This window comes from Gadus morhua, chromosome 18 (genome assembly GCF_902167405.1).
Source record: "Gadus morhua chromosome 18, gadMor3.0, whole genome shotgun sequence".
Lineage (NCBI taxonomy): Eukaryota > Metazoa > Chordata > Actinopteri > Gadiformes > Gadidae > Gadus > Gadus morhua.
Window position 1 is genome coordinate 11,918,738 of NC_044065.1, and position 71,411 is coordinate 11,990,148.

The window sequence follows — 71,411 nt, forward strand, 5'->3', positions numbered from 1 at the left end:
CCAGAGATGACTCGCAATGTACCCACACAATACCTCCCTGGCAGACCTCAGGATGTCAGGGAGTCTAGGGGCCGGCTGGCTGACTTGTGTGTTGTATGGTGCCTGTCAAACAAACTGCAGTCGGTGGACTACTATGGGATGGTGGTGGACTGTCTTAGGTCCAGGCCACTCCCGCAGCCATTCCCAAATGAGGGGGTTGATGAAGAGAGGGGGTCAGAGGACCACTGGGTACCTTAGGCTGCAGCTGGTTGACACACTGGGCTGATCGGAGAACATGGAGATTCTCTACACAGGAAAAGGCTAAGCCGGCTCTATTTTCTGAGGAGGCCGGACCCTTTTAACATCTGCAGGAAACTCCTGCGGATGTTGGCCGGTCCGTGGTCGCCAGTGTTCTTTCCAATGCGGCGGTGTGCTGGGGAGGGAGGGAGGACGGCGTTCAGGAGGGGGACGCGATGCCGCTGGTCCAGCTGGGGAGGTTGGCCGGCCTGCCCTGTGGTCGGCACGGAGCCGGACTCTCTGGTGACGGTGGCAGAGAGAGAAACCCTGTGCAAACTGCTGTCTGTCATGCTGTCTATCACGGACAACAACCGTCACCCACCCACACCTTCAGGCAGCAGAGGGGGACGTTCGCTGACAGGTTACCGACACAGAGCTGCTCAACCGACGGACTCGGGAGATCCTTTGTCCCCGGAGCCATCCGCACAGTGTATTATTTATTTATCTACTGCACTACCAAGTCCCATATGTACAGGACCTTGAAATTTGACTATCCTTTTCGTATCTTGCGTTTATGTTATGTTTTTTTATTGCATGTATTGCTTTTTATTGTGTTCCATACTGGCTGGCTATATTTCCTTCAGGATTAATCCGGTATCAATACACTATCTATCTGTCTAATTCTGCCAAATACATGATATTGTGGACTAATACCTATAATTCTGGTGTATATATAAATGTATACACATTCATCATTTATTTGTGATGTCAAAGATGCATATCATGGCGCATGTCACTATATCTAAAATGGTGATGCATCCTATATATGAGTCTGTAAAGTTGTCTTCTAAGAGGAGGTGAACGTAAAGGAACCATGTTGTTTCTATGTCTGCATGAGCTCCTAAAGGCATACTGACACCAACATGTGTTCTCATCCCTGATCATTATGGTTTAGGACGACATTCTAGCCCTCACTGTTACCATGGCTACGGAACATCACACTGCCTTTAACCCTATACCAAGTATGAGAGGCAAACACCAGACTAAGATGCACACAAGCACAGACAAATGCAGACGCACACAAAGCATATTTTAGTGTGTGTGTGTGTGTGTGTGTGTGTGTGTGTGTGTGTGTGTGTGTGTGTGTGTGTGTGTGTGTGTGTGTGTGTGTGTGTGTGTGTGTGTGTGTGTGTGTGTGTGTGTGTGTGTGTGTCCTACAAGTGGATTATGTCACTGCAAAGTACGCCTTTGTCTGAAGTCGCAGTAACCATATTCAACCTGTTGGGGGCAATAGTGGCCGTTACCCGCGCCTGGCTGCAGTGAAGAAATACAATCCTTTCTTTGCTTCTCTGGATTTCCTAAACGCATTAAGTCTCTGTATGACTTATCTGTCTGTCTGGCCAATAAATTAATTCAGACTGGCTTCTTTTTATCAGAAATGTAAGCAGCTTAAACGAAAAGAAAGAATACACCACAAGTATTCATACGTTCGCAGCTGCCAAAAGTGTTCCTAAAATGATTAATCACCTGAATATAAACAAATACAGGCACACTGAGGAAAAAGCTTAGTTTCAGGACGTGTTTGGATATCGACTTAGTAAAGGGGCTCCTCTATGCTGCCTCTTTTCCTGGCAGCGTTGCAAACACGCAGGGGAAATAATTCCATCCGTGTTGCAACATTTTCCCTGAAAGCTTCTGCTGCGCCGGCCACAGACAAGATAAGATCGCAAGATAGCTTCACTTATTTCACGTCTGAACCTCCAACCCCAACCTCGCCCTGATAGGTTAATCGTTAACCTTGATTAGCATTGTGCCACCCTGCCCTTGTTAGCGTAAACTTCCTTTTCACATCTGACATGGATTTACGATGAACAAAAAAGTTCTTGGAAGCCATTTTTTGTGGATTCTTTCTTCCCTTTTTTTCTTTAGCGAGAGCTTTTGGATGACCTAATTCAAAACCCATTTCTGAGAATAACCGTGTGTGTGCGTGTGTGTGACTGTGCACGCGCGTGTATGTGCGCGTGCACGTGGCGCTGCATGAAACGGAGCTTGTGTCAGCCCCTTCGGTGTGTGTTTAAGATGATGTCACCCTGGGCTAATCTGATTGGCTCACAGGGACAGCGCCCATTTCCTCCCGGCAGAGAAACACACACACACACACACACACACACACACACACACACACACACACACACACACACACACATTCTAATAATAACATTCTCTGTGTAAATGATTCCTCAGACAGGATGGGGCACAGTTTCATCCCAAGGGGCAATGGTGTGTGTGTGTGTGTGTGTGTGTGTGTGTGTGTGTGTGTGTGTGTGTGTGTGTGAGAGTGTGCATGTGCATGTGCCTTTGGTTTCCATGGCTTACCTTCGCTATAAAGTGTGAGATCCTGCAGTGAAGCTCCCTATAGATGCAGTCCACAGCCAAACTGCACAGCTAGTGCTTCCATATGGTCAAAGCTAACCAGGAAGCATTATAATGTAAAGCCAAATAATATGGCCTAATAATATATACAGTATACTGATAACATATATAATATATTTTATGTATAGAACAGTATTTGATTTTCTACGTTCACTTTGACATGAGATGCCCTCATATATGTGGATCGCTGCTCTCTACATAAAGACGTTTTCAAATGAAGGTTAATTATATTTTCTGTGTCACAGCGACAACCGGGCGTCTCCTTGGATTTCGAGAACACTGTCAAAGTGACACCATGTCTCAATGCCCCATTTATTCAATCTGGATGTTCTTCAACGTGGCTTGACCTCAACTCAACAGGTGGTTCACAACTGCTCTGTGAGGCACACACACTGAGCAGAGAATCCCAGTTTGGAGCTACGACGTGTAGGGTACAGCTGGGCAGTAGGTCAGGATCTATGGCTGACGGCTGCTGCGATACCGATCCACGGGGCAGAGATGAATTAAACCAGGAACGTCAACGATCACCATCGTCTTTTAGTGTGTCCCCGATGTGTGTGGGCTGAAACCTTTTCAACAGCAAAGTGGGACTCTGGGCCCAAAATAACAGTCTGACGTCATCGCTGGGGCGCACAGCTTGTGGTTGCTAGCACAAACCGGCGCACATGTACGCACACACATGCACACGCACACACACAAACACACACACACACACATAAACACAGGAGGGTCTGTGGCAGGGTCTTTGGTGTTGGATATATTTCTCATGGTCTGTTTGCCTTGACGACAGCGAGAGAACGATGGCCGACCTTCACGTGTGTCCGTGTCCAGCAGTGGCCCACAGTATTCACAACATCATATTCATGTCGAGGCTGGGGCCAGGGAGGAGCTGGGGGGGCAAGGTGGATGGGTGGAGGATGAAGCAATGGACGGATGAATGGATTCGTTGACGAATACATTGATCGATTTGATGGTTGAACGATGGATCGATGGCTTGCTGGATGAATGAATAGTTGATGGATGGATGAAAGGACGGGAGGGGTGGATGAATGGATTGAGAATCGATCAGAGGACGGTTGAGTACGTCGATGGATAGAGGAACAGCTTAACCGACGACCAGACGGCTTAACCCCCCCTCTCTCGCCCTTCCTCCGCTGGGGCTCCAGTGCTCGCTGCGGACCAGAGGGAGCAGCTGGAGGCGGTGAGCTACTCGTCGCGCTACGCCCTGGCTCTGTTCTTCCCGCCGGCCGCCACCGTCCCCGTCCCCTGGGCCGCCTGGTACGTCCCCGGGAACCCCTGCATCCGCTACGTCGCCGTGGACGACCGTAAACGTGGCCAGGGTGAGTGCAACCCTGACCTCTGTCTGTCTCTCTGTCTGTCTGTCAGCTGCCCCTCCACCACCCCCCACCTCTCTACAGTAACCATGTATTTGTAACAGTGTCCTCCACCACCAGGTCTTTCAGGACAAAGTCCTGTGTACGTGACTGTACTTTGATGTTTTGTATGTGCCCAAATACCTCCGTGTTAGTATGTGGGTGTACAATACAAACTCATGCTTCTCTCATGTTTGTATTGTATACCGATCATTTCTGTGTGTGTGTGTCTAGAGTCTCCAGACTGCGGGTCATCTCTGGTGGTCCACACCAGCGTTCCGTTCGGCCTGCAGCACCTAGAACTGGACAAGGAGGAGGTCCGGCCAATCATCTTGGAGGAGCTCCACAAGCTAGTTCCTGGTCTGCCTCAGCCAACCAGCACCAAGTGTCAGAAGTGGAGGTACTCCCAGGTGAGTCAGGTGGAGCTCGTACAAGATGACGACAGCATAGTGAGATGATAGATAGATATATATCTTATGGTTTACACTTTGGTTGTTAACATATATGTCAAATAATAAATTATTTGTCTCCTGTTTTGGAGAATGTGGGAAAAAGCCAGAATTGCAGTTATGTAGATTCATCACTCCATAAATTCTACTTTAAACCCGTGCTAAGCACAAGAAGAAGTATAAAGTCTTTAATATGTCATTCAATGGGAAGCACGATTCAAGACAAATTTAGAATTGAAATCTTAAATGAATACATCAACTGTTGTTTATTTCCATATTACAACTTCTAAGATACGATCTGTTCATGCCAGTGGAGCACGATTGTCTAAGAGTCCCCTGGGGTAAGAGGGGGCCAATAGGGGGGCAGTTAGACCTGTCACCTCAATGCCCTTTCCCAATGCCAGGGTCTCTCGAGCAAGGGTTTCAACCGACCGCCGCGATAAGCACCTCTAATGTAATCCTTTCGGTGTGTTTGTACTATTTGTGTGTGTGTGTGTGTGTGTGTGTGTGTGTGTGTGTGTGTGTGTGTGTGTATGTGTATATGTGTGTGTCTGTGTTTACGTACATGTGTGTGCCATGTTTCTAAGCCTTTGTAAACATGCACATGCGATAGGTAGAGTGCAGTCTGTGTGTCACCAAGTGCTAAACCTGCATAATGTCTGTAGACGGAAAGGAGTTGTTGTGTTTTAAGAGGAGAGGAAAAATGACAACAATTTGTTTCCTTTTCAAGTGTATTTCCTGTTTATCCGTTCCATGTCCACAACATACCTCAGTACTGGGGACTCCATCCTTGGAATCACTTAGTACTCGAACTCATGATGAATTTCCTCCCCAATATGGAGCCGTTCGTTCACATTGCAGGCTGACGTGGTCCAAATTAGATTTGTACTTTTTATTCATGGAACGCAGATTTGATAGATTTGAAAAGCACACATAGAATTCAATGTGGTGTCTTTGAATCTGATTGGGGTAAACTTAAAAAAAAAAAATTGGTCCTTGAGCTGAAACAAATCTGAACCAGACATAGTGTTAGTAGTCAAATCGTAGCTGAGCGGAAAGGATCAGAATTGGACATAAAGGATGTTAATATGAATGTTGCATTATGGTTCAAGGCTAGCTGGCTGCTTACTCTTTTCCCACAAAGCAGTACATACTGATGTCCCTCTCTCCCTTACATTTAGTCTGCTGCTTGTTATATTGCTGCCATGTTGTGATCTGATGTTATGAACATTTATTTAAATCATTGTAGTCAACAAAGATCTGACCAAGAGGGCAGTTATTCATTTCTATCCACAAATATTTACAGTGTTCATATTCATGAGTGGTGCATACTTTTGTTCATACTAAAATAGTTTTGACTAGTCATAAATAAATATGGGTACTTAATCAATCTCTGTCCCTCTGGACGTCTCTCTCCCTGCCTCTCTCTGTCCATTCCTCGCTGTTTAGCTCTCTCTCTCTCCCTCTCTCCCGCTCAGTTTAAGCACACCCACATAGTTTGGCACATCACATGTACACACACACAAATACACACAAATACAGCATTTGCACAAGCATACAAATACCCAAACACATGATTGCACACATGCAAATACACAAAGATGCACAAAAAACGCATACACTCTCATTGTAGATACACACGCACGTACACACCGTTACACATGGTCCTGGCCTGTGGCCACAGCCTCCTACACAGATGTTCCGTCACCCCTGACCCCTGTGTGTGTGTGTGTGTGTGTGTGTGTGTGTGTGTGTGTGTGTGTGTGTGTGTGTGTGTGTGTGTGTGTGTGTGTGTGTGTGTGTGTGTGTGTGTGTGTGTCAGTGGTTTACTGACTCATTGGTTAATCTTGTACTTTTTAAATCCAGCCTATAGAGACTCTGCACAGACACTGTTCCCCATTTCCCATGTCAACAGGAGAATACAGACTCAATATTTACCACATCCCCATCACTCTCAACATTACCATATCTCTGTGACCAGTACAAAGGAGCATCTATGGTCAGGCAGAAAGGGTGGCCATCTTCCTGCGTTGCTGCAGTCATGAAGGAAAATAAGTTCTTGAGAAAGAAAATCCAAAATTTGAGAGAGAGGAGAGGGGGAGGCACAAATTGCAACAATAGTGAGTTTAATAAGATGGTATTCTTCAGATCTACATCAAGTCATTTGTGGACCATGTCTTTTCAAAGTTAAAGGCAACAGCCGTCTATAGCATACAGACTCCAGCCTGAACGCTGGAGTCTGTATGCTACAGACTCCATGAACGCCACGCTCCATTTGAGCTTCACATGACCCCCTTCACATGTTTATTATACTCTGTTGAATATCAATACATTCAAAACGACAGCAGGGATGGACAGCAGTACTATTCTGAGATTTAGGCCCAATCCCATTTCTACCTCTTACCCCTTCCCTTTAAGGGTAAGGGGTAAGGGGTAGAAATGGGATTGGGCCTTACAATTCATGGTAAGCCTGCTTGGCTGAAAATGCAGGAAATACACAAACACACGCACACACATAAACCGACAGCCGCGGCCTACTATCTTTGTGAACTATAGATGAGTGATATAGCCGTGGATGTGTATGCATGGATGCACGCCAACAATTCCAACGTCTGAGCGTCTGTCCGTCCCCGCCCCCCCTCCCCCAGGTCCTCACGGCGGTCCCAGGATGCCCGGGTCACATGACCCTCCTGGCCGAGCCCCTGCTGGTGTGCGGCGGAGACGGCTTCACCCACTCCAACCTGGACGGCTGCGTGGAGTCCGCCCTCAGGGTGCTGGGCGCGCTGAAGGAGGCCTCCGTCCAATGGGAAGCTCCCTGCTAAACATTGGGTCCCGCCCCCCCCCCTACCTCGTAAACACCCTCTGTGGAGGGATGTGCAAATAATTAACAGTGCAATCGTCCTTTTTGAGATTTTTGTTGAATATTGTTGAATTTGACATTACAAGAGATGGACATCTGGATATCTATTAATAAAAAATGGTTGAATAATATTGTCAAATGTGTTTATGTCATAAAACTGTTGACCGCACCCAGTGTGTGTTAACGAATCAAAAATGTATCCACTGGGACAAATATATCACATGACAGGAAGTTGGCTCTGAAGTATTATTTTTTTATTTGATCACAAATGGTAGTCACTTTGTTTTGAAGAACTTTGAACATCTAAGGCCTTAGCTTGTCGTCTTCTTAAAAGTCTTCAGATGTTTATGGCTTGTGGTCCATGTTGGATGACCATAATGATCACAGGTCATTGCCCTGATGGGTGGACCCTACACCTCTAATGTGGCACCAGCTCCAAGGGGTCCTAACCTGTACTGCTGAAGGCCCGGTACACCATTGACCCATGCAGACATGACTGGAGTCAATAGGGGGCCCTTAGCAGACTCTGGCTCTCTCTGGACAATGCGTACCAACTGGTGTTCAGGTGAAAACCTCCACCAACACAACCCGTCGTGCTGCTTTAGGTCCTGCCTCGATGCAAGGTTAACATTTTTTTGAAGGCGCACGTCAGACCCTTGCGTTGGACGCAAGGAGGTATTGGGTCCGTAAACCCCCTTGCGTTGCATCAACGTGGAACCATAACTAAGCCTTTAGGCCCCTCCTGCTTGGGTTGCAGGTGACCTCCCGTTGGATGATGTCATTGTTGGTGGTGTTGGGGGCAGGGGGGTGTTCATTTCAGACTGCTGGTGCTCCATGACAATGGCCTTACAAGTGACTATGGCTGTCAGAACGGGCAGAATCTGAACGTATCAAACATGGTTGGTTTTTTTTTGTGTTCAAATGTGCGAATGCTAAGGATTGACACGACGAGAAGTGAGAAAGAAAAACTCCCGGCAGCGCTTGGCTGAAATCGGTTATGAAGCCACAGCATGAAAGGAGATGGATACTGAGAGGGGGAGGAAAGAGAGAGAGAGAGACAGAGAGAGAGGGAGAGGGAGAGAGAGAGAGGGAGAGGGAGAGAGAGAGAGGGAGAGGGAGAGCAGGGGGAGAGAGAGGTGGGTTTTTATGCTCCTATGGGATGCATAATTTATAGGAGGCTCAGAGCGAGCGCGAGAGAGAGAACGAGATGGTGGGAGAGTGAGACAGCCAGAGATAGAGAGAGGTGGGAGAGTGTGTGTCTGTACGATGGAGAGAGAGAGAGAGAGAGAGAGAGAGAGAGAGAGAGAGAGAGAGAGAGAGAGAGAGAGAGAGAGAGAGAGAGAGAATATAGGGATAGAGAGAGGATTAGAACAAGTGGGTGAGAGAGTTGGTGATGGTGAGGGGGGGGGGGGGGGGTTTTGAGCAAGAGAGCTTAGCAGTCTTCTGCTGGTAGGTTCACATTACCTCACTCCCATCCTTTCACTCCCGCTCTATCTCTTCCCTCTACCCATTCTCTCTCTCCCTGTTTCCCTGCCTCTCTCGCTCGCTTCCGCTCCATCCTTTGATCTTTTTATAGCCGCTCATAAGAGAGAATTGGTTATGATTTGGTTACCACAAGGGGCTGTGTGTGCATGCGCCTGTGTGTGTGTGTGTGTGTGTGTGTGTGTGTGTGTGTGTGTGTGTGTGTGTGTGTGTGTGTGTGTGTGTGTGTGTGTGTGCATGCGTGAGTGCACCTGTGTGTGCGTGTGATTGGTCTTTGTGTCCACATTGTCCATCTAAGCATTAAAACATACGACAATTCCGAAGACAATGCATCACAAATGTTATCGATGGGTGTGTGTGTGCGTTTGTGTGTGCGTGTGTGTGCGTGTTTGGGTGGGGGTGTGGTTGGGGGGGCGTGCATATTAGTGTTAAGATTAGATTTTGATATGCATGTATATTTTAATGTGTACGGACAAATATGGAAAGCCCCAGATTATTGTGTGTGTGTGTGTGTGTGTGTGTGTGTGTGTGTGTGTGTGTGTGTGTGTGTGTGTGTGTGTGTGTGTGTGTGTGTGTGTGTGTGCACGTGTGTGTGCGTGGTAAGATGCCGAGGCCTCCTGCTGTGTGTGTGTGTGTGTGACCTAATTCCGTGCTGCCTGGTCCCCTGTGTTGGAGCGCGCTCAGTAGCGATGCTGCAGTGCATTATGGAGCCCGAGCTGATTATCATTTCTGCCAAGTCACTGGCAGATGGAACCAGGGGCCAGGGAGCTGGTGGCCCCTGCCTACACACACATACAGAGCCAGGGACGCACGCACACACACACTCAAATTTATATGCATTTTATATACGTACAGTAGTCACACACACATACACACACACACACACACACACATGCACAAACACACATTCATACACACACTAACACACACATACATATATATATGGATATATATATATGTATATTTAACCATACATACACATTATCAAATACACACAGAATAGATACACAACATATACTACCCCCCTCTCCCCACAGATGCAGACACACACACACACAGACACACACACCCACACAAACATGAAGATTAAAACAAACAAGGCATATAGAGACATACTTTATCGAAACTATCAAATGCACGCACAATTATATACTCATATCAGACTTAAGCAGGCCGTAAGGCCTTAAATAAAAACATACTATTGTCACTTTTGTATGAGCTGATGCTATCATTGAAAAACAAATTTGCCCATCCAAACATGTGTACTCTTGTTACTGGCATGATGATTATTTTATTCTGATTATCATTATCGATATATTGTGTACTCTGAGAGAGAGAGAGAGAGAGAGAGAGAGAGAGAGAGCAAGAGAGAGAGTGAGAGCGAGAGCGAGAGAGAGAGAGAGAGACTAGGAATGTGTGGGAAAGTGGGTTAAAACCCTTAAGGCAGAGTGCATATGAACACACACACATGCAAACGCACACAGAGAGTCAAACACACACACGCACGCATCACATCCACCAACACACTCACACACACTACCTTGGACATATTTCCTTTTGCTTTTATATATCTCCCAGTCTATCTTCTTTATGTCATATCTCTATCCGTCCATTATTCCCACAACCGCTGTTAAAGCCATGTTCTGCCTCTCTCCCTCTCCCTCTCTCTCCCCCTCTCTCTCTCTCCCTCCCTCCCTCCCTCACTCTATCTATCATGTTAAGCTGTTTTTTATATTGTTTATTGACATTCCAGATGGTTATTTTTTGGATATATATACAATTTATAGGCAGGGTTTTTTAAATTCTAAATCTGTTTTGTTCTGTGGCTAACTCTATCCCCTGATCCATCATCTTCATCCCTCTCTTTTGCCTTTTTTTTATTCTAGGGTTTTTAAATCTGCTTCTTGCCTTAGAATAAAATGAATGAGATTTTAGTAAAGTAAAGGATATCAGAAGAAAGGAGAATACTGTACTTTCTGCTTCGGCTAGGTAGATATTGGAATCATTATGGTGGGTTTTATACATTTTATTTTAAGTATGTGATTTGCTTGAATAATGCAAATGTTTGTTTGACTATGTGACAGATACGTGTTAAAATGGCTGAACTGACTGAGCGCATTACATGTTCTGACAACTATGGAAGTTTAAAGGTCAACATTTAAAGTATTGACGACATACCAAATATAAAAATCTCCCTCTCTCTCTGCTTTGTCTTCCTTTTTACTATTCTACTAGTCATTCATACCACTCATACATAAACCCCCACCTCTACCTCTGTCTTTCTCCCTCTCTATTTCATGGCTAAAGTAGTGGACAGTTTCAAATCCCTTTGTGTTCAAACAGAGGCTTGACACTGGATCTGATGGCTGGTTGCGCGTCTCTCTCTCTCTCTCTCTCTCTCTCTCTCTCTCTCTCTCTCTCTCTCACAAACAAAGAAACTCAAGTTTGAACAAAATCAACGTCTACCATTGATCTTAAGGTCCTCTGCTTTGCTTGCACTAAATGTGGGCTTCAACAAATTAGAAAGAAACCACACTGGCTCCGACTTCTGATTGGCTGAAACGATTTATGACAAAGATCGACACCTATTTACACCAATCAGGTGCCTTGTTGAGGTTGTGCCGAAGCAGCAGAGGGATCTGGTTCCTAGGGTGTCCGGTAGGTCCTATCCCAGCTGGGGGTCCCCAGCAGGGCCCTGGTTACTGTTACCGTGCTTACTGACAGCGACATCCAGGCACTAGGCCAATGCTTTTCCAACTGTGGGTCACGGCGCATAGGTTGGTCACAACAAGCTCCCAGGGAGTGCCCGTTTTAGTCCTCAAAAGAATATAAAAGTATGTCCACAAGCTTTGCTCTGTTTAATATGACTAGTAGGTATGGACAGTGAATGTCCCGGCCTCCGACCGGTCAGCAGGTATCACAACTCCAACAATCCTCAACACTTCAACCATCTCCTCGACCAATGGCTGAGCCCCCAACTGCCCCTCACACTGGGTGAAGGGTCATCAAGTGGAACTGAGGGTACATGTGCCCTCGCAAAGGGTATCGCTCACATGTGTGAATGTGCATGCACGAGCACGCACTCACATGTACGCATACACACACACATGCACACATGGAGTTTCATTGGTTTTGTAATAGCTGAGAGCTACAGAGTGAAGTTTGTGTGTGTGTGTGTGTGTGTGTGTGTGTGTGTGTGTGTGTGTGTGTGTGTGTGTGTGTGTGTGTGTGTGTGTGTTTGTGTGTGTGTCGGTGTGTTAAGGGTGTCAAATGTCATGTCTGCAGGATGAAAAGACGCTATTTGTCTACATAATTTTCAGATTGTTGAGCTAATCAACTGCGCATAAACTTTGTGTGTGTCTGTGTGTGTGTTCAAACACATCTTACAATACAACAATACACCTCTGTTCATGGATGGTATCGTCACGGACAATCGACCAACACATCCGTTCGATTTACGAAGGACTTTGCCTCTTTTGTTGTGCATTTTGGACAAGGCGAGCTCACCTCATGATGTACTCACGGTGGTCGGGTTGGATGATGCATTCACATATCAACACACCTTTGTCACAGCGATGTCAATCGCAGGACCAACGCAGCGGTCCACATGGTCCACGGACCGTTGAGTCCGCTGCCTGTACCCTGGTACCAAGAGAGAGCAGACAAATGGTTTGCATTATGAGTGACACCTGTGTGTGACCGAGCAATGAACCCTCTCTGAAAATGCTTTGTTGACGCCGTCGGTGTACTCAGTGGAGCCCTCGGATGGCTTAAGGGATAATACCTACACAGTGGAATAATCCACTGTGTCTGGAGATGTTTGGGGCGTCAGTGGGGTCGGATGTTGAATTTGAGATGTCAGCCAGGTTGACTGTTACAGAGAAATACAGCACAGTGTCGGCCCCTCAGTCCTTCTGACAGTCTGTCTGTATGTACGACTGTCTCTCCTCACACATCCTGAGGCTAACCCGTCGGACCCTTGGCTTAGGAGAAGACGCCAGACACAATACAATGACCCACTGATTTGGTTTTTCACAAATACACACGCAAACACAAACACACAAACAACAACGCACAAGCACACACACACAACATAAGAGTAGGACCAGTAAGTTATAGGGCAAAGAGCAATGTGTGTGTCCCGTGGGCCATGGGCTGTGTGTGTGTGTGTGTGTGTGTGTGTGTGTGTGTGTTTGTGTGTGTGAGTGCGTGTGTACATTCCCAGGGTTGTACTGAGAAGCAGGGTTCACTGTGTTTAAAGTTCACAAGGTTCATCCGACATCCCCACCCACACACACACACACTACCCTTAAGGTCACCAGGGGCGGTGTTTGTGTGTGTGTGTGTGTGTGTGTGGTAGCGGGACACAGTAGCTAGCTTGTTGTCCACCCAGGACCTCCATGGGTCCCATGGAGAAAGACATTACATTTTTCACTTTATATCTTTATTTTATCCAGATTAAACTGCAACTCTTGAAAAATATTTCAACTAACTTTTCTTGCAGTGGCCTATATCTGCAAATCAATAATTAAGTAGTAACGATATTATAAAACTAAAACTCTTGCCCTTGTCTTATGATGGTGAGTGGCTTGTTTGTTTTTCCGCAAAATTTAACTTGGCAGCGCTCCCAGCAACTCTTCGAACGCGTCCGAATCTTCCTAGAAGTAGGCTGGATGTGGACGTTGGGTTATCGCAACTCCTTGAACACGCTGTGTCCTGCGGCACACGTCCCAGTGTCCTCTCTCAGAGAACTTCAAAGAGGTCAGGACAGTTTGGACACATATATATGTATACATATGCACACACACTCATATAGAACATAATACTCTCCTCTCATTGTCCCTAATCTGTCCACTAAGCGTTGTTGTCAATAGTTATTATAAAGAAGGAAAAATGTTAAATATATCTGTTTTGGATCATTGATTGATTAACATTATTGTTTAACTGTGAAATAGAGAAAAATAGAAATGCAAGGTTCCTGCGTTCCTATGGTTCAAGAGTTCTAGGCCCTGCTAAATGAATGGGACTGAAGATCTCTCTTTGAGCCATTAGACTTGCAACACTCAGTGATTTTTACATCACATGTCACTTTAGAACCTTATTATCCTTTATAATTTAATAACTTACCACATCATTTTGTTTAACTCTGACTTTTGCACACAACTGGATCTACTCATAATTGGATTTTGGATTTGGTGTATAATTGGATTTCGATTATTTTAGTTACATTATAACCAAGTAACATAATTGCTTTCTAGAATATTTATCTTTAGATCATATTTCACTTTAACAATTTTTTTTTCTTTCTATATTACGCTCTAAATAGGTAGTTTTCCCCAGTCTGACTTGGTTCTACTCATCTGACAACAAAAGCTTTGAACTTGAACTTTCTCCTCTCCGTTCCCCCCCTCCACCTTATCTGTTCTTCTGTCCCATCTGCTCGCTCAATGAGCCAAAGAACCAGATGTTACCATCCCCCTCAACACATGGCTCCAGTCCACCATCTTATAGCTCCGTTTGTCCACATGTTACATTCCTGAACGCTGTCAAGCATTAGGGATTTACACATTAAGAGTCCCCCGCAGCACGAAAAGATATACATTGGGATGTGATTACACAGGAAGTGAGCTCGAAATGCTAGCCCACCATAAGTTAGTGATTCAGTTGCTGACTGCTATTCGACACGTATGACAATTTAATGTATGGGGTGTATTATGTGTACAGGGATGTGGTGGCTATGGTACGGGGTTTGATCCCCTTGTGCCCGCAGCCTACCTGTAGACCTCCCAGAGTAAGAGGCCTATAGGTAGGCCATGGATACTTGAGATCAAACCCTGACCTTCTCTTTAACGACATTTAGCCTAATAGCGGTGTGTTGCTTTGAATAAAAACGTTTCCAGAATGACTTAATAACATTATTTGGAAATGTGTATGACGATTGAAAATGACAAGGGGTTATTTTTTGCATGATGGCCACAATTTTAATAGGTTTATTGGTGTTTGGCAATAAAATGACCAAAACACCAGCACCCACAGTGACATTACATTACTCTAATATGCATAAAATATTCCTCCCAAAAAGTGAATAAATAAAGTTTGTGGGATCAACAGAAGACTGAAAGTACTTAACCTATGCCTCTGAACCAAAGCAAACAAATCTGTGTGTGTGTGTGTGTGTGTGTGTGTGTGTGTGTGTGTGTGTTTCATCCCCCCATGCTGTTGGTTGCATGTAATCCTACTTTACTTGTTCTATAATAATCTTCTTAACATATGTGGATGCAAGCATGGAAACATCCTACAGGTTGTGTATCCGTTAACAGAACACATGTTTACAGCTTGCACCAATGAAATAAGGGAGAGGCTCCGAATGCACCACTGGACACGGAGACAGCCTCCACCTCCTGAATAAAGATGCAGTTCATCATCTCAGAACTAGCCTTAGACATCCTTAATGAAATAGGTTAGGCTAATGATTTTGATGCCCACTAATATGTTATACATGCTGTTGGCAGTTACTTGGTTTATTGAAAAACAACATAGGGTGAGAGCGGTTGCTGGGGTGTAGTCCAAATAAGAACCCTTGCCATTGGTGTCGTAGATGGTTGCTAGGTGTTCTGGGCTATTTTGTACAATCTATGGTTCTGGGTGGTTGTTAGGGCGTCGCTAGCAGGTCGTTAGGGCATTCAGGTTGGTTGCTATGGAATAGCTAGATGGTTGTGAGGGTGTTCTTCGGTCGTTGCCAAGTGTTTGACTAAACGGGTGTTAGGTTTTTTTCTTGGTGTGCTGCTAGGGCTTATGGGGTTAGTGTGTTCTGGGGTGGTTGCTAGGGTTCAGATAGACGGTTGCTAGGGGGTTCTAGGTAGTTGCACGGGTGCTTAGGTCGAACCAAATCACACGTCTACATCTTGTGACACGCGTGTGATCCCACGTCAACTGACCGGGGTGAGCATGTGGTATGTGTATGTGGGGACGGGAACGACAAGGACGAGGTTCAACCTCGCACATCCTCTTCCTCCTCCAAATTCACTGGCTGCTGTGTTATTTAGACACAACAGTAAACACAACTGTGTGTGTGTGTTAAAGCAGCCTGGCGCCAGGGTCCTGCTTACAGCCGTCTGTCTTCACAGAGACAACCTCTTAGAGACTCCCTCGTCCCCTTCCATGTACAGAGAGACTCGGAGCCCGGGCTCGGCGAGTGTTGTAGTAGCAGAGGTGCTCGTATTTTAGAGTACACATTGTCATTGGTGCGTGATGATGAATGTCCCTTAACCCAGGAAGGACCTGCAAGCCGAGTTAAAAATGTGGAGATTTGTTGAGACTCAACCCTGCACTTCCAGGCATAATTTTCCATTAAAATAAATGTTTTACTTAACAATATCTTTAAGGATTAAAGTCAAGATGATAAGTAACCTTGGGATACTTGGTTGAGTTTCAATTTGGTTTAATAATTAAGTTACGAGTGGTGGGTGTCATGGAACCAGTGTGAGTAAATAAAGCACAGGACAGAGTTGGTACTGTTATAAATAGTTTATTCACCTTTACAGCGTTTCTTTTCATTATAAAACAAGGAGGAGGGAAAATTAAAAGAAAAAAAATCGAGGGGAGGGGCTGGAGGGTATTATGACATTTTTCAGTCAAAAATAATACTACGTTGGTTTCCATAGCGATTTTGGGACCTTTACGATAAATCGGATTTCGCCGCACCTCGCTGTATCATCGAGGCCTGGCTTTCTGTTTACCAAACGAAGATAAAAAAATAAAACAAAAACTTTAATCGGGTAAATGACTTCATCAAAAAAAAACGAAAACCATAAAATAAAAAAAATAAAAATCACACTGATGGACCGTTGACTTAAAACCCTGCAATTACCTGTAACAGTGCAAAAGTAGAGTACAATAAATGTTGCTCTGGTCATAACAGTTTCTGCAGATTGCGTGACGATTATATGAAGCTATATAGAGCCAGTGTTGGAGCTGAACAGGGCTTTATATGGACAGAACCAGAAGCCCCTATACAAACACCACCACTTCGTCACACCCAGAGGTTTGATCAATTTCTAGGACGGTGAAGCCAGGGACGGCCTGATGGCAACCCCAGACAGCTCTAGGAAAACGGGCAAGTCGCTCAACCTCTCCGGCGGACAGAACAGGCGTTATTGTATACGGATCTGGGATAAAAAGTTTTGCTCTTTCAACGATTTAACAGAAAAAAAAGAAATTATTGGTACAAATAAGGCAAAAGAAGAAAATCCTATAGGCCACATATGCTGGTCACCTCCAAACGACATAAAAAAAAAAAAAGAAAAGAAAAAAAATTAATGAGCTTAATTTTGGCAGGTTCAGTGATAAAGTGTAAACTGAAATAGCAGAAGAGAGTAGGTGGATTTCAAATCTTCTGGATTGGCTTGTGTGCAACATTGAACAACACCGTCATATAGGCCCTGGGAACATGACTTTCGAAGCAAGAGACGAATGCACCAAAAGCTACACGCGCGTGTCCGCATGCATCTTTGGAATAGAAAACCACGTTCCATTCACCATGAAGTAAAAGTTTAGATATTTTTTTTATGGAAAAAGCCACAATCTTGTAATCACGGTCCTTATATAACTCACTTGACATTTTCTGAATCTACAGGTCGGACAACAGCGTTTGAGATTTCCTGACTTTTTCAGAGAGATATATATATATAGCTATAAAGACAAGAAAATAGTCAAGATATACACTTAACCCAATGTATCCTGAAGAGGACCCTATAATGATTTCGGTCCAATTGTGTACCTCTCTTCTGGCACAACCAAATCAGGCTGTGTGGAAAATTAGTTTTCACTCAACGATGCAAGAAAACCTAAACTTCCTTTTGGCTAGTAACAAAATAAAACCAGAAAAGCATTTTTCAAAATAAAAGCTCTAGTAGGTTAGGTATGGCAACTGAAGGCATTAAATATTTCGCCTTTTTTTACAGTGGAAAATACACTCGCTGTCCTTCCATTGAATAAAGTCCCACTGGGGGGGCTCCGATGATACTAATGTCATATATAGACGATATATTGAGTCGACATGTGCATGGTACATGATCAAAGTGTAGCTATGTTCTCTCATCAAGCAAGGGAGAAGTCGTAGTGATGGTGGGGGCGGGAAGGAGAAAGACGATGCCATAAGAGAAGACGGAGAGAGAGCACCATGACGGTCAAGAGACATGGAAAGCACCTGGTATACCTTAACGTCCCACGATCCATTAATGAACTACTAAGCCGTCGAGAAGAAAAAAAAACAACGGGTCAACAATGTTGTTGTTAAGCAACCAAGCTGTTGTGCCATCATGCCTTGATAATGTCATCCAAGGACATGCAGGGCTTTTCCCTGTCCAGACCCATAGTGTGGCTATACGATCCAGTATGATCTATCCACTTTGGTGACCCATCTGGGGTGTTGGCATTGCCGTCTGTGAGCCCTGATGGCTCACCGTGTCCTGGATGGAGATCAGGGACAGAAGAGGCCCGTAAGGACGTGTCAATCCAACGGATCAGCAGCACCAATGGGGGAACATTGGTGTTCACTGGACAAAGTGGACGTCAACTCGCTCACTCGAGACCGAGGAGAAGCTGCGAGTGGACTCGATGAAGTGTAGTGTAGGGGACCGCAAGATTTAAATCAATCAGCACGTCGGTTGAAACAGTCGATGGACGTTCTTCGATGGACGAGCGATGGGCCCATCGACCGGTCGATTCAAGAGCCCACAGATTGCTCTGAAGCGGCGACCAAGCAGTGGACCAAGATGGGAGGTCTCACTGGAAATTAAACGTTGGTTTGGAGACTTATCGACTGCCACACGTAGCACCTGAAGCAGCGCAGAAGGAGGATGTGTGTTTTCTGTACCGCTTCATGTCTCTCAACCAGTCAGCCAGCATTGACAACCGACGTTTCAGTTGTTGTTGAACAACCTACTTAAATCGACTGAAGATTACGAGAAAAGAAAAGGAAAAACCCTGTCTCGTCCTTTTTTGGGAAGTATGCTGGACTGGGAACGATGACCTTGACAGCTGCAACTGTTTAGCCCGGCTTTACGGTCACTTGGGATTTAGCTGCTGGCTCGGCACTAGTACGAAGAGCGCTTGAGACTGGAGCTCCATTTCCACTGGGATGTTTTGGCAGTTTAAACAGAGCACCAGAGACTGACTAGACTCACAGGCCAAAGGAACTAGCCCGTCTAGCTAGATGTTAGCACCACAGCTAAGATGACAAAGGGTTCATTGGAAAGGCACAACCACAGGCGTTGTTGGAGGCTTTCAAGTGGGGTCTATGATGAACTGCCACCGCGGTTGGGAGTTGACTGATTGAGGTACGATCTTTACTGGGTTGGTGGGACATGCTTACCATGGCTGACCTCTGCCATTTTGTGTCTGTTAAAGAGCGTAACATTCAGGTGTTGTTGTTGATCTGATCAGGGGATCCTATGGTGTCACTAGATCAACAGACGGCTGTATCTATTATTGCATTCAATGGCGAGGAAGTGTGTGGAATGGTTTGTATACAAAGGAATTCTATTAAAAAGAAATTCCTTTTCCACAACTGAGCTGCACCTGCGTTCTTAGCTAATGAACACGACCATGCGCAAATCAAAAACGGAAACATCCAATAAAACCTGCATTAATAAATCCTGTTGCTTTTTGACCGTTACCCAGAAGTGTCTCCTGGGAAGCAGGGACGAAAAATGGCCGCGTTGAGGGCCCCTTACAGGCCCACCCAGCCTCCAGCACCAAGGCAGTCGCACACTGGACACACACTACCTCCTTCATATCCACCCCACCACGTGACGCTGCGCTCCGGGTCCCGTCTGGTGTAAGACCTGCTTCAAACTGACACTCTTCAAGAAGGTTCCATGCTAGCAAAAATGTCCCAGGTCCAAAAGCAACATAGTTATTAGTTATTATAACATAGCTGGCTAAAAATCAATCAATGCACGATTTAGGCTTCCAAATGACACAGGCAGCAACAACTTCTACAAAATGGGCTTCATTAAACATTGTACTGCTCTTCAGGTACAGCTCTAGTTAGGGTGCGTCACCCTAAAATAATTGTTCCATAATCCAAAGAAGCACCAAAACACACGTTGGATATACGCCCAAGAATACAGCATGATGTCAAAAATCAAAAGCCTCAAAGCAGGTTTTGTTTCGGGGTGACAGCTCACCAGGGTTAGCTTATTTTTTTCTCGGTGGTCCAAAGACCGCGCTAGGGTTATGATAAACACTTGCCTACGATAGTCTTAGCACCAGATAGAACGGATCAAACCTGCCCACACCCCGATTCCCTTTTGATCCCCTACGCCGGAGAGAAGGTGGACACAGCCTGGTTTCGGTCTACTTTGTGTTCCAGATCGCATATTTCCATCGCCATAGAAACAGAAACGTTACTAAACGAGGCCCCCCTCGTGTCCATAGGGGCCAGAATAACAATGTAATGTACGGGATAATGGTCTTAATGCTCCATCTTCTCCTATGAACCAATTTCCAAATGTTTGAGCTCCAGCAAATGTAATCATGTTTAAAGGCTACATGTGTTTTTAATAAATAGATCACAATAGCAATCATTGCTTTTAGTTGAGATTCCCCAAATGAATGTCATAATCCAATAAAGTCCATTATAGTGACAATTGACTGATAACGCTAGAATTACAGGTTGAAAATACACCAGAGCATTTCTCCAAGGACCAAATAAACACCACATAGCCCGCCCAAGAATTGTTGGATCTTACCATCAAATGTACAGAACCAATGGAAATCAATGAGATCTAGAAAGTGAGAGACCACTGCACCAGTTCCCCAGAAGTGTTTCACATTCCTAGGGGGGCATTTAGCTGCGACGGATACACTTCAATAGCTTAAAAACAGTCTAGAGAATGGATAAACAGAGTGTATGTGTGTGTACGTGTGTGTACATGTATGCTTCAAATGATTCAAACTGAAAAAATAACAAAAATAGTATTTTTTTTTTCCCATGTAAGTTTTCACTGAACGGACACTTAAGAGTAAAAAGGCTTAGAGGAGGATCGAGTAAAGTGAATAAGAACAAAAGACCGAGAGAGACGGGGACTCAAACAGGTCAAGAATTCGGACTGCAGTCAAAGTGTTCATTTTGTTTTGCTAAATCCAGATTTTTTTTTCAGTCATGATCTTTCAAATACGTACTAACCATCTTTTGGAATTGGCTGCAAAGATAGGGCACACAACACACCTTGCAGTCCGACCATACACAGACACCAAGAAGCACAGAGAACTTTAGTTCACAGCCATGTGATGATGGATGTGGGAAGTCTGTATGTGTTTGTGTATATGCAGGTTGCACATTTAAAAACTATTGACAGAGGTGCAGCAGATTGTGAATACTAGTCTCTTCTTCTTCATTGTCTCATTCAAACGATTGATTCAAGGTGTCCGCTCCCTGCTATGGTCAACCGGGTCTGGTTGAGTTTCTCTCGTTTGCATTTGTCACTACCTCCGCGGCTGTAGAGATTGGTAGTAGGAGCAAGAATGGTGGAGAACTTTCTTCTTTTGAGTTTGGGGTAGCTATATTTTTTCATCCAATTCGACGTAACCGATTGCGGACCGTATAAACACACCCTGACAATGTTTACCAAGTCATTAGATCCTTGGAGCACCAAATGCAGAGTAAAATGAATTTAAAACCATGTTTGGCAATGCCGTGGTCAATTTGTCAACTCTGGGACTGATTGTTGTTGGAGGGGCAGCTTAACTGAGTTTACTTGGGAGGGGGGGGGGGGGCGAACGTCAAAGAAACCTTGTTTTTTTTTGAGAGAGAGAGAGAGAGAGAGAGAGAGAGAGAGAGAGAGAGAGAGAGAGAGAGAGAGAGAGAGAGAGAGAGAGAGAGAGAGAGAGAGAGAGAGAGAGAGAGAGAGAGAGAGAGAGAGAGAGAGAGAGAGAGAATACAGCCATCCTTCTATACAGCTGAAAACACTGCGGACAGACGGACAAATAAAAGGGAGTGAAAGAAATGGTTAAAAAATTCCTATATAAAATAAAGCAAAACGTGGTCAGCATATTCTTCTAAAACCTAGCAGGTAAGGAAGAAAGGGAAGAAGAAAAGAAAAAGCGTGATTGTGGAGCTATTGACCCGACATCATGTGTGGGTGTAGTTTTCTATAGAATTTTACATGTCCCTTAACCTGCACGCACACATTTCAGTCCAAGCAGCCGTCGCTGTCAGTCAGCCGTTCACCAATAAGCCTTAGCCTCGTCTCCAATAGAGCTCTTATTTTGAAGTGGTTCACCGTTTGGTTACCGGTTGGGCCCTGATTAGTGGGTTGCATCGCTGAAAGGGCAAATAGAGCGTTTTGACTTCGTCAGCGAAAAGAAGAAATAAAATTAGAATCAATGCAGTCATAGCGCTGACTTCCTTTGCGACGGATATCGGAGGCAAATGTGTGCATGTACAGTTTTTCTTTTTATATTCAAGTTTTCTCCTTTATATTAAAATGTCCTCTATCCATTCATTCTTATGTCCATCCAATCGCTTCCAGCCACCCCCCTTCCCCTCCCCATCCCCTCCTGCCCATCGAACCCCTCCTCTAAATCTGATTGTCCAGCTGTCTTGTCTTACGGTGAGCAGTTAGAGGGAGAGGGTGAGGGTTGAGGTGGGGTATAGGGGATTTCAACTGATCTCCCAGCGCCATCAGTCCCTGGTCCACCGCATCAGTTGGTTCCCCACCCCCCTTGAGCTAACCGTCGGCTAGCCTTTTTTCTTTGGGGGAAGTGGGTGGTGGGAGGGTGGGTAGGGAGGGGGAGTCGGAGGGGGGGGCTCTGGGGGTGTACATGTACGTATGTATATATATTTATTTATATATATTTATATATGCAAGTCAGACTTTAGTGATCTGCGTCAGTTCGTCCTCGAAAGTCTCGTTCTCGGGGTCCGAGTCCGTGGTGTCCGAGTATCTGTAGTGGTCGGGCTCGTTGTCGCTGACGTCGGGGGTCACCGAGTTGGAGGTGGCGTCGGAGTTGGCCCCCTCCTCCACCGTCTTGGAGAAGTACAGCTTCACCTGTGGAGGGACCGGCAGAAGGGTTGGACTCGCTCCTCACGTACGCACATGGCATCACATTTATCGGGCAAACGCTGTTTGTCCAAAGCAACTTACAGCAGGTGCATTCAACCAGGAAGATAAACCCTAAAAAGGTGCAAGAATCATTGAAGTGCTTGCAATCTCACAAAGTAAGACATAGAAACAAAAGATAGAGAGTAGGAGAGATACAACTTTTATCTGCATTGGTGTTACCCTTCTGCAATGGCCTGCAGAGTGTGAAAAGCTTGTTAGCTAGTTAGAAAGTGAACCAATGTTAACAGGAAGACATTTGAATCAAAAGGCACAACAGATTCAATCTTATATCACCTCCTACCAAATAAAAAGTATATTTTTTGTAGAAAGATGCGAGTTCAGAGTAGGGGTCACAGATTAGTTGGACTATAGGCCATGTTGGAGTTCACAGGCAGAGCGGCTTCTTCATTGATGGTTTCAGCGGGTTCCAGGGGTCAAAGTTCAGCACGTTGAACTCTACACAAAGCATTAGCGTGGGATTTGCTTACAGAACGTGGGTGCGGATCAACCAATCAGGACAATAAGATTAAAAACGCATTTGATTTTAGTCTGAAAAGAACACTGATACGTGCTGGTGGGGCTGTAGCCCAAGGCCTCGGTCTCTCCTGTGGGAGCCGTTAAGAGGAGCCAAGAAGACATGCCTGTGTCCGGTGGTCCGCCTACGATAACTACTCTCTAGCCGCCAAGCAGAATTGTGTGTTGGCCTTGATAGCAACGCTGCTTTAAGACATGCCCTGCTCTCAAGAGCTGCACTATGTTCTGACTGACTGTACTGGTAGGACAACTATAAAACCAAACGTTGTTTCTGATTCCTTTAGCTACGCAATTACAATTTTCAATTCAGGTTCAGTTATTGTAGCCGCTCCAATATTGTTTGTATTGGTTGTTGTCACTTCAAAGAAATAACAAAGTGTGATAAATCCCCGAAATGCATAATATATGGTATGGAATGTCGTGGGCACCACCAGGGAAAAGTAATAACGTGACCCGACTGTACCTTAAAATTTGGGGAGAAATATCTGTTGGCCTTGTCTTTATTGGCCTTGTCAAGGTCATTCTTTGTCAGTGACAGCACCAAGAAGTCCCGGTCGCTGTCTGGAACGCCGCCCCCGCCCGTCCCCTGGTTCTCGAGGACTCCGTCCACTCGCTCCCGCTGTGTCCCGGCGCTGCCGTTTTCCAGCCTCTCCACATGCTCCTCGGGCCCGGGGATGAAGAAGGTGTTGACCCAGAAGTGGAACATCTTGTCCTGAAGAGTGGCAAAAGGGGGGCATGGAGGGTTATCTTCCTTGTACAACTCTAATACTGTTGTTACGAATGGGAGTGCAAGAAGGAGTGCCTCAGGGTTCAATTTTCAGCCCCTTGCTGTTTAGCACACCTCTATCTATAAAGCAAGGAATCTCTATGCATTTCTTGCGCATATCTCTAGAACAGTTCATCTAAATCGGCTTCAGAGTCGGTGTGTATAGCTGAGGACCTGAGGAAGTAGGGCTGTGCGATATGGTAAAAAATTAATATCCCGATACATTTTCTCCATTTCACGATATACGATATATTTCTCGATATTTTGAAATCTCCTTTAAAGGACCCCATGAAATCGCACTTTTACCCTTTACTGTTTTCACTACAATCCTTTTAGACTATATACCATTCTTGGTTAACTTCCCAGGTGGTTTCCATCAAAACATTTTATATTTTCATGTTAGTGATTAATCACAATTGAGTTAAAATAAGATTTTCTTTTAATTCAAACAAAGCACAAACTGCAAAAACAATCTTCAAAATTACAAAAAAGGGGCAATATAAAACTGAGCAGCTCAGAACAATGAGAAAGAGAGAGCGAGAGAGAGAGAGAAATATAAACATTAATAGGCTTATAAGCAATAAGGCTGAATCATCAAAAAATATTTTACACAAATAACTAATTTAGGCAGCATTTTCTTATGTAGGCCATTGCAATGAATTAAACTAAAACGTTATAAACTCATTTTGATACAATGTGTTCGATATTTTTGAGCCCATTGAATTAATTTATTTAGGAATTGTAGGTGTGCTGCCCTCTACCCCAAGCGCCTTGCCGGGGTCGACAGATAGACAACTCCTCTCCCCAACAAACCACGCAGACACGTCCCAGTTAACTCTTTATGGTTGCTTGAAGTAGGTTAAAACAACAATGTTTTCCGAGGCTAACTTATAGCTAGAGAAGTAGCATAAGACGAGGCAGCACCTTGTATTCCGATTGTGTGTGTTACGGAGCGTGCAGCTGGTAACCATGATCGACATCAGATAATAATTCATTGATTTAGTTACAGCATCATTGTGTGATAATGCTCTCCGAATGCACTTTGGGGAAAACACTAGCGTGATACGGGGTTGTGTGCGTATCTGATCAGATCAGACAAGAAGTTACAAGCATTGGTGTGTTTTACTCCACGTCCTCCTCTCGATATCCCAAAAACTGCCAGATCACTGATCCCTTATTAGTTATTTTAGGAACCAGCAGTTTGTCCGCTTCCACGTTTTATTTGTCGATTGAATTGGCTTAGGATACACTGTATGCTACACTGAGCCGGCCGGCGCTACAAACCGTAAGAAACTTGAAAATGAGTGTCCACCCTTCCGCACCTAGATGTCGCGTGGGATTGGTTGGTAAAATATTCAAAATAATAATTGTATGCATCTCGCACAGCCCTATGAGGAAGTGCAGTCTCTACTTATTTAGACACACCTTCAATATTAATAAACTATGAACCAAACAACCAGCGGCGCTCTGTGCAACAGCGGACCGGAGCTTCAGGACTTGCAAAGCTTGCAAAGACAACTTATCCTAAATGCTCCCGACGAGCTGACTGTCGCCTTGCATGTTTGAAACCGCAGTCGGTGTGTGAAATTGTGCATGAATGGGTGAATGTTATTGTAAAGCGCTTTGAGTGGCCACTAGTCAAGTGGTTAAGGGCTATATGAATGCAGTCAAATTACAAACAAACTCTAACGTGTCCTCAACTATGTCAAACTATGTCGGCAAGGCTACGTTGGACACAGGCCCAACAACACCTTTACAGATGTAGCAATGCATTGGTGTGGGTCGGGGGCTCACCTTCTTCATCATTTTGTTCTGCTTGTGGAAGAACTCTACTTTGATGTCCCCGCAGACAGGAAGTGGCTGGGGGAACTCGAAGAACATGAGACGTTCTTCTCTCCGTGTGTGGGTTGGGTTGGATGTGTGGATCTTTACCTTCACCTGGTACACCACAAACTGGGGATCTGGACGAGAGAATGGAGGGGAATAGATGTTGTAAATTAAATAAATAATACTAGCAAAATTTGAAAACTGGGGCTGCAAATTTATAGCATCTTCCCTCAACTATTATTAAAAATTGTATAATAAGCTGGCGGATTGGTCATTACAAAAAGATAGGCCCATAACCCCATATCACAGAATGAAATTATTTGGCTCAGCCAATCTACTGTTTTAATTGCACTCCTAATGATATTGGAAAAAAAATACTGACAATTGGTCCCCAATTTGCTTTCATGTGGTTTCAGATGCGTTTCAGTTCTCACTAACAGAACTGGACTTCAGCTACATTCCACCAATAGCAATGTAAGAAAGGGGTACTCCAGAGTCCCATTTTTGGGCCCATGCCGTTTACAGTGCATATACAGGTAATTACTGTTCGGCACGAAAATATCCAAACTTTGAAAACAATGAGATAAGGCATAATAGAAAATACATTCCTCTCTATGATTGACTATGCCAACATTAGATTGCCAAAATGATTTGACTTTAAGATAGTTCTCTTAGCGTGGAAGAATTTCGATCATGAACAATTCACAAATTCTAGACAATGAAAAATGAAAATGAAAGTGGAAAAAAGTGTTTCCCCAAAATAGCATTTGCACAAGGCAAGTTCCATTTAAATCCAACTGTTCAGAAATCCCCAACCCTTCGTCAATTCTCATAAGACACCCATCCCACTTCCCCATCTCCTATCAATATGAGAAGTACAATTACATCTCTTATCCGCTCTTTTTATGTCTTCTGATCCCGTTTAGAAACATTGAAGAGCATTCATTAGTTTAACTCAAATGCAACAATGAATGCATAACTCCAGTCAACACAGCATACAGAGTGCGATAAAGAGAGGTAAAGAAGAGTGGCATCTGAAGTCACCAGATTAGAAATGCAGTATTTTCCTCCTGATTTTGGCAGTACGAGTTTTGTGACTCTGGCCGTTCACTTTAACAGTAGCCACCGAAACAGCAGAAAGTTAAAGAAGCCTATTTTTAGAAACCATCTGCCAGTGTGGTTAGCATATGAAAATTTAAATTACTAAAAGTTTGAAATCAGCTTAGGAAAGCAATTTAAGAAACCCCAGTCAGGAAATTAAGGTTTGCAGAAAGGAACTCTCTGCAACCACAATGCATCTCTTAAAGGACACAGTATGTGGCAGGCACACACAGAATATATATACAGGCACATATTGAAAAGCAGAAAGGGCAGTGAATGAAGGTCTTGGAATAATACAATTTTATTTCTTTAGTGATAAACGATTGCATCTGTAAAATAATCATCCATTTAAAAATTAAGATATACCTTTTGCGATTCTCGTATGATGCATACGATGAATAGACGCTTTACATGCCCATGTGGAGATGTTTGACCAAGAATAAGCAATTAAACATGTAAAAACAGACCAAACTGAAGGTATGAATGAAGTAAATCTGGTTAGTTTTACCCCAGTGCCAATTCCCTCTCCTGAAGCCATGAGGAATCACCGCATCGCTCTTGTTTTTTACGGCAGAGTCTCCTTGAAAAGAGAGGAAAAGAGATCAACACACACACACACACACACACACACACACACACACTAGAGCTGGGTGATACTTATCATAAAACTATTTCAAATGACCCAAAAACAAAGAATATGTAATGGCTGCTTTGGCTTTAAAAACACACAGAAGATTCAATGGAAGAAACGGTCTCTTGGAGGTTGATCAAGCACATACAGTGAGAAAGCATACATTGTGGGTTAATCTTAAAGAGTCTACCGAGATCACAACATGGGCTCAATTTACTGTCATGCACCCTGCGAGACCAAGAAAGATTAACATTATTTCACGCACGATATCTCAAACGACATAAGTCCTGGGCGATAACTAGTCCCATATTGTGTTATTGATATGCTTATCACCCAGCCCTACAAGCACCCATGACATCAGAGTGGGAGATAGGGAGAGAGTATGCCAAGTTTGGCAGGGGATGGATTTAAAAATTAAAACTACTTAAAAAGACATGCCATATAGAAAGGACGCAAGAAATACAAAAAATATTAATCAAATATGCAGTCAATATCCGAGCGGATTTGAGTATTCATTTTGTAGGTCCTTTTTTTTTGGAGCAAATTAATTCTAAGTCTGTTTCTAGCTGTCATTTATACAGAACATGTGCGTTACACCAACCGACCTAGTAGAATACACTTGATCGTGTCTTTCTTTCACTTTGCAAAAAATTATATGCTTATGATTTGCTTGATGGATGCTAGTTTACTCGAGTACACGTTTGTACCCCTACCAACTAGAGACCCATACGACTAAAGCCTTTGGTGTAGCGTAACCCCTGCTTTACCATGGGATTTGAATGGACGATGCAGTTAGTGAAGGAACTATGCCGAAATATTTCCAGTTATAACCACTAGGGCCCGACCGATTCATCGGCCTGCCGATTTAATCGGCCGATTATAGCCTTTTTGAAAATAATTGACATCTGCCAAAAAGACGCCGATTACAACCGATTTTTTTATTTTTTTTAGAAATGTTATTGCGCTTAGTATCCTGCAGATTGCGCTCCTACTCGCCTTGCTAACTTACAACTTTAGCTGGAGTAAAAAAGAGAAGATTGAATTTTACCGTACAACATGAAAGCACGCTCGCTCAGGCAGCTGCGCGCTCACCTCACCAATGTACACAAGACGCGTTGTTTGAGCATGTTGTGGCTGTTTTTCTTTAGGTCCCAGGCCATGTTAATTTGTTATACTGTAGACTCTAACGGTGAGACCATACTGCTCAGCACGCACGCGTTAGTCACTGCTCACGAGCGCAGCACATTGGGAGTTAGTTATTTATTTTACATTCCACTCATTTTTGACTGTAAATGTATTCTAAAACACTCAAAGGTTCTGCATTCAATTCACATATTCGTCAAAAGTGTTTAAAGTATATTTAAAGTATCAAAAACTACGTTTTATAGGCTTTTTTTTGTTTCGCTTTTAATCGGCCGATTAAATCGTAATCGTAATTTTTCTCTTAAAATAATCGGCATCGGCACTCAAAAATCAATATCGGTCGGGCCCTAATACCCACGCACATGGCAAAGCACATGGTTTTGAGGAGCCCACACTTGTAGACCGCGGTCTCAAGCACTCATGACATTAACATGGGCTTGTTAACTTCATTGAGTAGCAGTTGGAGGAAAACGGTGAAAATGTCTGGCTGTTTTTCTTCCAATGTTGGATTAAAAGTGACCTCTTCCTTTTGTGTATTGATCCTTTAATGTATTTATTTATTTATTTATTTTTTAAAAGGTGGTACCCAGGTTAACTCTGCCCTGCACCATGGCACAGGATAATGAACCAATGAAAAGCTAGGTGCTAACTCCATGTCACACACACCATCATTAGGAATCTTGAAGAAATGTTACTACAAAAAGGAGGCAGACCACAACAGAGGAAATTGACAGAAACCAAGTGTATCAGGACTTGCTCCATGTGCGAGTTCCCAGGCCTAAAAAGGCTGCAGTTCCAATGCATATGCAGCATGGCACACATGGTTCACTGCTAGTACAACAGGGTTAGTAAGAACACTCAAAGCATGGCGTCAAACGGAGGGAGGATCACTAGCTAGTCAACCAGTACAATTTTCAGACGAGGTTTGGATACAATTGAGTTGAATCATGTACAGTTAAACCCACAGTGTTTACATTTGACATTAATCATGGCATAGATTGATGAACGTGAGCAGAAGGAATAGTTTGTTTTGCAACCAACATTTCAGCCTTAGACTGGAGGATGGGGCCAAAAATAATAACACGATAAGTCTATTAAGTTGATCAATAATTCTCACAATATATATTTAATGATGATAATAATGCCAAATTTACAGTTTCAAGAGTTCTCTGTGTATTTTGGGAACAAATACTGCATCAATACCAATAGGTAAAGTATAGCTCAGTTTCGGCCAATCTGAAAGATCCGAAAAGTCCCTGCTAACAAATGCCACTATCCCATTTCTACCCCTTACGCCTTCCCCTTACCCCTTCAAAACAAGTGGGAGGGGGAAGGGGTATGGGGTAGAAATGGGATTGGGCCTTAAATCTCCACATTTCCATTATAGAAGCTGCAGCCAAAGAGCGTGATCCATCAAGGGAAAGTGACCGAGATAGACAATAGACTGATGATGATAGTAATCAAACTTACTGCATGTTCCTCCGGTGAACATGGGGACCGTTTCAAAGACCATCTTGTGGAACAACAGGGCCACCGGCTTGTAGTCCAGGTTGTTCCGCAGGAGGTGGCTGTAGTAGTACACATATCTCCTCTGGCTCGGGATGGTAACTCCCTGAAGAAGCAAATATTGGGTAAGATGATGCTGATACGGACCCAATACGTTCCGGAAGGAGACATCTAAACGCTTCTTTAGTAAAGATGCCTTTTAATTGCGGTTCTGCTCATCAACACTGAACAATTTTCTAGGCTGCCGAGTGTTTTGCCGGAGTACCAACTAAATGTTTATGGTGCCATGCAAGGCAGACGGACACGGGGAAATAAATGCATACATAAACCAAAGACCCTATTTATAACAATGTTGACCATGGACAACAATTCTGGCCCACGTCTACAAAGGTGAGTCAAAAGTGATGCTACCATATTAGCTAGCTTTATTACAACAGTTTAAGATGTGGTTTATTGATCTCAGACTGGAATTGCGGGATAAACCATATTCATTCAGATACGCTCATCAGAACTCTTCATGGGCATTATGACAAAACATAGACACGAGTGATACATGCGTGCATACCAACAACATTTCACTGTGACGAAAAGAAAAAAAAAACATCAAACTGACAAAAGCAACACCAAAACAACAGACCTAGGAATGGACAGGCTCACCTTTTTGTCCCGGGTGCGGACCTCTCCGTAGAAGTCCAGGGCCTCCTGGGCCTTGAGGAACTTGCCCCGATGCAGCAGGTAGGCACAGATCATGACTCCGGTCCGGCCCTTGCCCGCCTTGCAGTGGATGGCAGCCACGTGGTTGTCATCCTCGCTCAGCCACTGGTCCAGGTCCTCACAGAAGGGCTTTATGAGCTCCAGCTGGGGGGGGTTGTGGTCCTCGAACGGGTACTGGGCCACTGAAGGCAGGGGGAGAGGGAGGGAGGGAGGCGGGTTTATTTGTACAGTGCATTTCATTACACAAGGCAGACGATTCAACATAAGGCGGAGGTAATCTGGGGGCATCCTTAGTCTTTAACGCACACCGCTTAAATCTGGAGTACATGATTCACACATATTTTACCAAAACCCCAAAGTAACGCAAGAAAATTTTTATATAAATCAATGGCTTTGGGTTAAATGCACACACACACACACACACACACACACACACACACACACACACACACACACACACACACACACACACACACACACACACACACACACACACACACACACACACACACACACACACACACACACACCTTACCTCTGCAGTTGAACTTTGCGGTGTCATACTGCCGCTCTACACATCTTGGGAACAAGAAGGAGGAGAATGTTAACAAATTACCTTTAAAATATATTTGACATGGAGCATAGGACTACAGGTTAAATCTGGGTCCCACAAGCATCCCCAAGCAAAAGGCAGATGTCCTCATGATACTTACAGATTGTAAATCTTGTAGTGATTCTTGTGTTTGGAGTCCAGAAACCTGGGATCAGTAAAGAGTAAAAGACAGACATTTAATAAAAAAGTGCAGGCCTACTGTTGGTTTTCAGGCACAAAACACCTAAAAAAGGTACATCATTGACAGAGATACACAACAGAATGCGAGAGGGAGATCGAAAGGGAGACGGATGATTCATGGAGAACCGGAAGGCAATGTCAAGGTCAGGTGGGAGGGCCTGTTAACCAATACAAAGACTGACATGTTCAAGCAGGCACGTATGACAAGCAGACACACGCACACACACACACTTACCGTACAACGTCATCTATGTTGTTGCGGTAGACGCCCTCTAGCTTCTCTGCAGGGAACCCCATGGCGATGATGTTGGGGTATATGTCTGAACACACGTTTGGTTAAGAAAAAACAGGACACACACAGCTTTAACAGCCCTTCCTGGTCATGTTTTCGATGAGGAGGGACGGCGGTGAGAGAGAGAGAAAGCTTATCAATTATTCATTGGAGATCGTCCAAGTGAACTTTCACATTTTTTCCCGTCTCGGTGTTACCAGGGTGAGTTGGCTTTGAACCTTCGAACATATCTAAAGACCCCTGGAAGTCACCGTTGATACACCGACTACAGTATGGTGAGAATAGACAAACAGCAGCCACTGCATCAGTGACTGGCATGGCAGTGTCATTCTTGTACACGATGAAAACATGCACGGGTGGTCTTAGGTCTATAAAACTGACCAGGTGCAGTCAAAATCCCTAACTTCTTATACGATATTCCTATACATTTCTACTCCTTTGAGTCGTCCCCCCCCACACTCATCTCTTTGTCTCTCGGACCCCCTGGGGTTTGAAAGCCGCGGTACACCGATGCAACACAGAAGGAAAAAAAATCTGCATGCAGGCTTCCAGCGCGACCGCGTTTAGCAACGCAACAACATGATAAACGGAAACAAAACCATGGCGGTGGAAGCGATAGGAGAAGCGAGAGAAGACGCAGGTGTGGAATGGTTCAAAATCATGACATCATTGATTCTTAGACAATGGAGTTGATACCAGTACCCCCCCCCCCCCCCCCCCACCCCACCCACCCTGCCCCTCTCTCTTGCTCAGTCTACCTGTCTCTTTCTAACTCCACTTGAGCAAAATGGATTTTGATGTAGATTCTGAACGCAAAGTTTGAGCAGTCCAGCGCCATCCTCTCAATTTTTCCAGCGTTTCCCCCCGCCTCTCCCTTCAGCTCATCGGTGTCACTCTCTCCCCTGCCTGCCTCTTAAATCATGACATCATGGATGCATCTGCTATAGAAACACAATCACAGAACCAACCTAGAGAACCATGGGTTTTGCAGACTGTAGAACGCCATGTTTGCGTCGCACCTCTGCAACGCGAAAAGAGGACGTTCGGTGCAACTAGGAATGCCATAAGCACGTTCCGCTCATCCCTCCTCCACCCTCTTCCCTTTCTTTTATCCCTCCTCCCTCCTCCTCCCCCTTTTCCCTCTCTCTCTCTCTCTCTCTCTCTCTCTCTCGGTGTCCCTCACGTCAAATTGACTCTGAATATATCTGAGCGGGATCGCGTCCAAGTCAGTTTCAGTTTTCTTTTCTTCTTCACCAGACAACTCAAAGGGTGGGGCGAAGCCAGTCAAGCGAGACAACAACACACATTCTCTTCTTTCTCCGAAGAGCAGGGGGCCTTTCTCTGAGCTTCACTCCTCCTCGGCGCTCCCTCTCCAGCATCTGTGCCTTCTCTCTCACTCCGTATTCCACCAGCATAAGGCACTCCATTACCACCATTATCATAATATTGCCATTACATTCAACGTGGCAAAATGATCCGTGCTCAGTGAAAAAATGTCATGGTCAAGAACAATACGCGAGAGATATTGACAACGGAACGGATGATACATTCCTTCTTTATCACCTATTGCTTTGGGCATGGGCTTGGGACTGTGCCTATGGAATACCTTTCCATGACCCCCAAACCCGATCCTTTAATAATGCATCGTGCATAAAGTGTATTTGAAAATCCGCCTTGCATTCAGTAGCGGTTTGATCCATCCGTTAATGGTGTGTTTAGTGTGCGTGTATGGGGGTCTTTGTGGGCGAATATCAGTCCACCGAGTCCGAAAGCGCATCTATCGCTCCCTTGCTTCATTCAAACAGAGCCCCTCTCCACTTCCTCTTTGTCTAGTTCCAGCATCACTCGCTTTCAACCCCGCCTCCCGTCTCTTCGCCACTTCCATACGTCTCCATATACCCCCCTCCATCATCCCGTCATTTTCTTTTCCTTTAGCACCGGGTCCATTTTTTTTTCTAGTGCCTCGTTCTGCCACCTTACCCTCTCGCGTACTTGCTTTCCGCTTGAGAAAGGAATGACATCATCGATGTAGCCATCGTTGTGCCAACCAAAGTCTGCCCTCTAACAGGTTCACGTTAATAAGAGCCCAGAGAGAGAGAGAGAGAGAGAGCGAGAGACGCAGAGAGAGAGGCACCGACAGTTGAGACACAGAGAGACACCTTTAGTATAATTAATCTTCTGTTAAAAAGATTGTTTTATAAAAGCAAAGGTTTTGGTTTAAAGCTGTATGGTGATCGGTCCGCAATGCCGGCAATGCAGTTCATGTCTAAGCGTCCTGAATGTTCGGCTAAACAGAAAATGCTTTGTTTGCTTTGAAAATCTAAACTACATCAAATAACCTCTGAACAATTTCAGTCCCTCACTTAAATATCCAACAAAATAGGGAATGCAGTAAATAATAAGAAAAACCTCTGTTTAGTAAGCACCCCAAATATATATATATTTTTTTAATACAAATCTGCAGTACTGTCCTAATGTAACAAAACAGCATTTCGAAACGATCATGAATAGTTAACCAAGAAGTTCTAAGCAACTTAATAAAATAGGATTTGTGCCCGTTTCCCGTTATTAATTTCTGCTGCTGTTCTTGGTTTCCACCGGGGAGACCTCCCAGTCTCTTCCACCAACAGAATAATTGAATTATGCATACTAAAATGACCTATTTAGTCAAGCTAGGCCTACTACTCAGCAATGCTAAGGCAGACAGCATCCTTGAAAAAACTAAACTAAGAACACACACATCCCTCAAAACACAAAATTCTCTCAAATCCTGTCATGGCTAAATGTTGCGAAGCTAGACAAACGTTTTGTTTTTTCTGAATTCACCAAGAGGGTAACCAAGTAGACTGCAGATTATTTGAATTATGCATACTAAAAATGACCTATTTTGCTCGTTCTCTGTGATGCTGCAGGAATTAAGACACATGAGCCTCCAGCTGGTTGGTACATGTTGAGAAATTCAGACCACTTGGGCCAGGGAAACGTTTATGGGACCAGGGAGAGGTTTATGAGACCTGGCCACACGATTATTGCAGATTGCCCTGTTAAATGCCAACCACACATTGTCCTTCATCCACTCCAAGCACCGTATGACTAAGCCTACAGATAAGAAAATCGGCCTCTTTATTCTGCACAAGATTTACCTAGTCCAATGGAATGACATCAAACTAAATATATGTAAACATATGTAAAATGTGTCTCTTTGAGATGCAGCAATTTTGCACTTGCAGGAAATTGAAAGAACAACACAGCCATATCCTTCACAACAATGGTGTCCAAATACTAATCTTCAAATTAAAATAGCACAGTGGACTGGGGTTAGCCAATATAAGCATGACCCCTTCCTATTTCAGTCAGCAGATGGCAAAATGAATAGGGCTACAAAGATCCAACTGTACGCCTCCAGTTCAGGCTCCATTGACAGCTAATATCAACCCTGCTAAAGTATCCCGGACTAAGTAAATAATCGGCTGCATACCCAAAAGGCAATATGCTGTAGCGGGCCCAGCTTCATTATCCCTCTGCATGAAAATATTGAATTCCCCCGTTTGGGAGGGTGTTTAACAAATTGAAGATCAAGTTTTAAATTCAAGTTTTAAATTCAGGTTTAAAAGCACCAGCTCCATGTTATGGATCGGCATCCAGCCAAATTCAAGTAGCTCAATGTTAATGCACTTTAATGTGATTGTGATTTTTCCAAGTCATTTTTCAAGAGAATCTACTAATAATGTAGCCATTTTTTAGTTATACAAGTTAAAGGGATAATGATTTTGATATATGGTGAGAGTATTCCACTTTTTCAAGTTCATCTACGTAAACCAAAGACAAAAAATATTTCTTCATTAACTGCCACTTGTAACAAATACTAATGGACCCCACAGTTGACATCTATTCAATGAATAATAATGTCTAATTTAAAAATATTCAAGTCTTTGAGACTAAATGCAATTGTTTACTGCATACACCAATTTAACAACTCCCTTGCAAGGAATTGCCTCCGACTCATTTTGTAAACATTCCCCCCCCCCCCCCCCATCTAAATAGCAGTGCGATGCAGGGAATTGTATCTTTTAGAAATAAATTCACTACAAATATTGAAGCAGCCCAAAATGATAACGATGAAATTAGATAAGTTTGGATTCGCCTTACCTTAGTGCTGCATGTAACTCTTTAAGACTAGGAATAGACAACAGATTTTAACCCAAGCTAGGGTACATCACGTCTAACCAGTGTCATACAATGCAATGGTCTCTTATCACAATATTGACATTGGCCGGTACCAGCATCACCAAGCTTCTGCTATGCACCACGTCCACCATATAGGGCGACACTTGCATTACAGTGTGTGATAATATGTACTCCTCATTAATCTTGTCACTTTTCACACGTTTTAATTGACAGCAAATGGTTGTGTTTTTATGCCACATTCCCCGATAGTTAATTGGTTCTCACATGCAAGTGACAGCCAAGGGGTTTTCATTCACTCTGACTCAAAGTTGAAGGAGGTCTTTATTTCTACTGTAATATGCAATGCAGTATAATAAGTGGAACCAGAGTCATTATAGCCGTGCTTTCTCGTGCTGCCTCTGTGTTCGGATGGGGCATCATCGCTTCTCAAAGACGCTTTACTCAATTTGTGCGCGACGTCCAAAATTTGATTCCTACTGACAATTCTTTGTTGCCATTACAAAAGGCTGACACACTATGGGTGCGAATCGTGATTTTGCAGCACTGCATCAGGTAAATTGATAAGCCATTACAATTAACTTCAGATTTGTCCAGTTATATTAGCAGATAAAGCACTGACGTGAATTTATTTAATAAGGCAATAACTATTGCATTTCCCGTCGAGGTATAATCTGCCAAGAACGGTATCGCATAATGCCTTGAGTGACCTTTGGTCCTGTGTACCGACTACCGCGTTTAAGCGTGTCCACAAATTAGAATCTAAGGCCAATCTGGAACAATTATCCATCAGAAAGGCTACTCTGCCAAGTTCCAACTAAAGCCAGGCTGACGGTGCCCTGTCCACTGGAGTATATTCAATTTAACACAGTAATGACATAGGTTAGGTAAGCTTAATTTATGCAGGTACGACTGAAGGTAGGCTTAATCATTAAATGGATATCTTCGTATTTAGAAGTTAAGAAAGTCTAGCTCATTTCACTAAAATGTGTCACAATCGATCAACGCTCTTTGCGTTCACTAGTGATAGCTTTTTGTTTTTTGAGTTTAAAATATTGCATTAATGGAATACATGTTGCAGGAGTTAATATTTGATTTTAAAATATGCACATTAAACATCGAGCACGTACTTGCCAAAAACGTTTCGGTTCCTCTATCCCCCCAAAAAAACTACCCCAAAACTGACCGGTCAAATCGTCATGTGTAAATAAGCAAAGCAATGTGGAACCAAATAAAGGGACTGCAGGTTCCAAGTAATCAAATAGGTTATATTAATACATAATCAAATAATCATTATGAAAACATGCCCTGCTATTGTACTCAAATAGTGGCACCTTTAACTTGACAGCCACTCATTTGGATGCACCCTATAATGGTTCGTTTTCCAAATTGTAAATAATGATCATGTGCAGCTTCTTAACCCCGACATGCGATTATTGGTTTGCATGTTCGCATAGCAAGACCAATATCAACAGAGGTCCAGCTCATGCTGCGTCTTATTCGAGAGCTCCTGTCTGCGCTCTTGCTGATGCAATGCCAATAACCATAGACAGGCTGGCTTAGCGTGGCTAGCTAACCAACTACGTGGGTATCGAGCTGCGTAACCATACATTAGTGTCCAACGACTCAACGTTGGCGCTACGTGTTGTGCGGCTCCGTGCTGTGTGCGGAGTACTGGTGCACACACTGGATTATTAAATAGCGGCTGAAACGGTGTGACATCGCAGTAACGCATGCACTAAAGTTCGCAGCGCTGGCCGCTCCGCTTGGCTGCTACGGCGAGCAGCTAGCTACAGCGGGCAGGCAGACCTCGATACTGTACATTCTGTCGAACAAAAAAAGGATACAGGTCAGGTCCAAGTCAAAGCCATCTTCTTGAAAACGCCTTTTGTTCCGGCTGACTATCTCTTTGATAATGGCAGTCATGTCGGTGCCTTAAAGTCTTTTACACGGCCTTAAAAAAACGTTAAATAATTTCGTCTGCTTTTGCGGGGCCAGCGGTCCTCTTTGGCCGTCCCGTCGTTGTGTGCGGACGGTAGGACCGACTAAACGATGGCTAATGGTGACAGCTAGCTTACAGCCTGGTATTACTTGGCTAGCTGCAAAGAAAATCCCTTTTAACGGGGGCGTCCTTTATATCTTACCCGAAAGAACCAAAATCGACATATTTGTCCCTCGCACCGGTTGTCCCGAATATAAATCCTTATTGAAACACTGGGATGCTGAGCAGATGTGTTGCAGCCTTAACCTGCTAGCCGCACGGCTCTGTGACAGCTAGTCTAGCCGTCGGTGCCGTCTTCTGGGTCACAACCAAGCAACGTCGGGGACTGCACCCTTCTGTCACTGCAGGCCCCGGATCTCCTGCTCCTTCGGTTTAAAGCAAAACCATCCGCTGCGCTCAATGGGAAAATAATCCTGCTATCCAAAAGAGTTGATAATCCAAACGGACAAGTCCAAGTCGTTGATTTCACCAAAGACGCCGTGATTAAATGCAGGTGAGCGGAGAGAAAAAAATCTCTCTCCGATGTGCCTGAAAAAAGAAGTGCAAGTAGCAGTCACTATCACTACTGACTGCCTGCTAGTTGTGTTAGCTCGTTGCTGCCTGGGGAAAAGCGTTCTGCCAGGGAAAGCAGGTTGCCAGGATGTAGTGCTATTATCCCCCTATTCCTCCGGTTACTTTCTACTTCAAATGGTCACGATTAAATGTAACATGGCACCCCGTGTGGTTGATTAACGCAAGAATATGAGGTATTCATCCCTACAGCATGTAAAACTAACACTGAAACTGTAAACACTATATTTTCTGTGTTCTTTCTTTATACACAGTCCAAATCTAATTTCTGAACTATCTGCTGCTTGAATGATTAATGAATATGGCGATATTATAGGTGTTTTGTCATGAAAACTTGCTATGCTACACAGATAATGTAGAATATATTATTTTGATTCGAACCCACATTTTGTATCTACACAGTAGATACAGTAGATCGATAAATATTGAAGACACAATTCAAGTGGCAGTAATAAAATATTATACAAGATGTGCAGACACGACACCAAGTAATCAAATTATAGATAGCATAGTAGATACCGTAAATAATATTAAATGTCCGCATTTTTAACAATATGCACTATGCAAATCATTAGTGTTGTGACATTCATGGCTTAGCTGTTTGACACAGAGTTTATTCTGCTAAAAATAGAAATGGGATGACAATTTATGGCAACATTAACTCGCATGGGGGGTTTTGGCTTTCAGCGAACAGAGGACAGTTGTTTGTGACCGTCCTACCGCAGAGAGATGTAGATGTTGGTTTCATAGAGAGAGTAGTATTTTGTTGTTCTTTTTCCTTTACTTTTCCTTTTTTTATTTTTTTTAATATCCAATGACTCTCCAGTCCACTAGGTGGCGGTAACGCACTCACAAACCCGATGATTACTACACGTGCCTGTAGGGTGAAGAAGAGATTTATGTGTCGCGCAGAAGACTTCATGAGAGTGTGACGAGGTGAGTTATCCAGCACTGTTTCCTTTCTAAATGGCCAAATTGAATGTTTTTCTAAACCGCTTCTTCTTCTCACGTCTTTTATCAGTACGCTGCTTTCTTATCTCATGTGCACCTGAACGCCATGTTCTAAGGAGGATCTTTAGAGAGCATGCTTGTTAGAAGGTCAAGCTAACGCTAGCGATCTACCAACTCAAGCTGATATTAAAGTTTCGTTTTCACTGTAGTCAGTTTCAGGTAAAAGGGTATAAAAAACACATGTCAACGCATTTGTATCTTTCATATGTTCTGACACAAAGCACATTTGTGTCTTTTCAACAATTAACAAAACAACAATCGTAGTTGATGCAACTGAACAACAAATTGCATGTATTTGGATATGAAGCTTTTTTCTCCGGAGTCTTAAACAGGTTCAGTGTTTTAAAACCGAAAGTGGAGCTTAAATATCTTAGTTTCAAACATTTTAGGAATTCTGTCTAATTCAGATTATAAAGTTGCGATAACATTATAACATATCCCCAACCAAACCAGATCAAAATCTGACACATTCACGAATGTGTTTCTATAGTGGGGATTGTTTAGTAACCACAAAGTGTTTATAACTATTATGCAACAAATAAGCATGTGCTCTTACGTCATGGTCTCAAATTACATTGATTTTACCTCAAGTTTTGTGGAACTAACATAATTATAATGTAATTTTGCTACAGTATGCTTAAAAAATAATTTAATAGGTGTTCAGTTTGCTAAATATTAAATCATATATAAATGAGAGTGAGAAGGGAATGCATTTTTCCACTGAATTACAATATGCTTTTTGTCTTCCAGGGCCATCTTTGAAAGATGGTTTTAAAGGAGATACCCACTGAAAGTATCACTCGACCCCTGGGACGTAATGAGGTCCTTGGCTTGCTCTTTCGACTTACCATATTTGGTGCTGTCACGTACTTCACAATAAAATGGATGGTGGATGCCATTGATCCCACCAGGAAACAGAAATTAGAGGCACAGAAACAGGTACTGTGTGTGTGTGTGTGTGTGTGTGTGTGTGTGTGTGTGTGTGTGTGTGTGTGTGTGTGTGTGTGTGTGTGTGTTGTAGCACATGCATAGTTTATATAGGCAGAGTGGCTGCTTGTTTGTTGTAAACAGCATCAAAATGTACATATTATTATGAGCTGGAACTGGTAAGGCATACAGATTTTTTGCATTTCTGAAGTTTGGAAGCGCAAAATGTATGAATGTTAAAGGGATACTTCACCATTGGAGATATGAAGGATGTATGAAGCAAACTTTGTGTAAACATATCCCTGTGATACGTTGACTAGTTTAGACTTCTTCCCTCGTTTTTTCAAACCTATCATTTGTATATTACTGTACAGCATAAAAACATTTGCTAATTGCAGTAGCTCAGCATATCAAGCATTTGTACTCAATCTTTTCTCCCCAGTTGAAATAAGTGTTTATCTTATACAGTAGGCCTACTTTAGTATATGAGCACTTGGTTAGTAAACAAATCACAACAACCAACATGAATTTGAAGTTTTATTAATGAAAAAATATTAACTATTTTCAAAATGAAACGTGTGGGTGCGTTTGCTAGAGTCAAAATAGTCACAGCTCATCTTGAGCATCTACTGTCTCCTGGTAGCCACAGTACCGCCCATCTTGTGCTTTGTAATTAGCTCTGATGGCCTGGACAACACAGGAAGCCGATACTGTCTAAGAAAGAAAGAGAACAACATTAGCAAAGCAAGATAAATTATGCCTTAAGTAGCCTATACAGCATTCCACAGACTTCAAGCTAACGTAACGAAGCCTATGCTCTGTCAATAAGATTGGCTACTTTTGGATAATTACATTGTCACGTTCCCCGGTACTCAAAACTATTGCAGCAAATGTGTTAGTAAAAAAACAAACACCCGGCGGGCTTTGGCTGGCGTTTCCAGTTCACTTTCTGGGTCTGGAAATATGTATCCAATACCCAACTGTTCAGATGAGACTTGAAGCCTGGGTGAGAGGTTACACACATGGCCCCATCCTCGCCAGATTCAGCCAGTTATTCTAGAAGGAACTGGCATCGCTGAAATTCGCTGCAGCACAGGGACTCTGTGTAAGTGTCTATGGGCGAACAGAGCAAACCGGCGCGCTTCGGCTTCCTCGTCCTCGGCAACAGGCAAGGCTTGTTCAGCCGCAGCAGCCTCCTCCTCTATTTGTGTAAATTCTTCCTGGCTGTTTTCTGGCTCGTACTAATAGCCCTGAATATCCGAATCCAAAAAAAGATTTTCAAAATCCACTCTGGCTGTTTCACATTGCGAATATGTTCTCTAGCTAAGCGGTGAAGAAACATGGCGGACATTGTGTTTACATCTCGTACGCGAGCTCCCGCCCCCCCTAATTCCTTATTGGTGGGCTCACAGATTTGCGGAACCAGTGGTTTGTAGTCCTCGGCCCTTCTAGCAGGCAAGCAAAGTTCTCCCGAGATGACGTCCAATACGTCATTCGACGTGGTCTCGGGAGAAAATTAGATCAGTGAAGCTGGGCCAACGGAAGAATGGGTTAGACTGTCGGAAAAAAAACTTTTTTTATATATTACAATAGCGATTTTATAATGAGAGAACGCCGGCTCTGAAAGGGTGAAGTATCCCTTTAAGACACCCAGTTGATAAGCGGAAGTGGAAATGTAACACATTGCGACTTCAGCCTGCAAATGTTTGGCATGTTTTCCTTTTGATTAAATACGAGCCACATGGACAACTATAATGCTGTCCATCATATAACATATATCATCTAATTCTCTTTCTTTCTGTTCCCCCTCACGACAGGCGGAGAAGTTGATGCGTCAGATCGGAGTCCAGAACGTCAAGCTCTCCGAGTATGAGATGAGCATCGCAGCGCACCTGGTAGACCCCCTCAGCATGCAGGTACACGCACACTTATCCACTTCCAATTGCTCAGTATGCAGAGCACATGGGCCTAAATAAAATAGGTGCCGGGTCAAAGTAGAGGGAATGGTAAGTTATGTACAGCAAAGAACAGTAGCTTTATATGTCTGTCGGCATTTATATTTAAGTAAAAAATTATCAGGCGATACACAACTAACACAAATAAAAAAACAACCGTACCACTGCATATCATCAAAATATGCAGTGGTAGATTCTCAAACAGATTTCTGAACAGAACCGCAAATTGCAACAATATCTCTGGTCTCGTTGCTGCTCATCACATTGATGGCATGGCTCTATTGCAAGCGGTTGCCAGATACAAGCGGTTGATAAATGTATTACAGCTCTATTTATCTATCAGTAGCTGCTGCACTAGTAGCAGTGGGCAGCCCTCTTCATGGCACCCCGGGACCAACCTCCAGTCCACTGCTTGTGCCTTGGCCGAGTACACCTGCAGAGGTATTCACCTAACATGTAGGTCTGGTATGGTTGTAGGATGGTATGGTTGTAGGAAACCGGGGAAGAAACTCACGTTAATACGGGAGAACATGCCAACTCCAAACAGAAAGGTCCCCCCCACCCCCCTGGGGTTCAAACCTAGGGACTTTTTGGCTGTGAGGCTAAAAGCTGGGAAGTAGCAGAGCTGAAAACCGTGCTTCTTTGAGCATTTAGGGCTGATTGCCGCTTAGGTATAGGGGTGATTAGAGATTCTGTTCTTAAATGTATGCTTGTGTCTCCTCATGTGTTGTTCTCCTCTTTACTTCTTACCTCATCCCATTTTCTCTTGCCTCCTTACCCTGCCCTTCCCTCTACTCTCTTCTGTTCTCTTCCCTCTGTCTCCTTATCGCTCCTACGCTTGCCTCCTTTCTCCTCGTCCAATCACTGGTTCTCTCCTTGCCCCTCCTCTCCTTGTGTCTCCTTTTCTTTTCTATATTGTATCTTCTCTCTTTTCCTTTCTCTGCTCTCTACTACTACTCTCTTATATGCTCTCTGTCTCTCCTCTCTGTTGGTAGATCACGTGGCGGGACATTGCTGGCCTGGACGAGGTGATCACTGAGCTGAAGGACACGGTCATACTGCCCGTTCAAAAGAGACACCTCTTCGAAGGATCCAAACTCCTCCAACCGCCCAAAGGTAAGAAGGAGGAGTGGGATTTCTGACTTGCCAGCCATTGTAACATCATAGATTTGAACTGTTCCCATGCATCAAAATGATTTCTTATGGCTGTTTGAAATTGTTGAACCAGTGTCCTCTTGTGGCGAAATTTGCCATGCAGTACAGCTTGGACCTTCCTTCCGGAAATGGACACTGGAGAAAGCAATATTTATTTTCATACATTTTTTATTTAAAAATTAAACTGATGATTATGAAAATTCCTTACCAAAAATTAATACTTGAGAATCCTATGTCGACATTTCTTAAGTATAGCACATGGCTAATTCTTAAGAGCGATACATGCATTATTATTTATTTTTTTGTGTCTGTGTCTCCCTTCTCGGTGCTTTAGGTGTACTGCTCTATGGCCCACCCGGCTGTGGGAAGACTCTCATCGCCAAGGCGACAGCCAAAGAGGCGGGCTTCCGGTTCATCAACCTGCAGCCGTCCACGTTGACTGACAAGTGGTATGGTGAATCCCAGAAGCTGGCGGCTGCTGTCTTCTCACTGGCTGTCAAACTGCAGCCATCGATTATTTTTATCGATGAAATAGGTATGTGACAATTACACACACACCACACACAACCCAACGAACACGCTACATTTCAATTGTGTAATGGTTGGTTCTGGTTTAGACTCGTTCCTGCGCAGCCGCTCCAGCAATGACCACGAGGCCACAGCCATGATGAAGGCCCAGTTCATGAGTTTATGGGATGGCCTGGACACCGACTTCAACTGTCAGGTATACACTAGTTGATGTACTCCTCAGTTGTAGACATGGATTTCAGGAATAAAAAGGAGCATGCGAGAGTAGCTCAACTGGACTCCCCTCCCATATCCAAGTTGCTTTTTTTTTTTTTGGATCACCAATTTCGATTCCGAAAGTTACTTTCAGTGAAATAATTTACGGTATATTGCCAGCTCTGAGTTCAAACCACGAATGTCCAAAATCGAATGCACCTAATACAAATAGTTGACTTTGGTCGGGCAGTTGCCATTTCATCCCCATTGTGTTCTTGCCATCTCTTCTTCCTTCCAAATGTATTTTTTTGCTCTCTGTCTAAACGACACTCTATATGTTTCTTTTTCCAGGTGATCATAATGGGCGCCACCAATCGTCCTCAGGATCTGGACTCTGCCATCCTCAGGAGAATGCCCACCAGGTTCCACATCAACCAGCCTGTAAGCACACACAACACCAGACACAACGCTGTGAAACAATCCATAGGGATATGGGATTCACAAAGTGAAATCCGGAATGGCCGTTCAACTCTCTCCCTCTCTCCTTCAAGGGTCTTGCGCAGAGAGAGCAGATTCTCAACCTGATCTTGGACAATGAAAGTGTACGTATATCACACCGAACGTAATTCACGGTAACATCGGGTCTTCTGGAATGCTAGAATGCCTTCCAGCTGATGTTCACAGTGAGACACAACTTCACAGACATAAAAGAAAGAATTGCAAGTTGGATTATTTTGTTGACGAATGAAACATGTCACCGATGCAACGGACTACGTCACCCAATGATATTTGAGTCGCTGAAAGAGATTGTGTGTGTCTCTCGCTCTCGCTCTCTCTCTCTCTCTCTCTCTCTCTCTCTCTCTCAGGTGGAGGAATCGGTGGACCTCTCCGACATTGCGCAGCAGGCCGAAGGCTTCTCAGGAAGTGACCTCAGAGAGATGTGCCGCGACGCCGCCCTGCTCTGCGTCCGAGACTTCGTGCACACACAGAAAGCTGACAGGTACCGCGTCTCATGAGACCCCACACCACATGACCCCCCCCCACACACACACCACGTTACCCCCACACACTACATGACCCCCACACCACTTGACCCCCCACACCACATGACCCCCCTACACTACATGACCCCCCCGCACTACATGACCCCCCCACACCACGTGACCCCCACACCACGTGACCCCCACACCACGTGACCCCCACACCACGTGACCCCCCCACACACACACACACACTACATGACCCCCACACCACGTGACCCCCACACCACGTGACCCCCCCACACACACACACACTACATGACCCCCACACCACATGACCCCCCACAACCACATGACCCCCCACAACCACATGACCCCCCCACACTACGTGACCCCCCCACACCACGTGACCCCCACACCACGTGACCCCCACACCACGTGACCCCCCAAAACCACATGACCCCCCCACACCACGTGACCCCCACACCACGTGACCCCCACACCACGTGACCTCCCACTAGGGATGGGCAAAATGATTATATTCCAGGAACTAGTTCTTTAATTCAGTTCACTATAACGATTCGTTCGTTTTGATTCGTTCGTTACGTCAGATTAAGTCATTTTTCAGGGAATCTCACAGGTGTCTGCCCCCCTCCCCGTGAGACGTCCCTGAGCATAATTTAAGCGACTTCTAGGCTCTACCCTGCGTGAAAATCGACAAGATATACTATATATTACAACCAAACGTCCCACCAATATTTATACCACTTGCTTACTCTCTATATTTCATTCATGGTTTTATATATTTTTTAGTTTACATTTAATTAATATCTTTGTTTGTTCTTGAATTGACGTAGAATGGAGCAAAGACTCCTGGGATTGGGAAATGCGTTTATCCAATAAACAGATGGAGGTCAAGTCTATTTTCGGAAATGTAGGGGGATATATGAGTGGCCCCACGTCGAATGGTATGACCCAAGATACGACAGAGAAAGCGCGCAAATTCGACGGTACCACCTTGTCATTTGTTTACCCAGGTGCCATGGCAACATCATTGCTACCTCTCATTGGCTGAATCTTTGAGAATGTTGTAGACTCAATCGATATAAGGTCGCGGGGAGACGAAGCGCTGTTCGTTTGTATATTTTATTTACGTGACCATATCTTTGTTTTATGTTAAAAAAAAGAATCAAAGAACCAGTTCTTCTTGATTTGGGGAACCAGTTCTTGTCGTTCACGTTCGGGATTTGTTCGTTGTGAACGAATCGGTCACGACCGACTCATCCCTACCCCCCACACCACGTGACCCCCACACCACGTGACCCCCACACCACGTGACCCCAACACCACATGACCCCCCCACACCACATAACCCCCACACCACGTGACCCCCCCACCACATGACCCAAAACCACATGACCCCCACACCACGTGACCCCCACACCACATGACCCCCACACCACATGACCCCCACACCACGTGACCCCCCCACCACGTGACCCCCCCACCACGTGACCCCCCCCACCACGTGACCCCCCCACCACGTGACCCCCCCCACACCACGTGACCCTCCAAAACCACATGACCCCCCACAACCACATGACCCCCCAAAACCACATGACCCCCCAAAACCACATGACCCCCACACCATGTGACCCCCACACCACATGACCCCCACACCACATGACCCCCACACCACGTGACCCCCCCACCACGTGACCCCCCCACCACGTGACCCCCCCCACCACGTGACCCCCCCACCACGTGACCCCCCCCACACCACGTGACCCTCCAAAACCACATGACCCCCCACAACCACATGACCCCCCAAAACCACATGAACCCCCAAAACCACATGACCCCCACACCATGTGACCCCCACACCACGTGACCCCCGCACCACGTGACCCCCGCACCACGTGACCCCCCAAAATCCACGTGACCCCCACACCACGTGACCCCCACACACCACGTGACCCCCCCATAACACGTGACCCCCCCCCACACCACATGACCCCCACACCACATGATCCCACCACCCAGGCCACATGATCCCCATCCCCCAATTACACATGACCCCCCCCCATGGCACCGCTTGTTTCAAATCCTGAGTGAGTTTGGTTCAAAAACCCTTGGGAGCAGTTATTCAGGAAGTAGAGCAAGCTGTCTGTCAAAGGGAGTGTGGCTGCTGGTGCGATGCCCTGGCACAGCCTCCAGATGTCACTGTCATGTGAGGTATTCATTGTACCACTGTTGAAATTAGAGATGGACCGATATGGTTTTTTCAGGACCGACACCGATTATTAGAAGTCAAGGGGGCCGATCACCGATATTTGTAGCCGATATTAGTTTACAGAAAAAGGGAAAATATCGGCGTAAAAACACTTAACTTCATTTAAACACTTAACTTCATTTAAACAACACTTAACTTCATTTAAATGCCTTTAAGTATATGTTTAATAAACACAACAGCTTATCAGATTTGCAACATAACACAATTTAAACAAATAAATGGCTCCCTAAAATTTTCCTGAACTGAAATGTTAATCTTTTACAACTGAAAATTTAAATAAATAGTTCCCTAGTTAAACAGCCATTATTTCCAGATAGTTTTCTCTCAATTAGACGGTGCTTTGCTGTCAGTTTCACACACACACACACACACACACACACACACACACACACACACACACACACACACACACACACACACACACACACACACACACACACACACACACACACACACACACACACACACACACACACACACACACTCTATTCTCAAGCCATCCCCTCATTGTACTTCCCTGTTATAAAACTAACTGAATTTTACTCTCTCACACACACACACTTCTTACTTTTATCAGTGACTATTTCCCTATCAATATTATCAGCAACCTTGTTTCAAGTGATTAAACCGTTTAAAAACACTAAATAGCCTACAGCATCTAAACTTTAATAATCAGTATTTATCATAGGAACAGACAGCTGCTGCTAACGTATTGGGCCTCACAGTAACGTTAGTTGTCGTGAGTTGTAGAGTTTTGCTGCAGTCTGCTGAGCGTCTAGAGCCCGAGAAGGAGAAAGCGGACCGCTGGGCTAACGTTACGCTAAAAGCTAATCAGCCTTCACCTTAAAGCCTAGGGGTTCGAGGGGCTCCGTGGTTACGCAGTTACGCAATTGAGTTTTATTAGGTTTTTACTCTCCCTCACACACAGACTTCTACTATCAGACTATTTCCATATCGATATTATCAGCAACATTGTTTCGAGTGATTAACGGACTGCGAGCGAGCAGAGCTGCCGCTTATGTTTCGATAACGTTATTGGGCCCACAGTAATGTTACTAGGAGTTGTGAGTTATAGAGGACTGGGATGTTTATTATAATTTTGTGAGAGTCTGCTGCCTTAACTTACCTCGAAACCAAACCAGACAAAACCTTTTCTCCTCCGCCGTGTGTGTGAGCAGTGGGCACTGTGCAGGCACAGCTTTCACTGCTGATTGGCTGTTACCCGTCGTGGCTCTGCGTGTAACCAGAGCGTGTAACCAATCAGATGGTGCTGTGGGTGGGACAATGCTGGAGACAGCGTAGTGACAGCAGACAGAGAGGCGCGGCTGCATCAGAGCCAAAATAACCCTGTTTTAAATTGATCTCTAATCGGCCGTCGGATCAAAAAAAAAAGGCTGATGTGCGTCTAAATGCCGAATATCGGCGCTGATATTCGGCCCGGCGGATAATCGGTCGATCCCTAGTTCAAATACAATCCAGTTACCATTGTGGTAATTACATGGGTCCTTCCTTTGTGTCCGTCTCCCTGACAGTCTGACAGAGGACTACATCCGACCCATCCAGCAGTCGGACCTCCAGAAGGCCATCGGCAAGATGAGGAAGTCCAAGTCTGCTGCGGGTCAGAACCCCCTCATGCACATTGCGTTGGACTGAAGGCACTCTCACCTACACAACCGGAAGATTTATTTAATGGCATATCATGGTGTAATTTAATAAACAATATACAACTCATACGTTTTAAAAACGCATAGGGGGGAGGTGGTGGTCTTTCTGACCTCCTTGGTCCTTCAAGTTGTCTGCCCGTTTAAAATGTTGGCGGTTTTGTCCCCGTGTGTGAAACGGATGCGAAGTAAGATGGATTGCAACTTGATGTATTGACGGCGTCTACAGTGTCAGGGTCTAGAAAACAATAAAGGATCAAACGTACAGTGAAGCAGTGAGTGAGGCATTTCTTTTCATTATCTTCCTCCCGAGAGATTACATCATTTAAGCCATTGTTGTCTCACTCAAAATAGTGTAGTGTACAATGGCCTTTATGCAAAGAGATATTCATATTTCCCGGTCCTGTCTCACACCAACAATTTATTTTGGACATTTGAAATGATAATTTCAGTTGCTGTAATTGAATGCCACGCAGTAATGGCAGAAACCTTCCAATGATGACAGAAAATGTACATTGCCAAAGTAGTTTTATTTATGCACCATTAGGATGTGCTGTATATTGATGTTGTGCCATTGCTCGTGACACACAGTATGCTCACTGCTATGAAACCTAAGCCTAAAGTGAAGCATTAGAAATCAGTAAATAATGCAAGATTGTGGATACCAAATTAGAAATGCTATTTATGCTTGATTTCATACAGAGGCAGGACACACTGAAAGCCTGATCAATTGTACATGATTGTCATGAAACATGTTTGTGGTAAACTTAAATTTGCATTTTTCTTAGTTCAATAAAATATTATGATCGGAGTGCTTCAGATCCCTCAATAGAGATCAGTTATTCGTCCTCTTTTGCTAAGATGTCCAGGCACAAAAATAAATATTGGTCCCATTCATGCTAAGGTTTTTGCTGTAGTAAATCTGTAAATGTTTTCTATATCCTTGAAGTGTACTTCATTTTTTTACGTTCTGTGTTTTAATAAATGATGTGGGTTAAGAAATGTTATCCTTCGGTTTCCAGGTTAACCCAATCACGAGTCATTTGCTTCTTGCAATAGGAGTTTTACCTATTAAGTTATGTAAATGCTGGTAAATAGGGGAACATATGGTGTGTAAAAAAAAAAAGCACTTGAACTGATGTTTTACATTCTAAGTTAAGGGTGGACAGCTTGGAGTTTCAACTCTGTATACAGGTTTTCTGATTGCTTAGCCACCCTCTTTTTAACGTTCGTCTATTTTGCAAGACTCACTTGTCACAAAACCTTGTACCAAACCAACAAAACATGACATCTCTTGCAAAAGCAGAAATTCTTAAACTATTTTGCAAAAAGACATAAGGAAAAGTTATTTATTTTCTCAGTGCAGAGTGTTTTGGACTACTACTCCTCCAACATCATGCAGAGTATTCTTCAATAGAATTTGTCAATGTGGTATCACAATTGGAGAAATTGTGCATCAATGTAGAGACCAATGCGCACAGTTCTGCTAGAAGTGTTATTCAGTTGCAAAATGAGTGGGCAGCAATGAGATGTTTACAGTTTTGCATAAAGTGTTTTGTGCTAAACATATTTTATGGTTCTAATGTTTGGTATGATGAAAATTCAGTTTGGCTTACTTGGTAAAGGTATTGGCAAGTGTTAATGGTTTCAGGGACAGCCTCTTAGGAATCACAGGTTTTAAGCATTCAGAAAAAACTGGTTATTATAGAATTGGTGGGATTATTTTTCAATATTTTATGCAAAACGGGTACAATTTCAATGTAAGAATGCACTGTCAGGAGGGCACTGCTTTCTATAGAGGCCATACTAATTCATTACCTCTAAGGAACTCCACAGAAGGAGAAGGGAAGAATTGAGGACCGTTGTGTACTCGAGGCGTGGTTTAATTGTGTATTTTCCTTGTGAATATGATATAAATAAAACTATTGTGGATGCTTTGAGTAGGCTGACATTTTCAGTTAAAGGGTGTTTTTAGATTTGTCATTGGGCTGGTGTGTGTGTATTTTATTGGTTCATTAAAAATACGTAAGACGCAAAGTTTTGTCCAATGCATCACTCAACTTTTGAAACGGGGTGTAGGATTAGTGCTGGCTTTCCGCAAACAATCTCATTGTAAAGTAAAGTGGCTTAAATTGGTCTTAAAGTCGCAATGTGAAAAATTCAAACTTAACTTATAGCTTAAAATGACTTTGACGTACATCAATGCTGTCAATGCTGGACGACAGTGATTTCAATAATGTTATCAATAAAAGCCCACCCTATAAATGATATATTCTACAATTAAAGTGCTTGCCAGCCCCTCTATTTTTTCCGAGAATCGTACTAATCAACACGCCCAAAAACCCTCCTACGAATGCCTCCCAGCTAGCCAAGCTACACTAGTTGACATCACAGTCAGTAGACAGAACACTTACTGAGTTTATTGAATACGAAGTCTCCCGCCTACTAACTGGGAGGGGCTCAGTCTTATACATTTAGACTTTAAATTGAACTATTTTACAAGGCAAGTACCCCAACATTTGGTTTGACTAGCTGTGTAATTGTTATGCTGCCTCTACTTTGTTTGAATTGCAGCTCAGAAACTTAATTAAAGATCAAGTTTACCTATCAATAAGAATATTTATTAAAGCTTGTAATGAAAAAAGGCACATTTTGGCATCCATCTCAGAGCTCAAATTTCCATAGAAATGATCCCATCACCAAAAACGGAATTGCTTAAAAAACTAATGTAAACTGGTATTTCAAGATAAAACTAAACTGACTACTTTGGTAATGATTTCAGGACAATAATAAATCCCAGTGTTTTAACTTTGTAAAAAAAAAAACGCCCCAACACTCAAATCAAACAGTAGAAAAATAATTAAAATGATGTAACAGTATTGAATAACAATACAGTTCATCACCTCATTACAATTGCCTTATGACAAAATCCTATTTTCCAACCAAAGCCATGTGTAAACTTAAAATATATTAACTTAAAATATCCCTAAATCAGTCAAAACTAATCTCAAATCCCACAATGTTTCAATACAAAATCCAAGATTAAATACCCATAATCATAAACATATAAAGCTTTTCATGATCAAAATCAGCCTGAAAAGACCAGTAAAATATTATACCTAGCTGAAAATACCCTATTACGGTTCACCAAAAAGGTAATCAATTCTGTATCGTGAGAGTCTTACTCCAGAAAAGTGTCTTCTCTGTTTGTAGAACCTTCTGCCATATAATGCCTCTTTGTAGTTCAGTCAGAATGGGGTTGAACAGGAGCTCCTCTATTGGTGAGCTGTGAGCTTTCTATAGTTCGGTGTTTCCATGGTGACCACGATGCTGTGGCCGGATTCCGAACTCACACTCCTTCTGTGCGTCGCATCCCTCCAACAGCTCCCGGTATTTCTGGCGAACTTCACTGTACAGGGGCACTTCTGTCTCCGACGTCAGCCCCGGGAATCGAACCGGCGTCTCGTTCAGGAGGAACTGGACTCTGGGTCCGTCGCGACAGTCGTACAGGATGAAGAGCATGTTGGCGGCGTAGGGGACGATCTCACTGGTACGGAAACTTCGTCCTGAAAGAAAAAGAAAGGGGGGGGATGACTTCATATTTAAAAAAAGTTTATGAAGTTTGATTTACTACTATGAATAGATTTGAATATACAATTACAATGATGCAAAAACACAATACAAAGGAAACGCACACAAACCAGGCAGAAATATAACGCTTCTAAAATTATATTTTAAAAATACAAACTCAAGCATGCACACAGTCAATTTGGGAACAAGGATGTTTGTTATGTACAAGGGTCTTCCAAAATGGAGCTTAATGTAACAGGTCTGATGACATAAGGTCAGACACCCACGACCACTACCCCCTCCCCACACACACACACGCACACACACAATGTACCGTGCTGTTGGGAGTAGTTGTCTGCGGTGGGCGGGGCTGGGTCCTTGTAGAGGCCCAGCAGGGACAGAAGGGGCAGCAGCGTCTCGCCGTGCCCCACCTGGACGGTGACGGCCTCGGGCAGCTCCTGGCCTAGCCTGGGCGGAGGGGACCAACACACAATGAACACAAGCAAACAGACCAGGGAGGAGATGGGAAGGAGAGTTTGGACTCCCACATATTTTATTAGAGAGAGACAACGGCTAAACGCGTTACATATTTTATATCCTTTTGTTATCACCAGCATTTTCTAAATGCTGTCCAGCAATAACTAAAACAGTGTTTTGGCCATATTTCATAAACCACTGGAGTTGGCCACCATTGTCTGGATCTTGTCAACATAGCACGTCATACATACTACATCTGGGTGGTGGATAAGACTGGGTTACAGTGGACTAAAAGGTGCAGACAAAAGGACCTGAGGTGCTGGACGGCCAGCTCCAGCCGGTTGAACAGGTCATGGAACAACACACAGCTGGACCTGCTGTTGATGCTGTGGCCATGACCCCTCTTCCAGAACTGCTTCAGGTCATTCTTATACTCCAACACCTGGAGAGAGAGACATACAGGAGAGAGAGAAAGAGAAAGAAGACTTTGGATAATAGATAGAATAAAACCTTTTTCTGATTGCTTAGCCACCATCTTTGGACGTTGGGCTATTTTGCAAGACTCACTTACACAAAACCTTATACCAAACCAACAAAACATGCCACATCGCTTGCAAATCATCTCTTAAAAACTATTTTGCAAACAATGTTTTGGACTGATACTCATCCAACAACATGCAGAGTATTCTTCAATAGAAGAATTTGCAATGTAGTATCGCAATGGATACATTTTGTATCAATGTAGAGACCAATGTGCACAGTTCTGCTAGAAGTGTACCTAATTCAGTTGCAAAATGAGTGGGAAGTAGTTCACAGTTCACAGTTTTGCATAAAGTATGTTTTATGCAAAACACTATTGTTCTAATATCTGTTTCAAACGTGAAGAAGGGAACGTTGAAACAGCAGAAGGGCGGGGGTAAAGAACCTAGACTATCCAGACCATTGTCTGCTTACCTTATTTCTGTACTAGAATAATTCTGAACGTGTCCTTGCTACAAGCGGTATGTTCCTAACACCTTACTCGTTGCATTAAGTATTACACTTTTACTTGAGTCAGTGGCTGATTTGCGACAATCAAAGCTCATTCCCTCAAAAGATGTAGAATATTAACAGTAAATGTAACAATGACCTAGTAATACCTAGTAGTACTCAATGTGTCATTGCGAAGAACCATGACCGTACCTTAGCGTCATTCAGATCGAAGAGGTGGCACCATGGGGTGTGCAGGGACTTGATGGCAAACTCGTAGGCACACAGGAAAAACGCTGCCTCCACCATGTCTGAAGGGTGGGGGAAGCCATGAAGGGCAACGCATTACCTAATGCTGACCATTACAACCGTACATACTCTATCATGGGATCAAGCCCAGGACCATTAAGATGGTGTCAAACATCTAAGCCTCTAAGCCCCCAGCCTCTTTCCCATATCTATACATGGGATCGCCGACAACATTGTCAATCATGTTGGCAATGATGACAACAATGTGCTTTTGAGTGCTGTTTGTTGTAGGTCTGATCCCTAGGACACCGCTCTTTTGTTACCTTTGTAGGTAGGTACAGCTTCTCTCTGCAGGGCAGTCAACATCAAACAAGGCGTGCTATTTGCCTACAGCCACATGACATGCATGTCCCTACGAAACACTGAACGGATCTTTTAGGCCAAACCTGGCGTGACGCGTTCATATGGCACGTTGAGTTGTTGGGCCATCTTCCTCCGAACGTCTCCCATCTCCGGCCCCTCTTTGAACTTCTTCACCTCCGCCAGGGCAGTCTTGTTGTTTTCCACAGCCTCCACAAAGCCGCGGCAGTGCTCAAAGAAACGCATGAGTTCGTCGTTCACCTCATGTCGATACCATACCTCTGGAAGGACGTGGGTTGAAAGACGGTAGATTGTGTCAGGACAGTGTTGTGGTTTAGGGCATTCAAGAGGGTTCAAACCCCAATGTCTGCACCTGTAGATGACCATGCGTAGGACTCCTAACTGTAATCTGCTCATTAATGGGCTGCACCCAACAATGGTGCTGCAAGTCCCTTTGGATAACAGTATCTGACTAATAATTAAAGCAGTAGCAGTGAAAATAGAGATAGAGAGCGAGGGAATCATTGTTTTACATATACACTGTTTTTGTATTTGCTCTTTGTTATGTTCTTACCTTCCAGCCCCCAGTGTTTGTGAAGGCCTTGTTGAAAGGCCTCGATGCTGTCAACACAGCGGTGCTTGGAGCTGGTCTGAAACCTGATACGGTGATTTCTCAGATTTGCTTCGCTGAGTAAAGACGGAAACAGCTTGGACAATCGCACTGCCAAATATCTATGGTCGTCTCTGCCTTTCTCTACAAGTTTGCCTGGAGGTTAGGACGACACACAAAATGTATTGAGGTCCCGGTGCTACACTGGGTGAATATCACTTTGATGATCATTTGAATGAAAGGTTTCAAGCACAAAGCAGTCTAGGTCTATATTTAGGGATCACTGACAAGCCATCTTTATTCATTTTGTATAAAAGCGTCTAGAGGACAAATTGGGAAGCGTTGTTATGACCAATATATGCAAAAGTGAAAGACCATGCTAGGTCTTTATCAAAGAGATAGTGACATCATGATGAATGACATGCTTATCAGTAGTTCTTACCATCCATGTCATCAGTATACCACATCTTCCAGGAGCTTTTGATCTCCTCCAACCATGTTTCATCGTTGGAGGCTTCGTTTATCACCAAATCATACAGGCGTTGCATTCGCTTTATGTTTTTAACGGTGGGATATCTGGTCCCATGTCGTATGATTGCAGTTACATGAACGGGCTTACACCCTTCAGATGAAGTCGGTATTAAAAGCGATTTATTGACCAATGTAATGTTGTTTAACAAATAAGGGTTTACCTCTTCATACCGCCCTTTCGTTCCAAAATAGTTGGCTATCGATGGTATATTCGAGTATGTGACAGAGCAGTAAGAAAGTCGAGTCAAGGCAAGACTGAAAGTGGTCAAAATTAAACTTTGTTTTGATATTATGCTTGTCATTTTTCGATTGAAATGCACGATTATTATTATATGTAAGATTTGATTTACTGTCTACCTGCTTAAATGAAAAATTAGTCTAACTCGCTGTTACGTGTCTATTTTCTAGTTGCTTTGTTGATGTTCCGTATGCTTGTCAACTTTGAACTCTACACTAGGTACCGCTGGACGACTAAAACGTTTCCAGGAGTTCTTTAGGAAAAATATATTCCTTGAAAGAGGATTTTTTCAAAAGCATATTTTCATTGCGTTTACATTCCAATTGTAGTGCTATTATTTTATTTATATAAAAAACAAGAAGTCCTCTTGCCCACAGAATTTACAGTTGGTGTGAATTTGATCTGGAACCGCACTTATGGCATCATCAAAGTGAGGGCAAATATAAATCTTGACAAGTACTCTTTCCTACGATAACAGTGGGTTCATTCCTTTAATCCTACGGGATTTTCTCTACGTAAATGGTTTTGTTCTATTCAATTGTATTTTTATCAAAAATATGAATATAGCAATGTCTTTTGACAAAATACTTGTCAACATGAGGGTTGAAAAGTAATTTTCAACCCTATATCTGGTACCGAGACACCGAACTCCGTGCAGACCGGCTAACCCTGATTCTAAATCTGCGCGCCTTTTGTTGACGTGTGTGAGCGTGAGGTGGGCTCATCACTAATTGCCCCCCCCCCCCCCCCACACACACACACACACACACACACACTTAAACTGGTGTTTTATACGTGTTCCGTACAGCATGAAGCTGTTATAAAAAAATGAATTATTGGATTTAGAGATTATAAGCAAAGTATCCTTCTATGGACAATTAAAGCACCATGCTCCTCGTCGTTTTGTATTAATTTGCATGCCAAACTGTCTTAGCTTGGATCGGAACTGCAATGAAACGGCTCCTTGAAACGCCAAATAATGCTACAATCACCACAGGACCCCGTCGCCATCTCCGTCAACCTAGGTATAATACAATGAAGGGATCAGTGAATCGCTAACTATCTTCATCTTGGTGTTACGAGTCTGTATGCCGATGTGGTCGTTGCTGCTCGGAACTAACTGGCCTGTAACGTTATTTCTGGAGCTATGCCGCGGAGCGATGGTGAGCCAGGTAGGCGCTGCATGGCATATACTGTGTTATGCATTGGATTGTTATTTGATGCTTGTTGCGTTTGTAAATCCAAATCGAAATCCGAAACTTTGAATCGACATTAGGGGTGTGTGTGTGTGTGTGTGTGTGTGTGTGTGTGTGTGTGTGTGTGTGTGTGTGTGTGTGTGTGTGTGTGTGTGTGTGTGTGTGTGTGTGTGTGTGTGTCAGTCATCCAGCCTGTGGTCTGTTCAGTCTGTTTGCTTACACGTAGCAACTGTTAGTCATATTTTGAGACGAGAGCATGTATTGCAATAACTGGTGGGGGATGTGACGTGTTCATGTGTGTTCACACACGGCACACATTTGGTCTGAACGCTCCTCTGTCCGTTAGATTAAGTTATTTCAGTGTCGTTAGGCTCTGTCATGTGTGTGTGTGTGTGTGTGTGTGTGTGTGTGTGTGTGTGTGTGTGTGTGTGTGTGTGTGTGTGTGTGTGTGTGTGTGTGTGTGTGTGTGTGTGTGTGTGTGTGTGTGTTTGCCACATTTGAGAGGGAAACTTTTATTTATTTATTTTATCACATTTAATCTCAATAATCGCTGCTTTGCTTTTACAGGACATTCACATTGCTCATTTCAGGTAATAAGATAGAGCAGACAGTGCTTCTCCAAGCAACGAGTACTAGTGACACTGTGCAGATCCGTAGCTGGCTCGGTAATGGTGTCATCTCTCATCTTTATGGGCCTTGTCTCTTCCTCGATTTCAAACTTAGCAAATGTTCTGCTCTGCTAGCGCGGCCTGTAACATTATTTTAGCCACTGGTTTCTCTGTCAAAAGAGATTATCTCTCAATGGCCATTTTATACACATATCTGTCTCTGTAGCACTGAAAGGACTTGACGTGTTTTTAGATGTTTCTAGTTTTTTTTCTTTACTTGTGGTTGTATTGACACGACTTGGTCTATACCTTCGTACAGTACAGCAATATTATGAGTTTTGCAATTGAAAACAGCATGAGAAAAGGTTCAAATCTGTTTGAAATTTCTAAGCCGTATACCTTTAATGATCCGTGAGAACGGTGCCTCACCCATACCCTAGGGCTTATGGACTCATGAAAAGAGCCCTGGAAATCTATACGGGCACCTGGATGTGACCCATATCCATATTTTCTCACCATTATAGATTGATTGCAAGTATATCACAATATATTGTGCTATATTATTATTATTTCTTATGCCATTTCTCTTCATTTTCTCTTCAGTATCTCCTTTATCTGCATCTGGCTGGTGAAATATAATCTTTTTATCACAAAAGATCAAATAATTCACTTCATTCATTTCTTTAACGTGTAGCGTAAATTGCCGTATTTCATGACCAACTGAAAAATCCTTTGCGGTTTTAATCCCAGGCCCTTTTAGGTCCCTCTCGCTCCTCAGGGCCCCTCAATCATCTGGTCATTACTGCCCTTGCGAGGCCAAGGAAAGAGTAATATTCACACACACACGGTTAAAAGCACCACAAGATATCTGATCTCATTATTTGGTAATTGAAATTGTTATCACTCGGCACTAAGAACACACAGAGCAGAGGCCATATATTTAAAGATTGAGGATTGGCAAGTTTTGGTTGCAAGACCAACGTGAAAATTAAACATGAGGGGTGTTATGCAAGCTTCAGAGCAACAGGCCATTTTAAATGGGAGCCTTGAAGAAATACATGTACTAGTATTTAGTTATTGGGTCAAAACGAGATCCAGCGTGTTTCCACCGATGTGGGTTGGGTGCTAGACGAGCTGTTTGAAGCCAAGCGTATCTGTAATGGACAGAAAAGCCCTTGCGAGGGCATCAGATGGGTTATTCACATGAATGTTGAAATCCCCAATAAGCAAAATATTGTCTGAGTATGTAGCCAGATCAGCTGCAAAATCAGAAAACTCATCAACAAAAAATGAATACGGTCCTGGGGGACGGTATACTACAGCTAAAACGAAAGAGTCTGGAACTCGTTTCGCTTCTCGGGAGCTGTGGTGCAGAACGCAAGCACCTCAAAGGATCTGAATATATATATTCAGATCCTTTGAGGTGCTTGCGTTCTGCAAAGAATAGATATATATATATCTATTCTTTGGCTTTAAATTAAGCTTAGAATTAGATATCAGGGCTACTCCACCACCTTTTTAACTTCTCTAGATACTTGGGTGCTAACGTTATTGGGTGGAGTAGCTTCGTTTAGGGCTAGAAACTCATCTGGTTTGAACCAGGTTTCACAAAGGCACAGCATGTCGATCTTATTATCAATGATTAGATCATGGACCTAGAGCGCTTTAGATGAAAGTGACCTTACGTTCATGAACCCTATTCTGAGTGCTTCCATTTTATTATTTTCCGAGGTATTTTCCGAGTCTGAAGCGGTGAGGATGCCGCGGTTTCGACATAATGGTCGCGGCCTTCGCCTGCGGGTTTTACACCTCGAGACAGTGCAAGGCCGCACCACCGTACATATAGGTACAGCGTTAATTTCAGAGGGAGTCCGGTTAACACTCAGCTCTGGAAAGATTGGTGCAATAGATACTGGTTCAGCTAACCCATCTGCTGTTCTAGACTCTGCAACGTAAACTATCATGTTGCTAGCAGGTTTGCTAAACTCCTGCAACCCAGCGTGCTGTGAGTGGATGAGTCACACCTGGCTAAGACATCTATGTTTTTTGACATAATTGAGGCACCTAACCCAGTAGGGTGTAGGCCGTCTCTCATGAGCACACCAGGGCGACCACACAGGGAGGGCCAGTTATCTATGAAACCAAAGCCCTGCTCTGAACTATATCGTGTCAGCCAGCGATTTAGAGACAATAATCTACTATAACGCTCATCATTACCCTTATCGGGTAGAGGGCCAGAGAGAATGAATCGATGCCGACACATCTTTCTGGCGAAGTCAAAAAGCCTAGCTATTTTGCTTTTTGTGACCTTGGTTTGTTTCGTCCTAGCATCGTTGGTGCCGACATGATCTACAATGTTGTCGAAACTAGTGTCGGTGTTTGGTGCATCTAATCTAACTCCGTATGTGGAGAATAAAGATTAAAGAGAATATCTAAACTTAAGGCCCACAATGCAGAGGACTTGCTCTGCAGCCTGGAGTCTGCTCCTGTTACAACGGCTTGAAACAGGATCCGATAATATCAATGACTAAGCTTATTTCCACTTTGAAACCCATGTATACGCAGACATTTTAGACACAATTTAGCAGAGTATTCATTGATTGGATCAATAGCTATTTTTGTCTTCACAACAAATCTCCACAATCATGGCACTCTGCTATGAGAGTCATTTTCAAGGAAAACAACAGAACTACGAGGGATATTCATTCAGGATTTTATTCTGCCATCTGTCACATTAGAGAAAGAATGTTCCAAACATTGTGATACTAAACACCTTGAAACTATGGTTTGTTTGTGTACTTCTTGACATACCAATAGCATATTGGTTATCTATCTATCTTCCTAAGTAGTTTCATCAATCAGGTGACTGTACCATGAAGAGAGAGCAATAATACATTTGATTTATAACTGTTTGTACTTTGTGAACTGTACTGTCTGCTCCTTTACCGCTGTTGTCTTGCTCTCTCTCCCTGTCTCTTTACCTCTGTTTTCTTGCTCTCCCTGTCTGTCTCTTTACATCTGTTGTCTTGCTCTCTCTGTCTGTCCCTTTACCTCTGGTCTTGCCCTCGCTTTCTGTCTGCAGCCAGTCCGTTTCTCATTCTTTGTGTTTGCGATGTGTTTCTATTTCGACGCCCCAGCACAAAAGGTTGCTAACTAGCAACCACATGACTCTGATCTCTGGTTGGTTGGCTCACTGTGTGTGTGTGTGTGTGTGTGTGTGTGTGTGTGTGTGTGTGTGTGTGTGTGTGTGTGTGTGTGTGTGGTGTGTGGTGTGTGGTTAGCTATCAAGTAATGCTGAAACAGCCCCCTAACCTAACTTCCGAATAAAGGTGTATGTGTGTGCTTGTCATTCAATACAGCTTAGCCGGCCTTTATTGAGGTTTGAGTGACATTTTGCAGCATATCACTTGGGTCTGTTTGAGAGGTTCTTCAAGAGGACAAGATGGCACATCTGTGAGTGTGTGTTGTTTTGATAGAGAGTGCTGCATGTGTGTCTGACCTGGTGACCCAAATGAGTTTACGTAACCCGGAAGCCAAAGTTATTCTGGCACTGACCCACTAAAAATAGCACATGGTATTGTTTATCCCGCAGAGAAACTGAGCCTGGAGCCATGGTACCCCGATGACCACGCTCGTGGTTGGTTGGCCAGGTTTGGGGGGTGGGGGCCGGGGGGGGTTGGAGGTGGGGGTGGCCGTGTTAGTCAGAGGAAGGGCGGGGCCGAGTATGGCTCAGGGCTCGTGTTGAGTCAGACAGTTACTCAGATCTCCCACTAGCCCATCAGGGAACACCATAACAACATAACTCAACGGTCCCAGGCAACGCAGGAGGGTAAGCCCCATGTTTTTCTCCCTGTTGCTTTACACAAATTGTAGCTAGGGGAGAACGAAAACAACTGCCTTATGGGATTAGGAGCACACAGGGAGACCTGGTTTGGCAACTCTGAAGGTACTCTGTAGGGGATTTCAAGTGCAGACATTATCAGGATAGAACTAGACCGTTTATAAACCCTGTCGATTTTGACAAAAGGCGACTGTGAATATAGCTCTGTAAATCAGGCGTAGTAGTAGTAGTAGTAGTATTAGGAAGTAGCAGCAGTGGTAGCAGTTATAGTAGTACTAGTAGATTCAGTCGTAGTCATAACCAAGGGGTGGATCATTATTCTTTTATTTTATTTAACATTGGTAAGTTATTTGGATCAAATTATTATAACAACGGCAGCTTGGCAAAGGGCACAGCTTTAGGGAAGGGGATAGGGACTGAAAGAAATGTAAAAAGTTTAAAGACGGCTGCGCACAGTACTTGCATATGAGATAGAGAGTTTTTATTTGGATAGTTTAGTGGCTAAGGTATGGTTTTGATGCCCAGGTCATTGTTGACATCATCAGCCCCCATTTGTGACGGTAATGACCAGCATCTGAATTACTGTATGTGGCTTTGGGGTAATTCCTCTGCTGAATGGCTAAATGGTAGAAAAGCTCTCTGTTTTGTTCCTCTCTGTTCAACGATTCACGTGTTGAGTCCTCTGATGCAACTTCTTAGAAGCTGAAACAGAAAGAGAGAGGTGGGGGGGGGGGGGGGGGGGGGGGGGGGGGGGGGGGGGAGAGAGATAGGGTTTGTAATGCCGCGTTTCCACTGCAGGGTGCGGTACAGTTCGGTTCGCCTCAGTCCGGTTGAGAGGGGGCGGTATAGCCCAGCTCAATTCCGAGGTCGCGTTTCCATCGCCGACAGTACCCTTTATGGTAGGCCGGATGTCGATCGCCGTGGCAGCTACGTAAACAACGTCTTCCTCCCCAAGAATGCAGAGGAACGTCTCCACCTCCTTGTTCGCCCTAGCAAGCGTTTCACGTGACATTTTCATTGTAAGGAATAATACCTCGAGGCTACTGTTTGTTTGTTTTTATCCCCACGTCGCCCGGAAGTGACGGTTCTGTCTACCAATCAACGGAGGGGGTGTGTAGCTCGAATTATCCGACACCCTTTCAGGTGTCTCAGTACCCCAACGGAGGAGTACTGAAGACGAGGGCAAAACGAGTACGGCTCAGTCCGGGTCACGCCCACTTTTGGCGGTGGAAACGCAATCCGTACCGCACCTTTGCGAACCGCACCGCACCGTACCGCACCCTGCAGTGGAAACGCGCCATTAGTGCGCTTGGGAGTGATTGTGGGGATTCCCCTGTCATTCCGGTTTTCTGACACAATCTCTGGAGTCGTTGAGCTGACAGTGAAGAAGAGCTTCACAGTCTCTAGCCAGCTAGCCCCTTTTCTATTTTACATTTACGAGTGTGTGTGTGTGTGTGTGTGTGTGTGTGTGTGTGTGTATGCGTGTCAGTGGAGGCTTCTCCATTGAGGAGAGGGAGGAAGATCCTCCTTAACATTGTTGAGAATAACATTTTTTAGATTGCCCAGACTACTGTAATGAATTAATGCCCTTAAATATGACTTTAATGCCTTTGAATATATAATGTTCGTTTCCCTGGGTAAAGGGACATTAGCACTCCCTATCGCCTATTGACAATTACTTCAGGGAGGACGTTCCTCCCTCAGCTTCCATTGACTCCCATTCATTTCCCTGAAAGTACTGGCGGCCGGTGAATAACATGGGTTTCAATGGGAGAGGGTGTGACCTTAATGATTCGCGCAAAAATCTATTCGCGCTGCGCAATTATGCCTCGTTTCCACATACGTACATTCTCGTATGCGATCCAACCGTCTCCGACCGAAAGTCCATTCATTCCTATGTGATTCTCCGTAATGTCCGTTTTTCCTCCGAGACTCCTCCCCTCCGTAAAATTTCAGTCCGGTATGTCCGTAATATACGTTCAAAAAATGTAATAAGAAGGATCCGTCGCTGGTGTTGCCAGATTGGGCAGATTTACCACCCAATTGGGCTACTTTTTATCTCGTTAGGCTGGAAAAATTTAGCCTGGCTCCGCCCGCCTAAGTACTTCCGCTCAATTTGAATTTCCCTTCAGTACTAGGTCTGGACCTGCTGTAAGTAATTTGGTTTTCTACGCTACCACAGCGTGCGCCCAATCAGCAAACGGAGGGCGTGTCTGAGAACAATGACGATAAAGTCGTGCGCCAGTTTGAGTTTGCCTTGCTAGTATAAAATATTGATTTACAATGTGCAATTTTTCCCTGATAAATTAAATTCGACGAACAAAACCTGCAGCTGTCGTTGACGGACATTTTCGTGCAGACGCGCAAGGTGTTTGGTTTGTGTACAACCTGCGCGTGATTCCCGGCGCATGATATACGTCACAACCAAACGTTAGCGATTGGTTATGGCAGATCCAGAGTGGCACTGGGCAGATCCAATCATTTTAAACTTCAACAGAAGTGAAGTGAAGTACGAGAGTGAAGTACGAGAGTCTGGTAGAACCAGGCTAGGAAAAATTATCATTGGGTGGGAAATGTGCCCAATCTGGCAACGCTGTCGATAACAAACCCGCTCTGCATTGCCGCTCAGTCGAAGAGACGCAAAGCAAGTGAAATCATCTGAACGATAGCGAGATTGTAACATTTGCAAATAAAGTAAATAAAGTAAGCGACCAAAGAAAAAGGTAGACCACTTCCCAAAATCGAGATCACCAAAAGTAATGGCAACGTCAGTGTTGTGAGTGCTACATGGTTTGCTAGGTAGGCCTATCATGGCTTACTGGTATCATTACTAGCAATCGACTGTATTGCTGTCATTCTTAAACCACCATACACCAACAGTGCAAACAGGCCAATGGCAACCAGGCCACAGTCCTTCCTCCCTCACTTTAAAAACCACCAGCCACCACTGGTGTGTGTTTGCGTGTGCGTGTGGAGATATTTTCTCTGTAACAGTTGAATATGACATGGTTATTTGAGAAGCTGGGGTGGAGGTAGGGGGGGGGGGGGGGGTAAGGGTGTGCTTGTGTCACAAGACAGGAAAGACAATAAAAACCTAGGGTTAGGTTAGGGAAGTGAGTTGTTCAAAACATTCGTGCAACAAACACTCTTGAGAGAGAGAGACACACACACACACACACACACACACACACACACACACACACACACACACACACACACACACACACACACACACACACACACACACACACACACACACACACACACACACACAATTATTGAATCTAAGGTCTGTCCTCCTACTAAAACTTTATGGGATCATAGATCAGAAAGTTTATTGCTGCAGCCAGAGTTCAAGGTAAGAACCTTCTCTCGGGCAGCCTGTCATTCTGTGACCATATGAACCCATACCGTCATGGCCATCTCTTTATGAGGTATTGTGTCTAGGACCGATGACCCTTCTGTAGGCTAAGTAGCTCACAATAGTTGTTGAGTATAAGAGTTTTTCACGGGTCTCACGCCATTGCAGGAACACTACTTGATTTTTCAAGGACAGCAGATTTGCTAGTTTGTGAGATGGGAAAGGTAGCAAGGAGACATTGAACAAAGGTGTCCTTGTGGTCGTAAGACCAGCTGTGACCAGCTGGGAAAAGCTGAAAAGGATAGACGGAGTAAAGCCAAATAAGAGATTTTCCATCATAGTACGAAGGAACTACCAAAGATATCAAAAATACGCTGCTGCCGTTTGTACTTTAACTCTAATGTTTGAAGCTCTTGTGTGCCCATTACAATAACTAATAATAATAATTCTGTTTTGTTATACTACAGTGACCATTGTATTGGTTTGTAGGGAAGGGAGTAAGAAATATTCTCCATGGCACTAAAAATAGCATTGTTGACACCCTCCAGTCCCACGTTCTCTAAATGTAGATCCTCCATTCAGATAAATAGGAACCTCATGCAACACCGTGACAAACAAGTAGACAAGAGGACAGAGGGCTGTATCTGGGTAAATACTGACATCATGAGCACCCGTGAATATTACTGGAGAGAGACAGTGGATGGCGGGGCCCTTTCTTAATTCACATGCAGAATTCTACGTTTTTATTAACTTTGTGTATATCACATACATCATAAATAGGCATTGCAGAAAAAGTTGTGTGAGAAAATATTGATATTGGTTAATCTGACGTTATTTTTGTATCACTATTTAGTATCTCCTTGGCCTCGCTTTGGGAGTTGTGTCTCTCTCTTTAGTCCTACTGAGGTTGAATGGAAGGGCTGATCGGGTCAAATCCGCTACCGTGTCAACGGATCATTTTATCTAATGGCTCAGATCAGGTAAAAGTCTTTAGTAATGGACAGATTAAGGGTGCTGGGCGAATAACCCAGTTAATCCCATTAACTCAAACCTTTGCTCTTTAAGCGGTCCCATGTGTTTTTATATGGCTGAATTTAATATAGGCTTTTGGAAGGCTCTTTTGCAAATACTAAACTACCAGTATGGGACTGTTCAACTTTAACTTCTTTGAAGTGTAGATGTTGAAATTAAATTTAGAATCTTGACGTCAAAAGATTGTAATTCTACAAGAAAGCAAAGATATGGTTGATGTTATTCTTTGCATATCAGAACACAAATTAACAAGATCTCAGTGTCTCTTAATCTCCACGTTCTGTCTTTATTCTGATTAGGAATGCAGCAATAGGCCTACTCTTTGTTCTGTAAACAATAACAGCCTCGTAGAAAAAGATAACTCGCATACACATCAACGTTGGCCTAAATAGCCTACATGCCAGCCAAATACTGTTCAGAATCACAAAGCAAATATATCAAATTCTTACCCACCCTCGCCTCGACAAACTTTCCATTCACTTGCCCTTTATTCTGCTACCCTCCTCTTCTTTCTTTTTTTAGATTATTGTCTGGAGAACAAATCCATCCTTTTTGCTACACAGCAAAAAGGATGGTATTTCTTGTGTATTGTGTATTGTATTTCTTGTGTATTGTTCAAAGAGAAACCCAGTATTCTCTCCTGGCCTGAATTCTGTATGATGATGGGAAAACAGAAAGACACATGGTAAGACGAAACGTTCACCTCCAGGCTCCGACTTGTGAGTAAATAAAGGGAGTCGTCCCGCCCCTTTCTCTTCAGTCTGGTTAATAGTTCCCCACAGCCTCCGACCTGTGAGTAAATAAAGCGACTCGGTCCACCCATCTCTCTTAACTCTTGTTAAGTTTCCTCAACCCTCCGATCTGTAAGTAAATAAAGGAAGTCGTCCCGCCCTTCTCTCTTCACTCTGGCTAAATCCCCCCCTGGCTCCAGCGAGAGGGACGCATTGAAAGCGCGGCACCGAGCGATATACGAGCGGACAGCGAATGGCAGCGATTTAACACGGTGATTTGTCGTTGACTCGCTAAAGGAAACTCGACCAAGGGATAAGGATATAGACATTTCCACTTCCACGTGTTGTTTTCTTGTTACGGTGGAATTGTAGCAGTCCGATAGAGCCATCGACGAGCAAACGAGCAGAGAAGATAGGACAGTCGGACAGGGCTGTGTTCACTAAAGTAAAGGGCTGTATTATATGCTTATGGCACACACCCTTTACTGAACAGCTGGAGCAAGTAAGTGACCTTGTGATTTCTGTTTGGTAAATATTGGGATATTTGGATTTGAAAAAAACTACTTTTTCAAAGTGTTCCTTGATAACGGTGTGCTACTTAAACGGGAGTCGACTCAGACTGGTGACTTACGTTATTGAAAGAACATTTAGTCTGTTTCTAGTATTCGGATGGTTTCGTGTTTATCGATTGTTGAAAAAATATTAAAGGCTAGGTTCGTATCCGCATTAAACGGCATGTTCTGTCTGACAGCGACATGCACAGGGGTTATGTTTCTAAACACACGGCTTGTTGCCCTCCTGATGCATAGCGGTCCTCGGAATGCAGCCTCGTCTCGGAATTTGCGTAACGTGATGCTACTAGTTATGCTGCTAGAGAGGGTCCGATTGTCTCCCTCCCTCCCTCCTCAAGACATTAGCACTGTTTACGGTCAATCCTTGAGTGGACTCCACACTTTGTTTATACAGACACGAAAAATGTATTTTAACCATATGGGTCTTCCGATTTATGACCTTGTATTTTGGCCTTCACAGTAAACCACAACAACATTATGAAAAGTATATTATAATGTGTTGCAACTTGGATGGTTCTCTGTTGTAAAGGGTCAGGTGTTTGTTATATGATTTCAAATGTTTTCAGTTCGATTTGGCCGTTTGATATTATTAGGAAGGCCGATTGTTCTGACCTTATCTGTTACACCATTGTCATTACTATTAACGAGTTTCATAGAAGTCTTTAGTAATGGGCCTAGTATCCATTTTCGTTCTGTTATTTATAAGCTTTGTTACTGTCAGATTAGTTCTGAACAATGATGTGGTGTAGGGAGTAAATACTGGTATCTGTGTCTTGATACTACAGTAGCCTTCCCTAAGCCATTGTGTCAGTGTTTTCTAAATACACATTGGTGTATTTAGAATTGGTTAACAAGGGATATTACAAAACTTTTAGATATAATTCTAAACTATTTGAGCTCTGCAATATATTTAAATAGGCGTGAATGACCACGGGGGATTGGTTTAAAATATATTGTTGATAATAAAAGTCATATCTTGGTTATGTTAATACTTTATTTATTGTTTTTTTTTTGGTTTACGTTCGTTCCCTTAATGTGTCCCTCCCCCTCTCCTCTTGCCAGGTGAGTCATCATAATGAAGGTGTCTGATTGGACGGGAGAGGATGTGGTCCGTTGGCTGGGCGACCAGGGCCTGCAGGAGTACTGCGACGCCCTGCGGAGCCTCAACGGACGGGCCCTGCTGGAACTCGGCCCGTCGGACTTCGCGTCGCCGCCTCTCTCCCGGGTGACGTCGGATGGCGGCCAGCAGCTCCTCGAGCGTGTGCAGACCCTGCGGCTGGAGCACCACATCCGGGTGCACAAAAACGTGCACAACGGACACGCCACCTCCAACGGCGTGAAGGCCAACGGGACGCCCGGCCTCTCCGTCAAGGGGGACACGGGGGTCACCAACGGCAACGGCCCCCCGAAGCACAAGACCCAGCCGGCCCAGAGGAATGGCGTCCGCAACGGGGCGCTCGTCGGCAACGGCTTCGCGGACGACCGCCACCACGGAGGCAACGCCTGGATCCAGATCCCGCTCCCCGCCGCAGGCGCCACGGACTCCTCCTCTCGCTCGCCGCTCCCCGAGGAGTGGGGGCGGACGGGCGTGGCGGTCCTGTACGCCGTGACCTGCTTCGTGCTGACCACGGTGATGATCTCGGTGGTGCACGAGCGCGTGCCGCCCAAGGAGGACACGCCCCCGCTGCCCGACAAGTTCTTCGATTGGTTCGACAGGAAGGAGTGGGCGTTTATGGTCTGCGAGGTCATCGGATTGCTTCTGCTGGCGCTTTGGCTCGTCAACTGGGCCCTCCACAAGCACAGGTAGGGATGTGTGTTTGGGTGTGTGTGTGTGTGTTTATTTCTTCGTTGTTCTAAGATATTGTCTGAAACATTTGTCAGTTCGTAGTTCTGTCAAACGTCTTCATAATTACCGCCTTGAGATCCATCCAACGACTTTATCTCGTTAGTTCGGATAAAATCCTTCTCGTGGGATTGGAAGGTTGGGATAAGAAAATAACTACTAACTGTGACGTCACACTTTAGTGCGTCATTAAGTCACTCCTTTAGAAAAATGTCCACCCCCCCCCCCCCCCCACGTCCGCCCTACTGAACATAGAAGGTAGCGTCTCAGAAAGCCATCCTGCTTTAATAAACAATAAACATATGGCATCTGCTCGGAGCCCTCGGTTCGAGGACACACACAGTGACGCATCAAAGGCCTTATTTATTTACCTTTGGATTAGGCCAGATGTGACTTTTGACCCCTGCATTCCTCCCCCTTTCTATGTCTCTACAGACATATTTACATCCATCTATCCTATATATCTCTATCTCTCAACCTAGTTCCACATCTCTATCTAGCTCTACATCTATTTCTTCTTTCTGCATCTATCGCCTCTCTCTCTCTCTCTCTCTCTCTCTCTCTCTCTCTCTCTCTCTCTCTCTCTCTCTCTCTCTCTCTCTCTCTCTCTCTCTCTCTCTCTCTCTCTCTCTCTCTCTCTCTCTCTCTCTCTCTCTCTCTCTCTCTCTCTCTCTCTCTCTCTCTCTCTCTGCATCTATCTCTCTCTCTCTCTCTGCATCTATCTCTCTCTCTCTCTCTGCATCTATCTCCATGCCCCCTTCTTCCTTTTTCTATCTCCCTTCCTCTCTCTCTCTATAGCCATGTTATCTCTTCCGTACGCTCTTTCTCTGAACTTTACCTCTTCCTTCTCTTCCTTCTTTCCTCTGACTTGCATTTTAAAATACTTGCATTTAAGCAGAAAAGTGTAAAAAAATGTAAGTCCTCTATCTCTGTCTCTCTCTCCACCCCCAGGTCTATCGTGGGCCGTCGGTTCTTCTTCATCATCGGGACACTTTACCTGTACAGGTGTGTCACCATGTACATCACCACGCTGCCCGTGCCTGGCATGCACTTCAGGTGCGCCCCCAAGGTAAATGGACACCTCTCGATAGTGCCCTGCAGGGCCCCTGTGTTGTCGCTGTTGTGCTATTCTTGTTATTTCTCCTATGTGTGCACTGTCACACCAAGCTAATGAAAAATGTGGTTTGTAAAGTGTTGATATTGGATAGTGAGTTTGATGTTGTTGTTGTTGTTGTTGTTGTTGAGGTTGAGTTTAATAATAACAATTACAATCACGAAAAAAACACTGTTTTTGTGCACTATTCATTCATATAACCTGATCGGTTTGTGTTGCGAGACTAAACGGAAAGCTCATAGTATTCAGCTGACAATACACATGATTCAGCTGGTGACAGAGTGAAATGAACTGGTGAAAAGGGGTAAATGAAGGGATGACGAGGGGGTGTGGTGAAAGGATGAAATGATCTGCTGAGGGGGTGAAATGAGAGGGTGAATTAGGGCCCTAAGAAATCCGTTTTATTTTTTTCCAAA

At 44.0% G+C, this 71,411-nt stretch overlaps 5 protein-coding genes across 6 annotated transcripts in view; 3 read left to right on the forward strand and 2 right to left on the reverse strand.

Moving 5' to 3' along the window:
* The window catches only part of rnls (renalase, FAD-dependent amine oxidase), an 11,526-nt gene extending 4,064 nt beyond the window's left edge, over positions 1 to 7,462 (forward strand). The window contains exons 5-7 of the mRNA XM_030339788.1: positions 3,816 to 3,989; positions 4,257 to 4,432; positions 7,120 to 7,462. Coding sequence (XP_030195648.1) covers positions 3,816 to 3,989; positions 4,257 to 4,432; positions 7,120 to 7,293 — 524 coding nt within the window. The 3' untranslated portion in view covers positions 7,294 to 7,462. The remainder of the gene's footprint in view (positions 1 to 3,815; positions 3,990 to 4,256; positions 4,433 to 7,119) is intronic.
* Positions 7,463 to 16,325: 8,863 nt separating this feature from the next.
* On the reverse strand, positions 16,326 to 39,250 carry ptenb (phosphatase and tensin homolog B). Of its 2 annotated transcripts, XM_030340958.1 has the most exons (10): positions 38,264 to 39,242; positions 32,175 to 32,259; positions 31,860 to 31,904; positions 31,682 to 31,725; positions 31,090 to 31,328; positions 30,397 to 30,538; positions 27,661 to 27,732; positions 26,019 to 26,185; positions 23,922 to 24,170; positions 16,326 to 22,870 (listed from the first exon to the last, which is right to left on the reverse strand). In XM_030340958.1, the coding sequence occupies exons 1-10, from the start codon at positions 38,340 to 38,342 to the stop codon at positions 22,691 to 22,693; spliced, it is 1,302 nt and encodes a 433-aa protein (XP_030196818.1). In that variant the 5' UTR covers positions 38,343 to 39,242; the 3' UTR covers positions 16,326 to 22,690. The 2 variants fall into 2 exon arrangements, with proteins under 2 accessions (XP_030196818.1, XP_030196819.1); XM_030340959.1 differs by lacking the exon at positions 27,661 to 27,732 and having other exon boundaries at positions 38,264 to 39,250.
* A 564-nt stretch (positions 39,251 to 39,814) lies between these two features.
* atad1b (ATPase family AAA domain containing 1b) lies at positions 39,815 to 50,596 on the forward strand. The gene is made up of 10 exons (XM_030340960.1): positions 39,815 to 39,924; positions 40,750 to 40,938; positions 42,744 to 42,842; positions 43,877 to 43,997; positions 44,371 to 44,571; positions 44,654 to 44,760; positions 45,111 to 45,200; positions 45,311 to 45,361; positions 45,626 to 45,759; positions 49,565 to 50,596. The coding sequence occupies exons 2-10, from the start codon at positions 40,765 to 40,767 to the stop codon at positions 49,683 to 49,685; spliced, it is 1,098 nt and encodes a 365-aa protein (XP_030196820.1). The 5' UTR covers positions 39,815 to 39,924; positions 40,750 to 40,764; the 3' UTR covers positions 49,686 to 50,596.
* A 1,497-nt stretch (positions 50,597 to 52,093) lies between these two features.
* On the reverse strand, positions 52,094 to 56,909 carry minpp1b (multiple inositol-polyphosphate phosphatase 1b). Its single transcript, XM_030340957.1, has 7 exons — positions 56,371 to 56,909; positions 55,893 to 56,084; positions 55,405 to 55,599; positions 54,923 to 55,020; positions 54,052 to 54,182; positions 53,598 to 53,731; positions 52,094 to 53,259 (listed from the first exon to the last, which is right to left on the reverse strand). Exons 1-7 carry the CDS (start codon positions 56,759 to 56,761, stop codon positions 52,991 to 52,993), a joined length of 1,410 nt encoding a protein of 469 aa, XP_030196817.1. The 5' UTR covers positions 56,762 to 56,909; the 3' UTR covers positions 52,094 to 52,990.
* Positions 56,910 to 62,224: 5,315 nt separating this feature from the next.
* The window catches only part of LOC115530759 (phosphatidylcholine:ceramide cholinephosphotransferase 1), a 17,803-nt gene continuing 8,616 nt past the window's right edge, over positions 62,225 to 71,411 (forward strand). Inside the window, exons 1-3 of the mRNA XM_030339488.1 lie at positions 62,225 to 62,330; positions 69,101 to 69,841; positions 70,833 to 70,950. Coding sequence (XP_030195348.1) covers positions 69,114 to 69,841; positions 70,833 to 70,950 — 846 coding nt within the window. The 5' untranslated portion in view covers positions 62,225 to 62,330; positions 69,101 to 69,113. The remainder of the gene's footprint in view (positions 62,331 to 69,100; positions 69,842 to 70,832; positions 70,951 to 71,411) is intronic.

Excerpts from the sequence above, each read along its gene's own strand:
- ptenb (XM_030340958.1), bottom strand. The coding sequence starts at position 38,342 with ATGACTGCCATTATCAAAGAGATAGTCAGCCGGAACAAAAGGCGTTTT. Across the intron at positions 32,260-38,263 it reads CTTTGACTTGGACCTGACCT|ACATATACCCCAACATCATC; the intron begins GTATCCTTTTTT and ends ACGTGTGTTCAG. Across the intron at positions 26,186-27,660 it reads GAGAGGGAATTGGCACTGGG|ATCCCCAGTTTGTGGTGTAC; the intron begins GTAAAACTAACC and ends TCTCTCGTCCAG.
- atad1b (XM_030340960.1), top strand. The coding sequence starts at position 40,765 with ATGGTTTTAAAGGAGATACCCACTGAAAGTATCACTCGACCCCTGGGA. Across the intron at positions 40,939-42,743 it reads AATTAGAGGCACAGAAACAG|GCGGAGAAGTTGATGCGTCA; the intron begins GTACTGTGTGTG and ends CCCTCACGACAG. Across the intron at positions 42,843-43,876 it reads TAGACCCCCTCAGCATGCAG|ATCACGTGGCGGGACATTGC; the intron begins GTACACGCACAC and ends CTCTGTTGGTAG.
- minpp1b (XM_030340957.1), bottom strand. The coding sequence starts at position 56,761 with ATGACAAGCATAATATCAAAACAAAGTTTAATTTTGACCACTTTCAGT. Across the intron at positions 56,085-56,370 it reads GTATACTGATGACATGGATG|GCAAACTTGTAGAGAAAGGC; the intron begins GTAAGAACTACT and ends CCTAACCTCCAG. Across the intron at positions 55,600-55,892 it reads CAAACACTGGGGGCTGGAAG|AGGTATGGTATCGACATGAG; the intron begins GTAAGAACATAA and ends ACGTCCTTCCAG.